The sequence below is a fragment of the Pteronotus mesoamericanus genome, unplaced genomic scaffold, assembly GCF_021234165.1.
Source record: "Pteronotus mesoamericanus isolate MK-2021 breed Mesoamerican mustached bat unplaced genomic scaffold, CSHL_Meso_final contig_75, whole genome shotgun sequence".
Lineage (NCBI taxonomy): Eukaryota > Metazoa > Chordata > Mammalia > Chiroptera > Mormoopidae > Pteronotus > Pteronotus mesoamericanus.
In genome coordinates, this window is record NW_026555249.1 from 2,600,549 (window position 1) to 2,672,637 (window position 72,089).

The following is a 72,089-nucleotide window of genomic DNA, read 5'->3' on the forward strand; positions in this document are numbered from 1 at the left end:
TTCAAACTGTTGTTCTATCCAGGCCCTCAAGGGATTGGATGATGCCTGTCCACATTACAGAAGGAAACATGCTTAACTCAGTCTACCTACTCAAATGTTAATCTCTTGGAAACACCCCCAGAGACACACACAGAAATAATGTTTAACATATATCTGGACAACTCATAATTCATGTAAGTTGCAACATAAAATTAATTGTCATAAGGACTTATGTTCAAAAGGCTGAGAAAACTAAGCTGACATTAGATAATATATGAGAAGCCATGCAGATATCAGCTATTATTTGTTCTGATGTAACATACTGATACATTTATTTGATATTCATTGTAGCATATAAAAGGACTATAGTTTAAGACCAGAAATTTGTAACTGATGTTTGTATTTGAAGTTTGACCCTTTCATTCATTAAAAATGAAATGAATGAATAGATCTATTAAGTGTGGCCTACATTGAAAAGTGTTTTTTTCCTGATATTTGACTAATAATTTCCCTAAATCAGTAATTTTATATAATCACAATATAGCATGCTGCCAAACCATTTAAAAATAAATTTCACTAAGTTGTATGTCTGAAACCAAGTTAATACACAAATAGATTTCAAAGTCAGTCATAAATATTTTATTTTGATTATATGTATAGAGATTATATAGATATTTATGTGTATATGTATATTTGTATGTATATGTATATATTAGCAATACATAATATTCTTATATTATACATTTGTAAAAACAGTAAAATAGATAATAAATATAGAATTATACCCGTCACAAAAGAAAGTCCTGGCTCAATAAGGTTCATAGGCAAATTTCTAAAATATTTTTCAAGAAAGAATTATTCTAATTTACATTATAGAACAAAACTTAGAGAGAGAGAAAAATGTTTTTTTCTTAGTTTTTAAAATGAGGAGAAAACTTTTAGATAATTCTTTTTTACCCTCTACTGCTTGGGGAAAGGATGCAGCTGGAAAGAAGGAGAAAATTGGGAAATTGAACAGATTGAGGTCTACATGGTAGATTTTATTATTGACACAAATGTTTCACCCTCCCAGATACACATGCTTCTTGTCATGCAATTTTTCGGTCTCTTTCACTAAGAGCAAACTGAACCTTAACTTTGGCCTTGGCCAATGGACCTGAATTGAACAGTGATATATGGATGTAAGTGACAGTGTTCCGTTTTTGACCCGAGGCCTAAATGATACCTCATCTATTTCTGTTGCCCTCTGGCATCTCTCCATTCTCTGTAAGAGTATGTCCCCTTCGGTCTGTGATCCAGCACAAGACAGATCACTTGGCCGCTGGCTGCCTGGTAGATTCATGGGCAAGTCTGCTCAGTATGAACAGACTGCTAAGCTTAGCCCAGTGTAGATCAGTCGATACCGAGCTGACCTACAAATTGAGCATTCTGTGGGGGTTTCTGTGCAGTGATGGAATATAGACAGATTTATAATCATTGATTTGAATACCCGCTGGTAGTTTGGGAGATCCAAAGATAGAAGAGATCATTACATAATAATAGGGTATACATCTAGTAAAGTGAGGAAAAGATATTTAACAATAATATTAAGAGATTCGTTTTACCTGAGTGTGTCGATCAAAGTTGCATGCGTTCTCCTTTGACCTGCACTTGCCTCATTCCTGAAAGAATGATAAAATTAAATACAAAGTTCTTTATCTGTGTAATCTAACAGAAGACAAACAGTGCTCATACTGTCTGGAAAATATACTAGAAAATTCAAGAAGCTCACCAGCTCATTGTTGATTTTCTTATAGATACAACATCATACTTGGAACATTACTTTTCCCCCTTCTTTGCTTAAAGTGATTATTAAGATTCCAGATATGGTCAGAAATTTGAGAACCAACATATTTTCTTACATCAAAGTTACCAGGCTTGATATAGCTTTTTCAGTAACAGATATTTCACCCTTTGGCCAAGGGATAGAGGAGACACTGCTTTATTGACTGACCACTGCACCCTCCAAAATGCTCTGTTCCAAAAACCTAGCTGTTGCAATTTTTCTTTCACAAAACTCCAGTGGTATATAGGGTAAATTCAGGATGGCAATGGAAATTAATCTTTGGTGAAGCTATAGTGTTTTCACATTGAGCTTTGCTAAAACATGAGTTGAATCCATAAAAAATGCTCTTGTGAATCCAGAACTACCAATGCTGAAAGTATCAACAAACTATTCTTCAAAATGCTAATATTACTAAAAATAAGTGGCATTCAGGTTGGGAAGCTGTATTAAATAAACAGTATGGCTAGAGAAGAGGTATTTGCTACTCATACATTTGGCCTCTCTGGAAGTTTGTGTGTCATATATCGCTGGATAAAACACAGTTCTCTCCCAGCCACTCTTCTCTATCTGCTAACAATTATTTATCTAATTCAATTCCGGAATACCACGGTTTTTACACATCATTTACCCAACTCCTAAAACACTAGATTATATCATGTTTTCACAGCTCAAATTTGAACAGTAAACCAATCAAGGTGATATCATAAAATGCATTAAACATAAAGATTTCTCAGTACTTTTGTTATAGTTAAATATGTTTGCATTCACTCATGTTTTTCTTCTCATATTTTAATTTTCACACAAACTCAAACATTTAATACCCAAACTGTGATCCACATGGGATGAAAAGAAGGAAAAATCTAACTATGCCTACTTCAAAAGCTATCAACACATGTAATGGAGTGAACAAGGAGATAAAAATATATTAAAGACTATTTCTACTTTGTTGATCTATTACTGTGTTAACATGCTAGTAGTTTTTCATGGCATGTGATCATTTAAATACCTTCAATCAATTTGTAAAGGAAATAGTTCAAGATTTATGGTTTCCTTTTTTCTGAGCAGATTAAATGAGTGCCTTTTAAAACTGTAACCTTCAAGTACATGAAGGAGTATTATAACCAGCTGCTCCTTATTTCCACTGAGAATAAAAGACATGGAAATATGTTTAAATCACAGCAGAAGTGATTTAGATTGGACAACAGGAAGATACGCTTGACAGAAAATCATACTAGACCCTAAAAAAAATTACCAAGGGCAATATGTAAACTTTCCACACAAGACTTTGCAAATAAATTAGATTCTACAACTACTGTGATGACCATAGATTCTTGCAAGTAGGTCAGGGAGGTGAACAATGGAATGCTAAAGTAACAAAAAGTCTTTTATTGCTCTACACTACAATAGGATTATAGAAGTTATCTTGTCTCACTCATTGCCTTTCTCACGTGACTTCTTTTTTCCTCCCTCACTTAATACAAATCCATTGTGTGTAAGTCAGTATAAACTGGCCATTTGTCTGTACCCACCTTGGTGCTTTGTTATTAGCAATAAAGACCTATACCATAAGAGAAGATATAGAAGTTGCTAAAATAATGCCTTTTTTAAATTGAATTAATTCTTCATGTTTCTATCTGAATACTAAAAGATACCACATACTTCCTATTTCAAATGTTGTATTTTATTGGACTTATTTATTAACACCTTAATATGATTTTCAATCTCTGTATTTGTACTGATAAAATCATGGAATCAAAAGATCCCTTGAATTTAGAAAATATTTTCCTCTAATTTTGAAAATATATTTGAATAAATTGGGAATAAGATGTTAAAAAAGCAAGAACTGCCAAAAATGTCCCTCTCTTTATTGCTATATTCATCTCGGTTATGTTTTCCCACCTCATATATGTTTAATAGAATAAAATAAAATGTTCTCCCTGTAGCTAAATGAGCTCTCTATATTCTTTTTGTGTTAGGTACCAGGACTGATGTTTTTAAGTTACCTCAGTAATCCCTCCTATCCCTGTATGCGCGCTCTTTTGCAATATCATTGTCTTCCTCCTAGCAACACAATCCATTTACTCATCCATTGGAGCTGAGCAGGAACGGGGACTTCGTGACAACAGAATGATCAAGAGGTTATTTTGAGAGCGTAATTAACTTCTTTTCTTTTCTTCTTAAAACACTACCATGAGACCACGATACGGAGTCATGTCACTGGAAGAGGAGAAGCCATGTGCGTAGGCACTGAGGACCCACACTGCACAGGCAGCGCCCCATAGCCACATATGTAAGTGAAGATGCTGGGGGCCCTGCAGCCTCTCAGGTCATTCTGGGCCTGCAGCCACATGACCGTCCCGAGGGAAACCCCTCACAAAACCCCCTCAGCCAAGCCCTGCATAAATGTGTGACCTATACTATCAGGAGCAATTAAAAGTGTTATTTGAAGTCACTATGTCTGGGTGTGTGGTTTGTTAAGGAATGCCCACAGTCTGCGCTCAATTAATAGTTTACAGATGCAACATGCGAAAATAATATTTTTACTATGTAATATATAATAATAAAACCATTTTGGGTCCATGAAAACTACTATAAGATAAAAGAAGAAAGACATATTTAAAAAGAAAAAGGACAAGATGGAAAAGGAAAACAGAACCATGCAAAGGATTTGATAAAGATTTCAAAGGGTCATGAAACATTTAATATATAGCATTGGAAAAACTAAGTAGATGATGGTTTTATTATGTTTCTTTAGATATTGCTGACCTAAATTCTCCCTCAATCCCTCACTTTCCTTTTCCACTCTAACACTCTTTCCACGTCCTCATTGTACTACTTTGATTGTCTTTTCCTCATCTTCTTCATTGGTTATTATTTTCCACATCTTTCTAAAATGTAAATATTATTCAGTGAGACACACTGGTGCCAGGAGAGAACACTAACCCAAAATGGGACAGCGGAGCCGTCTGGCAGCCAGAGGCCTCAGTGTCAGCGCGGAGGGTGTAGCTGGGGAGACGGCAGCGCTGTGTGCGGATTATAACTGTGCCCTTTCTTTCTTAATTCTTGTCCAAGTCTGATGCTTCTGCATGTGACGCTTTTTGCACTGATTCTACCAATTCTTTGATATACTTCTCTACTCTAAGCAAAAGTGCTTTCTATTGATTGCAATCAGTAAATAACCATGCGACAGTGTGCGTGCTGACCAGAAGAAACAGAGGAAGTCTGGGAGTGGACACCTGAGTTTGTCAGCACTATAGGAAGTAATAATCAAGGGATAGTTAGCTGGCCATTCATGGCGTGTCTCTTGTTCCATGTAAAGTATTTCTTATAGAAAGCATGTCTTTGGGTGAACAAGAGACCATTTCTGTGAGGTATAACAAAAATTTAAGATCTTGGATTACTTTTAAAAACTCTCAATAGTTTCCATAAAGTAAAAACAAAAGCTCAAATACATTTAGAGGTATCCTATATTTAGTCAATTTTAACTGTAACTTGTTGATAAATTGTTTACCAGATTGGTATTATTTTTATTCTTCCTGTCATGACATTTGTAAATAACAGTAAAGTATTTTCTCACTTCACAAAAAAAGATCCACACCTTAAAGAATAATTTTAATTTTTTTCTGCACGCTCCTTAAACACATTTCAATGTAAATATATGTTAACAACACAGCCAAGTGAGTTTATGTTAAGTTTTATGAGATCATCATAGTCTTGCCTTTTAATTAGAATATCTGATAACAAAAACGTATACTATTCTTTTCAATCAATAATTTTGGTGAATTCTTGAGAAGCCCTATTTTTGAATATGTGTTATTTACAGAAAACAAAAAGTACAATCCAGAGAAAGTGATAAGTTAGTCGTAAGTGAAGTGATTATATCATTTATTGTGTATTTTGATAATAAAATGGGTCATATTAATAATCACTGCTGAATAATAGGTATAGATTGTTTGTCCAGGCCAACTGGGATATACAGTCTCCTTTCCTTAAACCACATTGAGAATCCATTCCTATGAGTGTACCTGATTCAACTTAGAGTATTCTCCTTTTTGGTAACATTCAACACACTTGTATAATTTTTTTCAAAGTTTGTATTCCCCACAAGAGTACAAACAACAAGAGAAAAACAACCATATGGGTCTTATTTAGCATGTGGACAATGAATGACATGCAATCCTGTTAAATATTTGATAAGTAAATTATCCAACACTAAATTTTCAGTTAACAGTTAATGTAGGAACAAGAAAATATTTAGATACAATTGTTCCAGAAAAAATAGCTGCTTATTCTTGCCTATCCATAACATAGAAAGTATTTTCCATTATGATATTTTTGGATCTTTACATTGGCAAAACTCATTTTATACTTCTGGAAGAAAATAAAAGAAAACTACATCAGTTGAAGAAATGGGATATGATACAACTCTCAGTATTCTCAATAAGGAAGGATGTAAAAATATAGAGATATCACAGATAAGTTAAAGCATTTATATCAGTAATTTATTGAATCATTGGATCATGTTGGAAAAATTTTTGATTTTCAAATTAGAGTTTTGGGTGCCTATTGATTTATAGACTTTGTGTGGATACATGATTATGAAACATGTCTAATTTTAATTTGTTATAAAATTTTAGTTAGCCTAAAATTACTGATTGAAAATGAACATATATAGGAATTGCAAATATTGTCAAATGGTAGTTTGTTGCTTGCTGTACTCATTAAAATATTTTTATTGAAATATTTAATCAGCATCTGTAATATTGCATGTAATGTAGAAGTTATCTTCTCAAAGAAGAATTTTTAATAGATAAATCAGTCAGTAAATTTTTTTACAAAAATAAAAGATAAGTAAGTGCCTTTTCTTGATTTTTATTTTTATACTTTTCACTACTAAAGTTCACCAACAAATTACTCCGTATAGATTTTCCCCCCCCTAACAGTTTGGCACTATGAAGCACAATCTTAAAAAATATAGGGCAAATAAATTTTGAATTATTACTAGAAAAGGTACTGTGAGAAACCCTTATTTAAAACCCAGAGTGCTTAAAATGCTATTGCTATGTCAACATTTTTTAATGCATTTTTCTTTTAAAATACACACACACACACAAACATACATTATTACAAGGTAAATATCTCCAAATACTTCAAAGATTTTTTATTATGGGAGCCATAGTTTTGGTTAAATACTTTATAGTAGTAAGCATGTATTTCATAATTAGAAATATGTATTTGTGTAGATCTATTTTATTAATAATTAATTGCAATTTAATTATTTTAATTAAAAATGAATTAGAAATTAAAATAATACAAAGCATGAGATTTGTTGTCCATTCTCTTGTAGTTTCTGTGGTATGGTATGTTCATTCTTTCTTTACTTCTATACATTTGAAAATAATTACACATGTAAGTCAAAAGAGTATTTTAGAATCTTTAGTTGTTGAATTCAAATGTAGGAAACACAAATTTAATTATCAATTTTAAATTCCCAATTTTATCAGATATAGACAAGAAAGATATTTTCTAATATAAATTCTGCTTTCAGCTACATAAATCTTTGACAGCATGATTGAGTAGTTTTCTTGACGCATCTCCTACCTTGAAAAATAACCTTTATAATCTTGTTGAGTTTTGAGATAACAAGATCTTTCTGCAAAACATACACTGAGGAAATAATCACGGGGGCTCACTCTGCCTTGTACCCCTCGTTTTATCAGCTCCCTGCTCTTGCTCTCCTTGTTGACCTCCAGAGTCGAAGCTGAAGAGCATCTTAAGGTTTTTTTCAGCATTGATTAAAAAATAAGCAAAAGATTAGCAAGAAAATTAAAGCCTGAATGCATACTTTCATTTTCATATATATTTAGAGTATACTTATTGACTGAATTTAATAACAAGTATGATGCAGTTATAAGCAATATACTTGACATTTGTGTCCTCTGAGCATTTTAAATTAGAAAACAAAAAGTCAACATAAGGAAGGGATGTTATTAAGACATAAGGATAGCTATGGAGAAGTTCACTTGGTGGTTCATAGAATGTATACATTTTAAGCTTAATAGACACTAAGATATGTGGTAATTAAAAAATAGCAAGCTTATTACATAAGAGGCCTTATCAATTTCTACTTCAAATTATGTTATGTTGTTTATAAATTATTATTTTAATTCCAAAACGATTATTTTATAATCAGTTAATATGTAGGAATAAAGATGAAAAGGAGATCTACAAGTCATTTAATAATAAGTCTAAGATTTTAAAATTTAGATATAAATTATTTAATTGAACATATTTGATTTATCAGTAAGTTATTTAAGTGGATAAGGTGATTATGAATTGTATAGACACTCAGTTAGAATAAAATGCAACAATGCTCATGATATACATGTAAAAAGCACACAAGTACATATTTAAGTGGAGATTATGAATATGTTTTCTTTAATAATTACTGAAACTGAAATTCCAAGAAAGAATAGTCTTCAAAATTATAGTTTTATTTTTTAAAATAAATTTGAAATAGTTGGCATCATTTTTTAAATTAAAATGATTCTTAAGATGTTAATGATAACACAGAGAAAGGATATTAAAAAGTTAGAATTCAGAAACATCGGATATGAAATGACAAGAATGACAGTAACACAGACCTCTGAAGCCAATTCTTTTGCCACCTTCTTTACCTCAGTCCAGATCTATTTTTCTCTTTTAATTGCTTAAGACAAAGCCCATTTATGTTCCTTCCTCCCTTTTTCACATCCCTTATCTACATTCTCAGACATGCTGTCTGTTATAACTTTGAAATCCAACGTTCAGTCTCTGACCACGGCCAGTTCCATCTCCCTGACCTGAGTTATTGCAGAGCCAGCTCCGTGGATGAGCAACTTGGGCAATAGGTCCCCATAAATAGAAGGACCCTGTTCCTGGTTTAATGCTTTGTTCTCAGCTTCCTGAAATTCTTAACTATGTTTTCACTGCAGCCCCACTTTTCATTTTGCTCAAGACCCTCAAAATTACATAGCCAGATGTGACCGCAGGCGTTGTCTGACATGGTTTGCTTGCTTCTGCTCTCCTTCCCGCTAGGCTCGGCAGACCTGCCAAGGCGATAAGCCAGAAACTTATATCAGATCTTACATGGCAGGGCAAAAGAAGGTTTACAGTTGTTTTTATGTAAAATAATATACGAATTAATAAATAATACAAGAATAAATTGTTTCGTATACTCAGAACTCTAAACCTACTTTTGCCCCACCCTGTATTGCTCTTTAGCTTCAAGCCCTCTTTGTCAAAAGTTGAGATTTTGACGAATTATCTCATACATGATTTCTCTACACTCTTGTCTCTCTTATTCTCCTGCTGTTCTCTCACTAGCTTTCTCTGGCTCAGGCGCTAAACTTCTCATTGGTCCCGTACACATACTATTCCCATATAAGAGCTTTTGAATTTTGACAGCTGTTGTTTCTGAGTATAAAAACACACTCTTAACCTGGTCAGTGCTGTCCCTAAGAAAAAAAGATGGATTTTTTTTTCTTTCTTACATATTACATATTAAAATTGATTTTAGCCTTCCGATGTTCAACCCTATTGGTCAAAATCTTATTTTCAGTATTGAATTTCAGGTAGAGGAGAAATCAAGAAAGTCTAAAATCCTCCCAAGTGGGTAGATAGTAATATAAAAATATGTTGAGAAACATCAGTCTGTAATATTCTTCCACCAGGTATCTTAAGATGTGTTCCTTCACATTTTAGTCAGAATTACTTCTTCAGTGGTGTCTCCCCTGACGACTCTAGTTCATTACAAAATTTGCTTCCCTCTCTCCCTCCCATCTTCCAAAAATTAAATTTTCTTTCCCTAATGCACACACAACACACCCATCACAATATAACCTGCTTTGTATTTTATTTATAGTTTAGTGTTGGTTTTGTTCACGAGAATAAAAGCTCCATTAGAAGAAAATTTTTGTCTGTTTTGTTTACCACTGTATTCCAGTGCCTAGAATGGAGTGTTTCACACAGTAGAAACTCAGAGTATGTCTGTAAATTAATGATTGAAACAACTTGAGGAACATAAATAAACTGTGCAATGTGTTCATTGAAATAGATAAAATACAGTTAATATCAATAACTTGTATCTGTAGTCCTTCCAGTACCTAAAAATATAAAAATATGTATAACAAACAGAAAAAAAGCTGTCTGGTAAAATTCAAGTAGGAGAGCATATTTAGTTCAAGCTCTGGCTTTCAGATAAATGACAGGAAACAAAAATTTTTTTGTAAAGAAACAGAGGAAACATCTTCATATTGGTAGCACTATCATTTTTTATTAACAATATATGCCATTATCTTATATCTAAAATTCCAATGCATACTAATAAAATGTTTCATTTCAAATGAAAGCGATGCTGGATGTCTAAGCCTTTCATAATAGACTTATAAGAACACAACTGGCCCATAAACATGTTTAGTTTTACTTCTAACATTTTAAATTTCAGCATAGGACATCAAAAGTCTATTGAAAAATTAAAATAACTGGCAATACTAGGTATCACTCACACATAGCAGCAGTAACGTGAAGCTGAGTGGTTGCTTTAACATTTTAAATTGTACAATATGTTCCCCAGTTTGCTGCAGTATTGGATACACTCTAGGATCCCTCCTGCCTTAGGGCAGCTGTTTAAACTCTGTCTCTCCTTGACTTTTTCATCACCAAGTTTAGTTTCCTCCATCACTTCTTCCTCACAAGCAGCCCTCTTCATCATCCTGGGTTTTTTTTGTTTGTTTGTTTTGCTAAGCAATGAAATGCCTACATCAGACTGACTCTAATCTGCCTGATCTTCTAATCTTCATGCTTGTCTCTAAAATGGGTCCTGGCTGTGATTCATAAAAGTTCATCTCAAGCATGACACTTCCCACATTTTTAAAAATTTCTGTCAATCATGTTGCATCAAGTTCTATATTAGCAACAATTACGCTGAACCTATTGTCTCAGTCTCCCCAGTAGAAACATGTATTATTAAAGTTTGGAAGTTTCATCACCTAACCAGGAGCAAAATAAATTTAAACGTACATTGGAGCTTCAGATTTCATGTTGACCTAGACTGTTCCATTTATTAACATAAATTCAATAAAATTAAATTAACAAAAGAAAATAAATGCATCTACATTTATAATATACAAAAAAATTAAGCAGCCAATCCCTTAAGAACCCGTTTACAACATAAAACATGATTTGCTGATATGATTATTCATCCTTCACTGGGAATGACAGTATTCTGTTGCATAAAATAGATCATATATGTGGGCTCATAAAGCCAGTAAGATTTGTTTTAAATCTTTTGAGTTTTGGCTCATTAAGAATTATCTAGAGTTCACTGATGCATTTGTTGTTTTCTTGTAGGTGAGACTCCACACATCCCAGTCTTTGAAGCTTATAAAAGCTGATTTAGTTAGCTTCATTCTCAGTTGTAAAGCTTTAAGTAAATGTCCTTTTGGGCTAAATTATTAAAGTATAAACATTAAATTGCACATGGTCACGTGTTAATCACACATAAAAATGTTTCTGCAGAGATTAGAAATACTAAAACAAAATATCAGAATTTTACTCCTTAGGGAAACGATCACCCATCTTTTACTTGAATTAAAAATAAGTGAGTAGTAAAGACAGAATATTAACTACATGTAAAAAGTAAGTTGTATGTCTTTTATTTTTTAATCAAGTCTGGTTTTCTAATGCTACTCTAAATAAAAACAAATTTAAACAAAAGTTTAGTTATTAATTTTTAAGTAATATTTTTGTATTTTTTGTATTTATGTTTGCTGTGCTTTCATAGGGGATATTGGAAGAGTAGAGTTTATCATCACACTTATATGAAAATATTATATATCAATTGCTATTTTAGGAAAAAAACACTTTCTTTTCCACAATTAAAAATGGTAATACTCAACTTTTGAGATAAAATCTACCAGCAGATTTTGAAAATCCCAACCAAAATTAAATTTCCGGTTTGAAAATTTCCAGTTATATAGCCTTGATTGGTTAAATTATCTAATTTTTCTAATCCACATTGTTATGTAAAAAATATCTATGGTAAGTCCAGTAGCTGGCTGAGGCTAAGTATTCCATAACTGGTTGGTTTTTTTTTTTTATCAAAAGCATTAAAATACTGTATTTAAAGATACCCAGCAATAAAAAGGAACTTTGGATTTTAATATCTTCAACAGCTGTAGCTCAGTTATCATTGTGTGGAGGAGCATGTAACAAATAATATGAGGACAGTGGCATAATCTATTAGGAGTTCTTTTTCTTGATGTGATTAGAAATGTGGAGTTAGGCTTCCCACAACTGGTACAGCCATTAAAGGAAGTCCTCAAGATACAGAGTCCATTCTACTCCAACAATCTACATTTCTGCTCCAACAATCTAATTAGGAAAGTTTTTGTTGTTGTTTGTTTACAGTAGTATGTTACTAGTTTACTTTTGGGCATTGGTTTATTATCCCAACAGATGGTTAGGAAGATTTTTATAATGTTGTCAGTCAGCCTGCTGAATGTCATCTTATTTGACAAGTTAGAATCACAGATTCCAACTTATTTATTTTATTTTTTAAAGATTTTTATTTATTCATTTTTAGAAAGGGGAAAGGTGGGAGAAGAGAGGGAGAGAAACATTAATGTGTGAGAGAAACATCAATTGGTTTCTTCTCACATGCCCCCAACCAGGGACCTGGCCTGCAATGGAGACATGTGCTCTGGGAATCAAATAGGCGATCTTTCAATTTGCAGGCTGGTGCTCAATCCACTGAACCACACCAGCCTGGATTCCAACTTTAAATAGATGGGAGTCTGCAAACGAGGATATTTTAGCTGGACTAATTTAACAAATTTGGTGTTCCATTCGTTAACAATAATGTAGTGAATGTTGAGAATACCTACTAGTATCAGCAACAACTGCGATGGTGGAAAAAGGATGAGAAGCAAAGTAGCATTTGAAGGCAAAATTTCCAACCTATATCTCAAAAGGCTTAAAAATGATATAAAAATTCAATTTAGATTATACAGCCCAATGAATCACTTATTTTCATGCTAAAAATATTGTCATTTATGGTAATTACTAGAGTACCATGTACATGCACGTGTGTTGGGAGGGTGTACAAGGATATGCATGAGGGTTATTCAGGTGGCAAAAAATATAATGATAAGTGAAATTATACAAAATAAACACAAATTTTTAAATAGTGGTTAAAATCTAAATATTGGTCGGACTATAATTCAAAATAATAAATATGATAAAAGCAACGCTTGATGATGCTGAAAATGAAAATTATCAAGTTATAAATATTTATGTGCCATTAAATACAACTACTTTCAGAAAGCAGATAATAGATAATAGAAAACATGAGGGAAGAACTAGACAAGTAGTAATATTAACATATCTCTAATAAATCTATACAGAGAAAGTGAAGAAAAATTTAGCACACTTATAAAAATTCAAATTATACAACCAAGAAAATAAAGCTTATAAATAAATACAACATCATTTGTCTAACACTAATGTTACATTTTTAATTTACATGAAACATTCATAAAAATTTTCATTCAAGTAACAAATACTACTTCAATATATTCTGAAAATTGATATATGTATACAGTATGTATATGTCACATAAACATAGTATATACATATACATAAATGTGATGACAAAAGGACCATATTTAAAATTAGTAATAAAATTTTTATTTAGAAACTAAAACTTTCTGTTAACACATTAATGCAGAAATTTTTAATATAGTTTTTACAAAAAATGATAATGAAACACTACAATTAGAATTTATGGGATATAGAAAAAGTCATATAAAAATATTCAAGGAAACATAGTAATATAAACATAAGTGGATTAATTATATGAACAATCAGCTAAAAAGAAACATATAAAATGCAAAATATCTAGTTAACAGCATAAATTTATTTAAAAAAGAAAAACTAAATCTAGTATTTAAATTAATTGATTTAATTCAATCCTTAGTTTAAATTGATCAAAATTAAACTGAATAAAAATAGATAAATCATTAGAAAAACTACTCTTTTTAATATAACAAACATTAAATTATATGATATGGGTGAAATAAGCATTGGAATAGATGGGACAAAAACAGACATAAAGTACTAAGAAGAATTAATTTAATTTTATTTTTTTTTAATTTATTTACTTTTTAAATACATTTGTCTCTACCTTCCCCCCACCTCTTTCCCTTGCCCCCTCCCACCTTCCCTCCCTCATCTCTTCCCCTTTGGTTTTGTCCATGAGTCCTTGCTATATGTCCCTTGACTTTCCCCTTCCCTTCCCTTTCCCTGCCCCCCCCTTCCCTCTTGTCTCTGTTGATTTCTTTTCCTTTCAGTGTTGCTGGTCTTATTTTCCTTGCTTCTTTGCCTTGTTGGTTAGGTTCCGCTTATAGGTGAGATCATATGGTATTTGTCTTGCTAATTTTAAAATATAAATTAAATAGAATTTTTTTTGGCCTTTGGAGACCTAGTTTTATCAAATGAGAACACTGTGAAGACGCTGTTAGGAAGTGGGAACTCTGGACGATGGTCCTGAGGGCGGTGGCCTGGGTTAGGAACTGGACCGCCGCCCTTACAGAGGAGGCCGCGCAGAGCCAGCCGACCCCTCCTGCAGCACGAGGAGGCAGTGAACCGGAAGAGGGCCCCTACCTGGCAGTTCTGGCGCCTGGTCTTGGGCTTCCAGCCTCTGTAAGTGTGAGAGATAAATTTCTGTTGTTTATCACACATAGTCTTTGGTGTCTTCTTACAGCAGTACAAATAGGTTAAGGTAGTAGGGTATGCTATAAAACTAGGAAATATCATGATATTAATGCCCTTGGTTTGTCTGCTTTGACACGAAAGCCTTCATCCTAGGCTATTTTGTGTCTGATACGTGTGATAGTTGATGAATTCTGTTACGTGCGCTTGTGGAAAGGCTGATGCGGCCTCCTGGCACATGGAGGCCGAACTCTGCTCCTCCCCAAAGATGCCGTGCCCTAATCCCCATAACATATGAATTTTTCCTACCATGGCAGATGGAAGTTTGCACATATGGTTAAGGTTAAGGACTTGAGATGGGGATATTACCCCAGGTTATTTGATTTCTTAGAAGTGGAAAACCTTTCCTGACTAAGTCAGATAGATGAGACAGAAGTAGAAGGAATAGAGATTCAGAGGTTGACAGGAACGCGACCTGTTGTCGCTGGCTTTGAAGAGGGAGTGAAGGTGCAGGAATGTGAGTCACTGTGAGTCTTGAGAGAACACAGAGAAGTCAATCTGACCGGCACAAAGGACAGGATTCTGCCAGCAACCTGAGTGAGCAGAGAACTGGGCCCTTCTCTAGAAGCCGCAGAAAGGCTTGAAACCCTGCCACATCTTGACTGTAACCCAGTGCAGACTGACGCACTGGATCACACCTGAGCTACAGAACTGTACGGTGCTACACTCGTGCTGTTTTAAACCACTAGTTTGTTAATCAATTGGTAAGGCAGTAATAGAAAACTAATACAAGGAGGAAAGGCAAAGGATAAACAAATTATGTATTGCTTCTCAGAAGGATCAAGTTATTTCTGTCTTTGAGAAAACAGAGGCTGCCAGGCATGATGATGATCTCCTTGAGAGATGCTGTCATCCTGAGTGTTTGACATCAGTCCACGTCCCTGGAGGCTGGGTGGTTTAGCAGAGGTAGCAACATGATGAGCATTGGGGAGGGTGATTTGTGCCTACCCACTGACACCATCACTCTTTATGGAATCATTAGGAAAGCCACCATTGCAATGACCATGAGAAACACTGCTTGACATTCATAAAACAGCACGAAGTTTTGAGAGCCTTTTTTAAATTGGGTGATAATAGGGAAAAATGCATAGCTGCTTTATTTTGTACTCACGATTTTAGCCATCTTCATTCATGTTTTGGTTATATTGATAAATAAGATGAAAGATAAACAACAAAGATCTATGTCAAGTCTTCAGGAATTTGTCAATGACTTTTTTACTGAATTGGATAATAATTTTCAAATATTTGAGGAATACTTCCTTACTTGCTTTTATGTTACTTACAATGTAACAAATATAGACACTTTCTTTTTTAAAAACTATTTATTTATTTTTAGAGAGAGGAAGGGAGACAGAAAGAGAGTGAGAGAAACATCAATGTGTGGTTGCTTCTCACATGCCCCCAACTGAGGACATGGTCTGCAATCCAAGCATGTGCCCAACTGGGAATCAAACTGGCGAACTTTTGGTTTACAGGCCAGCACTCAATCCACTGAGTCACACCAGCCAGGGTTCAAATATAGACACTTTTCTAACCTCCATTAATAACATTCTCTTCACCACTTAAACCTAGACAATCAACAATCATAACAAACCAAGCTATGCTCTGTGCCATTTGCCAATTTTCTCTGCAGTGGCTGACCATCCAGGCTAATTTCAGGCTACCAAAGTAATATCGTTGATCATACACTTGGGCTGGGGTTGAGGGTAAGGTGAGATTCCCTTACACAGCCCAGGGCTTATATTATTTAATTTTTCTCCAGTGCAAAAGAAGTGAGCACCCAGATAGTTTTTGTTTTTCTTTTTGTGTTTTATTCAAATTACCCAGATGTGGGGCAAAGAAGGGTGGTTGGTGAGGCTAGAAAGCTGTTAGCCGCGAAATATCAAAATAGTGTCAGATTCTTGGCAATCGACTCTCATGGGCCATTATGAGCCAGGTCTAGCACACCACTTCTTGTGTCTGAATGGGCAGGATTATGCAGATGATCCCAAATCAAATATGGGCTTTGAATATGTTCAAATACCTTTAAACCTTTGTCCCACAGGCTGTATTTCATACTACTTTTTCTACTTCATAAAGTTCATTTAATTACTTGGTTTCTTTTTGCAACCAAAATGTCCTCAACCTGAGGGCAGAGCCAGAAGATAGCTATCTATGAATCAAGGAGCAAGACCTCATCAGACGCTGATTCTGCCAGTGCCTAAATCTTGGGGTACTTCTCAGCTCAGACATTGTTAAAAATAGATATTTGTTGTTTAAGTCACCCAGTCTTTGGCATTTTTATATAGTAACCCAAACATACTAAGACAGTTCCTTTGTTGGCCTTTAAAATGTTGTTGTTTTATTTTATGTAAATATTTTAAGCATATTGCTTGGTTTATGTATAGTCATCATAAAACATAAACTAAACTTGAATCCAAAAATGCAAATTTTGATGTAAGTGATATTTAAATTATATGTTCATGGACAAATTTAAAATGACATAAAGATTATTCCAATATATTTTCCAGAAGGTATTGATTATGTTCAAACTATCTTAACCTGATTTTCATGATGCATTTAGTTTGTTGAACTGTTTTTTAGAGCACAAATCAGGTGAATATCATTTTTTAAAGAGCAATATATGATATTTAATACAATTTGGATTATGGTAATTAAAATTTAAGAGCTAAGCTAATTATAATCAATCTGTCATTTATTATAGATAAAAAAAGTAGTGAATATATGACAAGCAGGAAGAATTACAATAAAATGTTTTACTGAACAAGTTGTTTATAAGTAAGACAATATTTATTGTAATCCTGAAGAATCATAAAGAATAGAGGCTAGAATGCTTAACAGTATGATAATATTTTCTAGAGACAAATATTTTGCCACAGAGTTTTTAATATCTACCTTTGAAAATTACTAGTTAGTAAAATTCTTTTCTTTTACAACATTACTCAGAAAAACTTAGAATCATATAGGAAGCAAAACATTTGGAGACAAGGGTAAGCATAAAAAACTTTCCCAATTTTTAATTAAACAATAAAAAACACATTTCTCCACTCCCTCTAAAACATATGTCTACTTGATAGTTAGCAATATTTCCAAAAACTATAATATATTCATTTTCTACTAATAATTTATCTCAAACATCACCTTGAAGATACTACCTAAGATCTTAGTCAATTTTCTGTATTTAAGATATTTTTAACAAGTATTTAAAAATCACTTGCCAATAACTGTTTTCTTATTCCCTTTTATATCATATTTGGATGCATATATTATTCTTTCCTATCATTATTATTTGTGAACCAATAATATCCTGAAAGTTAATTAAAATCATGTTATTGGCTGAATGTCAGTATAGGCCATGAATCCTCCAGAAATGTAATATGTATATTGTTTTAAAAACTGTAATGTCGTATTATCTTAGTTCCCATTATTGGCAATAACAAATATGTATATCTGCTGACCATTAATAAACAGTTGAATTTATGATCATAAAAATCTAATAACCTAATTTTCTTATTATTTTCAGAATAATACTGGCAAAAGTCACATAATATTAACTAAATAATATACAAATATGCATTGTTTCTCATAAATTCTATACACATAGAATATAATTAAGATTTAAACCTTATCACATTTGATAGGTATAACATATTTATTTTGTTTTTACTGGCAGTTGGACATTAGAGTACTTGAATACTATTGTCTCATTAAAATGGCCCATGGAAAAGGCAACGGAGGGAGGGGATTGAATGTGGGAGGTGGGGGATGGGGAGGGGAGGTGAGAGTAATGGGAGAAATGGGGACAACTGTAATTGAACAACAACAAAAAACATTTTTTTAAATATATGGCAAATATAAAAATACAACTTTGGTAAGTAGGCCCATGAACTGTAGTACATACAACTTACGCAACCTAACCTGCAGGCATCTATAAACCGAAGACATTTACTGTGAAATTAATGGGAACTGGAGCAATTTGAAAGAAAAAAAATCTAGGAGCTTTAAAGCTATAAGCAAAAAAAAAAAAAAAAAAAAAAGGAAAAAGGAAAAAGAAAAAAAGAAAAGACTTTTGTGGAAACTCATTTTTCTTGCTGCCAACTAAAAGTACCAAGTGTGAGGAGTAACTATTATATTTAATATTTCAAAAATATTCAAATGACAAAGTAAAATTATATGATATCTATATGTGTAAGTTATTATTAAGATTCGGTATATAAATGCAGGGAACTGGGCAAGACTTTCTTCTGAGAGGAAAAAATAGTCCTCTGTTGGAATAGTTGTTTCACTTCCCTTCCATGCTCGTCTCCCATTATCTGAGGTTTTGCTTTCCTTGCTTTCAGTTACCTGTGGCCAACCAGGGTTTAGTAAGATTAAGGAGAAAATTCCAGGAATAAACAGGTTATAAGCTTTAAGGAGTGTGTAGCCCGATGAAATCTCACCAGTCCCATGGTGCGTCCTCCCCTCATCCAGCACCTCCACGGTATCCGCGCTCCCGCCCGCTGGCCCCGGAGTAACCACCTAGGCTCCCAGACGGACGGCCTGTCCCGGCGTGGCAGAGGCTGTGTTCAGGTAGCCCTGATTGTACTTACAGCCCCAAAGTGCAAGGGGACTGAGGCTGGCAATTCACATATGCCAAAGGAAGCAGTAAAGTGCTTCTTGAAGTGACAGTTCTCGACATAATGAGGCATTTTACCTTCTTACCTCATCACTAAAAGGGTGAGTACAGTATAAGATACTTTGAAAGAGAGCAACGCCACTCACCTAACTTCTGCACTAATACAGGGTCCTGCAGAAGCAATGCCTACTTGAGTGGTTGGTAGGGTAATAATATGGATGCAATAATTTATAGTTTTAATTTGAATATTTCACCTAAAATGGCGTATGATGTGCTTGAGTGTGATGCTGTTATGCTACAGAATTACATGGTTATGACTTTGTAATAAAATCGTTTGTAATAAAAAGGGGTGTTATTTGTGCCAGTCCCTCTATATTGTTATTATTGTTCTGTTTTATTATTGTAATTGTCTCTTACTGTGCTATTTTAAAATTAAACTTTTTCATAGGTACTGCATGTATAAGAAAAATATAGCGTATACAAGATTCAGTAGTATCTGCAATTTGAGGCTTCCACTGGGCATATTGAAACATCTTCCCCATGGATCAGGAGAAGGGGGAATAATTGTATTAGATTAAAGGGCAGTATTAAACCAAATATGTATAAATGTGTAACCAACTCTCTTTTAACTCCCCATGTGCCATGATTTAATCAGCACTTGGCTAAATGACAGATGTTAGCATCAACGTTAACACCATATGGCATTTTTTAGTATCTATAAGTAGATAATAGAATAATAAAAATTCTATACTGAATAACAATCCTTTAAATTCTAACTTTATAATTTCTGGATTTAAAAATAAAATCTTATTTTAAAACTCACTTTACAAAAAAAAAGCTTGCTATATAAAAAGTGCGTTTTTACATACTATGCCTATTTTAGAATTGGTTATTAGCAGTCATGATATAAAGTGTAGCAATTTAGTGCTGCAAGGATAAAATCATACTGGTAATATAAAATTTAATCCAACAATTTAAAACCTGATATATATTTATGTACTGAATACCTTGGTTTTTCCTTAATGCATTTTAAAAAGACCTTTAATACAATCAACTATATTTAGAAATATGAATGGGACATAAAACATGTTATATCAGTGTTAGTACCTTAGTATGGAGAACAGCAACCCTAAGGATATTATCAAGGCACAAAGATACATAAATAGTTTATTCTTTCACTTATTATTCCTGTTGCAACAGTAATCACTGGGCTCCAAATAGGAAACTATTTTTGGAAAAGATTTCCTCATGTATGTGACCTAATTTATAAGAACGAACTGTTCAATAAAGGACAGTATATAATTTATTTTTCCCCGCAGGCAAAATGTCTCTTAAATTTTTTATAGATTTTAAATTTCCACAAATATAAGCCCATGTCCTAGAGCACAATCAGCCTTCTAAACATTGCCACAAATCAAATTTAATAAATCATATTTTCTTTTACCACCAAATTGAAAGAAATTGGAGACATGAATAACTTGATTTTCTTTCCAGTGATCTTTGAAAGCCAAGTGAGGTAAACAAAATGATCTTTGCTCTTTTTCTGAAACTGAAATTTTTTTCTATGTGAAAATTATACTCCATTCTTCCGTATGAGTTTTAGTCACGATCCAAACTCTTCATTTGAAAGGCACTTTAGAGCAACCTATTTGTTTTTAGCTCTGATACATTGTAATACTTATTGAGTGTTTAAAGATTTGCTGGGGTTATGTGAAGGTCTTCCATATTGCATTTACAGATAATTGATATTTCAGATACAAAGAAAGCAGAAGACCTAAGGATCTATCTTAACCTAAAATGATCCATAAGAAAATGGTATTTATAAACCAGAAAGCATTCATAATTATTTGCTGTACCAAGTTTAATTAAATTGATACATGTGTGTTGCTTTAAACATTGAAAATACAAAGATGTTGAAACAATGTATATATGACATTTAGTTTTAGGACCTAAATCCCTAATACAGCATAACATGATGAAGCAACAGAGCCTTAAATGTTTAAGTAGTTTCTTTAACATTTTGAGATATTAACTTATAGTACTTATTAAGCAAAGTATACATTTTACTTTAAAACAGTGTAATCTAGTTTCATTAGAGCTCACACTGTATTGTTTGAGGAAAGGTTTTTCCATTCTCCTATATTGATTTGCTGAGAAATATGAAATCATAATTAACTCATTTTGTTAAAATTAAATTTCTTTTATAAAAGGATGTTCTCACCATGTCCCTTTCTTTACCTGATCATTTGTGTGTCCAGCTAATCATGTTTTTCTGAGGAAATTACTCTCCAAAGTAGTCTTGAAACATGTTGCAAAGTATATGTGTTGATAATCTCTTGTGACAATCTACCAGAGGATTTATACTACATAGTCCTCATCCATGAACTTTTTTGTTTTAACTTTTACTAGTATACTAGATATATAAAAATGTCTTTTAAGAAAACTATGTGTATAACATCTACAGAATTCTTCATATCTCACAATGGTTTTCTGTTGCTCCTAATCATGAAGGGAGAAAGAAGTCCTAATGATATGATCTTGGACCTTAGACTTTTCTTCAAACTCTGCAGAGGTTATGTCCATTGTCTTCAGGCACTCAATATAGAAAAGACGTATCATACTAAAACTTTTTCTTTTAGTATTTTTAAACTATTCTACCAGAATATGCAATGGATTATGTTTCCAGTTTAAATTATCATATAATTTATGAAAAAGGAAAAAAAAACTCCTGATGAATAACTGCAATGTTCTGTCTTACTTTCCAGTTCTAAGACTTCCTACAGCATGTATGTTTGAGCAATCTTTAGTCTTCCTTTTTGTTACCTCCGTAACTCTACACAGCATGATTACGATGCCGTGTCCTGATTTGTAAATTTTGCACATTATTATCCACTACCCTTGAGGGGCACAATGATTTAAATTATTTCCTGCATCTTCCTGCCAATAGCCAATGCTTTGAAATTTTTGATATCTGATTTAGTTAATTCAGCACCATGTAGAGAGAATAAAATAAACATTAACTCATCTCCATTTCCTTACAAGGCCACGATACAATGATAAAACTAAAATTCTTAGACGTTAAGAAAATTCACACATTTCTAGGAGAAAAAAGGTAAATGAAAGCCTGTTGATGGCTAAAATTGAAACAAGTCATCGGCTCCCAAAAATACATAAATTTTTCAACTAAGGAAATAGCAAGAAGCATGACAGATATCGACAAGTTCTAAACTCATGAGCAGGAATGAAATGGGATCAAAACAGTGGGATTAAATAAAAATCCATATCTACATCAACTGTATTCATTGTCCCAAATATCCTCCCTCAACCTCCTCCTTCATTGTTACTCTGAGAAATACAACTCTTACTATTCCAATTAAAGAACAAATAAATAAACAGAGGCTACTTCAAATAACTAAAATAAGTAAAATAAAATTAAATACTGTTAGAGAGTTTAGGATTTTAATGTGCAGTTTTATGTAACAGTGCGCTCTTTCTTTCCTGCTGTTTCAAAGAGATGGGTTTATTTTCAATAGCCATTTTTGAAAATTATAAGCTGTTTCAAAATACATATTTATATTTCAAAAAATTTTTTCTTTTTTTATTGTTGTTCAAGTACAGTCATCTCCATTTTCCAACCACCACTCCCCCCGCACCACCCATCCCCCGCTCCCACCCAACGATCCTACTTGCTTTGGCTTTGTTCTAGGGTCCTTTATACGTGCTCTTTGACGATCCTTCCCCTATTTCCCCCCATTATCCCTCTCCCCCTTCCCTTCTGGTTACTGTCTGTTTGCTCTTTATTTCAATGTCTCTGGTTATATTTTGCTTGCTTGTTTGTTTTGTTCATTAGGTTCCACTTACAGGTGAGATCATATGGTATTTGTCTTTCACCGCCTGACTTATTTCACTTAGCATAATGTTCTCCAGATCCATCCATGCTGTTGCGAAGAGTAGGATCTCCTTCTTTCTTTCTGTTGCACAGTATTCCATTGTGTAAATGTACCACAGTTTTTTGATCCTCTCATTTACTGATGGGCACTTAGGTTGCTTCCAGCACTTGGCTATTGTAAATTGTGCTGCTATGAACATTGGGGTGCATAGGTTCTTTTGAATTGGTGTTTCAAGATTCTTAGGATATAATTCCAACAGTGGAATTGCTGGGTCAAAAGGCAGTTCCATTTTTTAGTTTTCTGAGGAAATTCCATACTGTTCTCCATGGTGGTTGTACCGGTCTGCATTCCCACCAGCAGTGCACTAGGGCTCCCTGTTCTCCACAACCTCGCCAGCACTTGTTTGTTGGTTTGTTTATGATGGCCATTCTGACTGTTTTGAAGTGGTATCTCATTATGGTTTTAATATGCCTCTCTCTGATGGCTAGTAGTGCTGAGCATCCTTTCATATATCTCAAGGCCCTCTGTATATCCTCCCTGGAGAAGTGTCTGTTCTGGTCCTTTGCCCATTTTTTTTATTTGGGTTGTTTGTCTTCCAGGAGGCGATGGAGTTGTGTGAGTTCTCTATGTATTTTGAAGATCAAACCCTGTCTGAGGTATCATTGGCAAACATGTTTTCCCATATGGCTTGTTCCCTTTTCATTTTGCTGATTTTCTTTTAGCCATGCAAAAGCTTTTTATTGTGATGAAGTCCCATTTCCTTTCCTTCCCATTTTCTTTCTTTTATGTCCCCTGTTCTAGGGGACATATCATTGAAGATATTGCTGCGTGTAGTATCTGAGATTTTCCTGCCTATGTTCTCCTCTAGGACTTTTATTGTGTCACAACTTATATTTAAGTCTATTATCCACTCTGTTTATTTTTCTGTATGATGTAAGTTGATGTTCAAGTTTCATTTTTTTGCTATATTACAAGGCCATGGTAATCAAAATAGTCTGGTACTGGCATAAGAGCAGACATATAGATCAATGGAATAGAATAGAGAACTCGTAAGTAAACACAAGTCTCTATGGTCAATTAATATTTGACAAAGGGGGCAAAGCATAAAATGGAGTAAAAATAGCCTCTTCAACAAATGGTGTTGGGAGACCTGGACAGCTACATGCAAAAAAAATCAAAATTATTTTTTCAAGCTCAGAAAATCATCTTCTATTATTTCTTTAAGTATAGCTTCTGTTCATTTTTTATAATGTGTATACAGCCATACCTTAGAGATACTGTGGGTTAAGTTCCAGACCACCACAGTAAAATAAACATTGCAATAAAGTTACAAAGGTTTGATTTCCCAGTAGATATAAAAGTAATGTTTACAATATACTGTAGTCTATTAAGTATGCAATAGCATCATGTCTAAAAACTAATGTACATGTTTTAATTAAACAATTCTTTATTGCTGAATATGCTAAAGAGTCTTTAGCAAGTCATAATTTATTTTGCTGGTGGAGGGTCCTGCCTTGATATTGATGGCTGCTGACTCATCAAGGTGTTAGCTAAAGCTTGCAGTAGCAGTGGCACTTCTTAAAATAAGAAAGGAAAAGAAAGAAAAAGAACTACTACCCTTTGTGACAACATGGATGGAACTAGAGAGCATTGTGTTAAGTGAAATAAGCCAGGGGGCAAAAGACAAATACCATATGATCTCACCTATAAGTGGAACCTAACCAACAAAACAAACAAGCAAGTAAAATATGACCAGCAACATTGAAAGAAAAAAGGAAACCAACAGAGTCAAGAGGGAAGAAGGGAGGGGTGCGTGGGGAAAGGGAAGGGAAGGGTCAAGTCAAAGAACATGTATATAGGACCCATGGACAAAGCCAAAGTGGGGAAAGATTGAGGGAGGGAAGTGGGGAAGGGGGGCAGGCGAAAGTGGTGGTTGGAAGGTGGAGACAAATGTATTTGAACAAAAAATATAAATAAAAAAAAAGCAGTGAAGTTTACTAAACTGGTTGGCTCTTCCTTTCATGAATGATTTCTCTGTAGCAGGTGATGTGGTTTGACATTTTACTCACAGCAGAGCTTCTTTCAAAATCGGAGTCAATGCTCTCCAAACCCTGCTGCTGCTTTATCTATGAAGTTTATATAATATTCCAAATGCTTTCTTGTTATTTTAACAATCTGCCAAGAATCTTCACCAGGAGTAGATTCCATCTTGAGAAACCATTTTCCTTGCTCATTCATAAGAAGCAGTTCCTCATCCTTTTCAGTTTTATCATGAGATTATAGCAATTCAGTCACATCTTCAAGCTCTACCTTTAAATCTAGTTATCTTGCTGTTTCCACATCTGTAGTTACTTCATTCACTAAGTCTTGCACCCTTTAAAGCCATCTTTTAGGGTTGGGATCAATTTCTTCCAAACTGCTGTTCATGTTGATATTTTGACCTCTTTCCATGAATCACAAATATTCATCTTTTCCAGGAGATTTTCAATTTACTTTGCCCAGATCCATCTTAGAAATCTCTACCTATGGCAGCCACAGTCATACAAAATGTGTTTCTTAAATAACAGGGCTTGAAAGTAGAAACTACTTCCTGGATACAGAATACATGTTGTGTTAGCAGGCATGAAAACAACATTAATCTTGTTGTACATCTCCAGCAGAGTTTTTGGGTGACCAGGTACATTGTCATTGAGCACTAATATTTTGAAGTAATCTTTTTTTCTGAGCAGTAATTGTCAACAGTAGGCTTAAGACATTGAGTAAATCATATTTTAAACAGATGTGCTGTCATCCAGGCTCTGTTGTTCCTATAGGGCACAAGGAGATTAAATTTAGCATAAGTCTTAAAGGTTCTAGGGTTTTCAGAATGGTCCATGGGGATTGGATTCAACCTGAAGTCATCAGCTACCTTAGCCATAACAAGAGAGTCAACCTGCCCTTTTGTAAAGCTTGGAAGCAAGGCATCTAATTCTTCTATTAAAGTCCTAGATGGAATCTTCTGCCAGTATAAGGTTTTTTCATCTACACTGAAAAATTGTTTAATCTAGTTACCTGCATTAATTGTCTTTGCTAGATCTTCTGGATAACTTACTGCCATTTCTACATTAACACGTGCTGCTTCGCCTTGCACTTTAATGTTATTAAGACAGCTTCTTTTCTTAAGCCTTATGAACCAACTTATGCCAGCTTCAAAGTTTTCTTCTGCAGCTTCCTCACCTCTTTTGGACTTCATATAATTGAAAAGAGTTAGGGCCTTGCTCTGGATTAGTCTTTGGTTTAAAGAAATGTTTTGTATGGTTTGATCTATCCAGGATACTAAAACTTTCTCCACATCAGCAATAGACTGTTTCACTTTATCATTTGCATGTTCACTGAAGTAGGACTTCTAATTTCCTTCAGAAACTTTTTCTTTCCATTCACAACCTGACTATCTGTTTGGCTTTTGGCCTATCTTGGTTTTCAATGTGCCTTCCTCACTGAGCTTAATCTCTTCTAGCTTTTGCTTAAGTGCGAGATATGCAATTCTTCCTTTCCCTTGATACTTAGAGGCTATTGTAGGGATATTAATAAACCTAATTTAAATATTGTTGTTTCTCAGGGAATAGGAAGGCTTGAAGAAGAAGAGAGAAATGGGAAAATGGCCAGTCTGTAAAGCGGTCAGAACACATTAATTTATTAATTTCAACGTCCTATATGGGTGCAGTTCATGGTGCCCCAAAACAAGTACAATAGTAACATCAAAAATCAGTGATCACAAGTCACCATAACAAATATAATAATGATAAGGAAAAGTTTTAAATATTACAAAAATTACCAAAATGTAATACAGGGACACAACGTGAACAAATGCTGTTGGAAAAAATGGCACCAATAAATTTTCTTGATGCAAGGATGCCATGGACCTTCAATTTGTAAAAAAGGCAGTACCCACAAAGTACAATAAAGCAAAGCATATTAAAACACTACATACCTGTATTAAGGACACATTATTGTGTGGCATCTATATCATATAGTCCAGTTTATTTCTATTTTCTCAAATCTCAGATATCTTCTCATATTTACTGTGTACATTACTACATTTTTGCATTGTATTTAAATCCTCTTCTATAGTGTTTACAATATTATTTTATTTTACCCCTTTATATAATTTTTTCCAAGTACTTTTTTCTAATGCATTTTGTTTTGTTTTGTTTTTTCATTTCATTTATTTTGTGTTCACTAATTTTTACTCCTGTATCATAGAAGTCTTCCTTAACAAAATTTTTCCTTAAGTTATATAATGCACATTTTGGGGACTAAGTTCTTCTGAATCTTCAGGTTGATACTTTATTTGTATTTATCTACAATTTTTTAAAAATTTCTGTTCCTCTCACTGCATCCTACCTACAATTTGTCTGCTATTTCCTTCCTTCCTTCCTTCCTTCCTTCCTTCCTTCCTTTTTTCCTTTTTTCTTTCTACCTTTGTTCTTTCCTTTTTTTCATTTCTTCCTCATTCCAAACTTTGTCTGAATCAGTGTGTTAATGGACATTGAAGTTCAGGTTATTCATGGTTCTTAGGAATAAGTCAATCTTTTCCTCAATACCCATAGCTGTAGGGCAGGGTGAATGTAGCACTTTTTGCACAATTTTGGTGTATAATGCTGTTTCATCTACTGAGCCTCAAAAGACATGAGATAAAATTATATATAGTCTCCAAGTGAAACGCATGAACAGTGGTCCAACAATGCCCTCAGCTAACAGGACTGTTAACTGTCTGCCTCCTGAGCCTGTGGGTATTGCACATCTTAAGGTACAAACTCAATTGTTAAAAAAAAAAAAAAAAATTTGCCCAGTGATTTTCTGGAAACTTCAATAATAGCATTAGTTTTTTAGTTGGTAGGGATTCTTATTGAATTAGAAAACACTCAATCACAATGAAAGACAAGTAGTCTTTTTCTCCTTAGGCAGATGACCAAGAATAGGCGTGGGAGTTTATCAAGTCAATTTTATCAGCTTGTGTGGGTCTTGGAACATCATCTTACTTTCACCATCTGCTGGGGGAATGTTTTAAACATTTACATGAGTATTTTCATGGAAGATGTATAAGCTAACCTATACAAGAAGTTATCAAAAGTCATGAAACAGAATTTTTGAAAATTGGTTCAGTAATATAATCTAGAAATGAATATGCCAAAATAACCAAATATTTAAATTATTTGGTTAGCACATAATCTTTCCAGGGTAATATGCTTTGGAATCTAAGCAAAAATCAGACAATTACTTAGTAATGAGAATTGCAGAATTTTTGGTACCTTAAGTGTCCATTCAAACCCCTGCACTAAGATAATTGACTAAATTTCAGCATGGTTTCCACCAGTTTAAAGCCATATCTTAAAATAATCCAGTCTTGATAAAATGTTTACCTGAGGAACACCAGGAGAATTGAGTGTCTCAGCCAAAACATGGTGATAACAGATAGGTCCCTAAATTCCCTCTGAGAACAGTTACTTTAGATAGTGTACAATTATAAATAGTGTTGCTAATTATTAATAAGGAAGGGAGCAAAGGGAATAAAAAAGTGTCGAGAATTATCAACCAAGGAGCATAAGCCTGTTTGTTTCACGAGGAAGCTAGAACTTCACACAATCCATGGCATTACAGCGTTGCCTTGACAAAGATTAACACACTTCCTTTCCCTCCTCTGGTACTGGATTATTTCAGGGGACAGGGGAAGGTAAGCACAAGGACAATAATACTCTAAATGGCTCCTGGGGACGTGCTTGATCTGAGAGGTCTGTGAGTCTAACCTGGGAGAGGGATCAATTGGCTAAGGGTAGGCACAGCTTGGGAAGCCCATTGGTTATTTCGCAAAGTTCCTGGTCCTTTCCAAGCCCAAAATAATATAATTCCAGGGAACAAAGAAGAGGTCTTTTTCTCTCTGACCCACACTTGTCTGATGTGCTTACATGTTCTCTCTTCATGACCATGTGGCTCCAGCAGCTGTGTGGCCAGTTGCCCCACGGACTCCAAACATAGGCTTCAGGTGGGGGCCTGGATATCACAGCAGAACAGCAGAGTGCAACCCAGAAGAGCAGCTAAGCGAGCTGTATGGCCAGAAAGGCTGGCCTAGACCAAGCCTTTATATGGAACAGAACCTCTAGACAGGAGCCTATTTTTTGGCCCCGCTGAAGACAAGGTTGTACTTCTTCCATGGCTGGACTTAATGGAGACGGACACAGTGGCAACCTCCCACCAGAATAAGTCTTCCCACACCACAGTCTCCCTGCGGGGGTCAGTGCAATGCTTTTATCTGGATTCTCTGAAAGAGCCCCGATTCCAAGGGCAGGCAACTCTTTGGCCTTTGAGATGTAAATCTATCATTCAGAACCATTTCCTCAATGACTGGAGAAGCACCTTTTTAAAATGCAAACAATCAGGTAGATATTGTTTACTCCACTGGCCTTGTGGAAGGCTAAGAGCTTATCTAGTGGATACTATGCACCAATTTACACACTAGCAAGTTTTTTTTCCTCCTCCAGATAAGTGCCAACTAGCAGACCCAGACGGCCAGGTCATGTGAACCAAACACCTATTTTTACCCTAGTGCCTTTCTCCTAGCACACCCTGACCTTTATTAGTTTTGCTTGAGGATTTCATTTGTATTTATTTTTATATTTTAATTATATTTTCTTGGCTGACATACAAGTTTCAAGTGTACAGCCCAACAAAACATCATCTGCACACTGCATCTGCTCTCACAGCCCCAAGCAGTGTCTCTTCCATCCCCTCCTCCCCCCCCCCCTCCGCCTATTCTCACCCGCCTTTCCCTCTGGCTATCTTGACACTGTTATCTAGGTCTGTGTGTTCTGTTTCCTGTCTTTTGTTTTGGTGAAGTTTGTAGTTTGTATTCGGTTCTCTCTGGACTGTCTTCCCTTTTGCAGGGCTTATTAACTGAATAAAATCTGTTCCCAGTGCTTTAACTATGTTTATCTTTGACAATGAACATAAATTTAATTACAGGAAAGTAAGCAATATTAGTAAAGTGATAGGTATTTATCTAAAAGTAACCATTATGGAGAAGGGTCAAGAGATACGCTGACTACATGTTTTATCTGCTTCCCTTTTACTAAAAAGTACAGCCAACATTTTAGCCACATCTTTTTCTTCAATATGTTATTAAGAGTGCTGTCATGGTTATAGACATGTTAATAAACATATTACCTCTATATTGGTTGCACAAACCAAAAATATCTTGGTCACATAACAGCCATACATTTATAGTTCATTTCTTAGGTTGAAAAATTACAGATAGACTGACTCACAGAGCTCTGTGACTTAAATCAGTTTATTTAAGATTGATTAAATAAATCAAAATTTATTTAATCAATCTTAAGAGTTCTAGGGTGACTTAGTGTGCTGTTTTGAATCTTCCGTTAATGATTAGAACATCTGAATTATATAAATTGAAATGTTAGGTATAATTTGCCTTGTTACTTCCTTATCCTTAATGAAGCCATAAGAGGGGTAATATTATGAAATTTCATACACTAAACAAGACCACCATTGTAAACATTTACAATAATGAATGAAATGTGGGCTACTGGAATAAAAAGACAATGTAATAGCATTCTGCTTCAAAATTAATGATGTATACATACACATGTACACAAACATGTCAAGTTTATCAAAATTGCATTATTCCAGATTTATTTTCTGAATTATTATAGCTGTTAATTTTCAAATATAATACTTATATTTAAAACATCCCACCTAAAGTAACGTCTAAATGTAGGGGAAATATTTGTATTCTAGGAAGCCAATCAGAACTTGGAAAATGCATATTGTAACAGCATTTGGCAAAAGTAATATATCATATTTCTTAGGTGGGGTTATTGGGATAGAAAATTGGAAGAAATTATATCTCTTTATATAAGATTTAATGATCAAAAAATAATTGGAAAGTTGTTACACCAGGAGCTGTTATGCAGCTTAAAATGTATTGAGCAAAGAAATGGATAGACACTTGCTGTAGTTATTCTATACCTTAAATTGTAATAAAGACGCTTTCAAGACTATCTTGTGGGTTAGTTTTAATGCTTACATAGAACACAGGCATAAATATGAAGACTGTTGTCACAAGTAAATGACAAGCATCATCAGCAATAGTTTTAGCAAAGGACATTTTTAGAATTGCATATTAAATATATTTCATCTGGTACTAACATGGGAAAAGTATGTGGAGAAGAAATTATTACTATAAATTTTTACTCGTTAACCTATCTTAAAAATTTTATGAGACAAATTTATAGAAATGTTTTTGGGAATTATCTAACTCCTCCAGTTGTTATGATGATTGAAAGTTCCAATCTGTGGAGTTCCATAAGGTTATTAAGCACTAAATAAGGAAACCAAATATTACACTATAGTAATAATTCAAATAAGCCACAGCTCCATTTAGAATTTTGTTCCTATTGATATTTTAATTGTTTTATTAACATAATATTAAGAACATTCACAAATAATAATTTTGCTTCTATGTCTTATAATTAATGATAAATAATAGAGAAACTTGTCATCCTTTATGCCTTCACACTCTGGCCAATTTTATTAGCATATTTGATATTTTTGTCCTTTTCATGGGGCTGTACAAAAATGTATCAATGAATTTGCGTTAATTGGTATACAGATAAGAAACCTGTATATTAATAGCAATAATAAAGATAATATTTCTAAAGCAAAATAACATATTTATATTCTTTGAGTCCATTACATCTGTGCTAAAATAAGCTTATTTCTTTGCTTTTTCATTACCTCTAACAAACACCTCAAAAGAGAAACTGAGTACATAATGCTATGCACATTCATCAGATTTCTTTTCAAAGTCACTGTTTGGACTTTCCTTCGTCCACCATGCTTTTCACTCAGCTAAGGTTACCGTTCAGCAGATACAGACCTCTGGAGGAAAGTCGTGGGTAGTATGCAGTAGTCAGGAAAGAAGTCTCTTTACTTCAGCCTGTGAACAGAGGTTGCCAAAATGGAGTCATTTATGTGGAGGGAAGTAAATGGACCCAAAGGGCCATGAAAAAGTTTGTCTTGCACACATCCCTTCCAGCTTGTTTCTCCGTGAGCTGTTGAACTTACCAGCCATGCCTGGACCTTACTCCTCCCTTACCATGGCTTCAGGCTATCTGTGCCCCTCCCTTAGAAGGGCTCCAATCTGTTCTACCAACCCGCATCCTTCTTTTGCATGTTGGACTCAGCCAATCATTGTTAACCTAGCCAGAATCTTTGATTTGCACCTCCAGCCTTCAAAGCCTTTGAAAACCTTACCTCTCTTTGTTCCCTGTGGAACACACTGTTAACTAAATCTATGTGTATCCCGATCGTAATCTTTGACATCTAATAAATGCTTTTATTTCTCTTTTAGTTTAAACTTCTTTCTGATTTAATGGGGAAGAGAGAGTAAGGCAATGGAAGGAAGGTGAACCTTAGGGCTAAAGTTATAAATAACAGCTGTGCATATTAATTTTATCTGTAGAGATAAGTTTCTGTTCAAGCTCAGCCTGTGGAATAGCAATATAAGAACTCTTGCAACATTGTCTTAGGTCAAGCCATAAAAATTATTTTACTATAGTTTATACAGTTAAGGCTTGGTTTCAATTCATCTCAAAGCAGAAAAAGAAAAATATATAGCTGAATTAGTTTCACCCTCATCTACATGATTCAGAGGAAGTTAACTTTCAAAATGATTGACAGTGACCTAGTTTGAAAGAACAGTGGAAGGCTGAAGATGCTTCTTATGTGAAATTAGCTGGCCAAAGCTCTCCAGTGTAACTGCAGTAGGGGAAGTGAGGTCATCCTCCAGAGGATGAAAGAGAAAATTGCTGTACTGGCACTTTGAGATCAAAAAAAGCTGCCATCTGCAGAGTCAGGCAGGGGAGTGTAATGACTCAGTTTAAAGCTGAGCAACTTGAGAAAATCTTAAACGTCTCAAGGTGTCTCATTCTATTGGTAGAGGCAGCATTGGAGAACATAAGTATAACTGAATGAAGCCAGCCTGCCTGGCCCTCTCTTGATAGCTCTGTGTTACTATACTTAGAGCAAAGTCCTTTTGCATCCTCTTGGCCTTTCAGTTTCAGACGGTGAGAGATAAATATGTGAGATGCTGACTTGAATTTAACAAACTTTATATCACTGTCTAATATGGAATGTTCTCTTTCTCAGAGAACACAATTAGTTGTTTCAAAAAATAGCGACGTTGGTGGTAGGGTGGTTAGCATAGCTGCCTTCCAAATAAAGGGGGATGTGGGTGGAATTACATTTGCTCTTTTTTTTTTTTCCTTCTAACTTTTTTTTCTCTTGATGTTGGAAAACAGTAGAGCATTTTTGCTACCTTAATCAAAGCAGCAAATCATGTAGGGTGCTGAGAAGAGGACAACAGGTGATTTTTTAACGGAAAATAATGGTAAAGAAACGGAGAAGGTGGCTAGATTAGACTGGATCAGTAAAGAGGCAAAGTTATTCCTCCTTGCTGACTCTCAGATTTTAAATCCAAGAATCAAGGGGAAACAGTGTTATCCAGGAAACATGCTGTCAAGTAAGCTTACAACCCGCTGCTTTCAAGGGGCCAGCTCAGCCCACAGCAAAACCTCCAGCCGCAGCTCATCTTAGCTCAGGGCATGTCCCTCCTCCATTACTGGAGGACGTGGCTGGGAGCTGATTCCCTGTCTGTGCTTTATAAATAGAGACTACAGCACTTGTTCCAACATTCACATTGCCCTCGGAGAGCAAAATTGTCTGTAACCTTTTAAGCCTTTGATATTCTTCTGAGAGCTATACATTTGTTTTCTCTGGACTATAAATTTCTTTTCAGATATTGCAAAATGACAATATATCAAAACAAAATCTCTCTCTGAAACAAAACAAAATGTGGCAGTACTGAACAAAATAAAACAAAACAAAAATACCCTACAAAATCTACTAGCCTTTTGAAGACAATTATGCGGCCTACATAAAGGTGATCATAATCAAAAACCATTTTACAACTTAATTGTATTGGATACTCCCATCCGCAGTCCAAGGGTAATGAATATCATTCACAGGGTCAAGAAGAGGGAGTATGATCCTGACCTCCCTTCTGTCTTGTGCCGCCTACATATTTCACCAGAGTTGCTGCCATTTTTCCCACTTCCTCTCTTATAAAATAACCCTGAAATAAATTTCAACGGTCATTAACATTTAAAATTCATCATGATTTTTCTTTCTGTTAATTTAAGGGTAAAACATTTTTTTAAATGGAAATCCATATCAGCTACAGCAATATTTTCAATAAAGATCACTCATACCTATGTAAGTGAAAAATTATGAAACTGTCTATTAGTTATGGGTACATAGGTCACTAATACTGTAACATTAACCACACCTTTGTGTTAATGAGGGGTCATGTTAGAAAATAGGTACCTCATAGTTTGAATACGTCATCATAAAATTAGTAATATATATTTGCACTTCATAAAAAACAGAAATGAACCTTATATTTTAGTTACCATACTTTAAATTTGATAAGTTACACAGTGAGCTACAGATTGCATAGTTGCAATAACAGATATTTCTGAAAAATCATGGTCTTTCTGTGATAATTTGCTATATTTGGTTTTTAAAAATCACTCAGGTGTCCTTGTAGAGAGTACATTTTTTCTGAGTTGAAGTTGAGGGAGTTTGGGGATAACAGAGAAGAATTTGCAATATAATTTGCATATAAAGATAATGGTGGTGGCGATGTTTCAAAAGGGGAACGTAGAGGGAAGCACAGGGATTAGAATACAGTGAGGTGACGGCAGCTGGGATGTGGAGAGGTGACCCAGAGGGCTGTTGAACATGGCAAAACTTGCCCTAGTGGTTAAAGTTGCGGGCAGGCGTATGCTGTCTTCCCACACATATGGATGGCAGTAATTAGAAAGTCGCCACCTCAGTTTGCTCATATGTAATAGTGCCTGCCTAAGTATATAACAAAACATTGTTTGGATGATACAATACCAATTGTTAAAGGGTTTCCTATACTGTCTTTTTCCATAATACATGCTAGTTTTTAAGTGAAAACAAAAAGTTCCCCCAAAATTTATAATTAAGACTAAAAAGAAACAAAATATTGCCCTAGAAGCATCTTTCAAAACTGATTTTTGTCAGGTTTTATAATTCTTAAATCTCATTACCACGATTGAAGTTTGCAAATAATAGCAATAACTGAGAAAGCTGCTGAATCAGAATCAACTGTAATAAATCAGAATAATTTGATGACAATGAGGAGAAAAATATGCTCAGAAGGTATTCAAATAAATATACGTCAGTGCTTTTATGTACACTCTACAAATAAAAATATCTTTGAAAGTTATTTTTGTGTACTTATCAATCTCCCTATATACTCAAACATCTTTAATGCAGGTAGACATATGGTAAGTTTTATGCATTTGCAGAGAAAAAGCAAAACAGAGAGCTTGGTATCACTTCTTAATTGGGCAATAATAATGAACTTAAAAATTTACTTTATATTATCATACCAAGAATAACAATACTGGGAGCAGCTATTCTCAGATTTATATAATGATTTTGCAAAAAACCTTAGGACATAATATAACATTGTTACATTTTATTGATGTCTTAACCATATCATTACTTTAGTAGATTGAGAATTTTCCAACCTTTTCTACAAACTGTATTATTTGTTTGCTTTAATTGGCATGTTGTTGTCTACTAATGAGGTAGAATATGTGTGTACTTATATAGAGACAAAGTAACACGTATCTAAAAACTAAAACTTTACACACACACACACACACATACATACATATAGTCTTCTGAAGGGTGGCCCCCTGTAGTACAGGTTTCCCCTACTAGGTGAGTGTTCTAGGAACCCAAATGTGTCAATATACCAGTCGGCATTGTGGTGAGAGGCTGCATTTGATGTCACTGACTTTTTTGAAAACTCTTTCAGCGCATTTGCTCCTTTCATGATGGATGAGTTACAAACTCATTTGCCCACATTGTAATTAGTGTTCAGCAGTTTCTGACCAAAAAGAGCATGACCCCTGTACCCCACCTTCCCTATTCAATTGATCTCACCCTGAGCAACTTTTTTTTAATTTGTTTGCCCCAGATGAAGGAAGTTTTCAAAGGGAAACATTTTACCAATGTGGAAGAGGTGAAACAAAAAATGGCAGAAACACTAACAGGCATGAAAATTGACTAGTTCAAAAACTGTTTTGAGAAATGGGAAAAATGTCTTGATAGGTATATTGCATGAAATGGAGAGTGCTTTGAAGTGACTGAAGTTTAAACATATAAGAATAAATACACATTTCTTTATAAATAAATTCCAGTTTTTTTGGTCCTGCCATACATACATAGTTTAGCTATCCAGACTTCTCTTTCCACCAATAGTCTACCTTGGCTCAAATTTTGCTACATATCCTCTGCTCAGATTTTATTGAACTTACTTTTATTTCTTATTGATTTAAAGTTACTAGTATTTATTAGGTAGCATTCCCTCGCTAATATTAGATATTGCAAATAACTTATCTCAGTCTGTGACGTAATGTGCTTATTTTGTCTATAAGTATCAGTAGAAAGTGCAAAACGCAATCTTCCTTCACTGATTTATAAAAACATTTTAGTGATACAACAATATTAAAACAGCAATAAAAAACAATGAAATTTAAAATTACGCAAACTTTATTGGTAAAAATTTAAAATATACTACAGCCAAGTATGGGTAAGGATGAGTGAAAAGAGAAACACATGTTGTATTTGGTTCGGGACTTTAAACTTGCTAAGGCATTCTGTAAAACATGCTGGTAATTTTCATAGAAATTAAATATGGAAATATTCTATGATTGGAAAACAGATTGAGGAGGTATTTTGTATTCATTTGAGTGCTTATTGTAATGCAAGCATTCAAAAAGTGACAGGCACATAGGTGTTTTTACAAGATACTTGCTGTAGCATTCCAGGTAATTATCAATGAGAAAATGAATGAGTATGATATGCACTTATGAGAGATTACTATAGAGCACTTGGAAGTAATATGCTATATTTAAATACAAGAAAAAAATACAATAAAAAGCAAGGACTTGACTAAGATGGTGGGATACAGTATAATATTGTTTATTTTTATTAAGATATTTGAAGATAATTTTACATGCTTTTTTCTAAGATGCATATATATCTAAGGGCATATATTAAAAATATAAAAATAGTAATAATAGAAATACTGCAACACAAAAGAGGGTCATATGGAGATAATGAAGTGAAATAAAGAAGAGGAGAAATTTGTTAAGGTGGTACTAATAATATGCTAAGAATTCTTTGCATCAGAATTTCCCTGAAACACCAATACAAAAGAACCAACGCACCCCAATGCTCATAGCAGAATAATTTACAATAGCCAAGAGCTGGAAACAGCCAAAATGTCCATCAGTAAATGAGTGGATCAAAACACTGTGGTACATTTACACAATAGCATACTACACAGCAGAAAGAGAGAAGGAGCTCCTACCCTACGCGACAGCATGGATGGAACTGGAGGGCATTGTGCTAAGTGAAGTAAGTCAAGGGGTGAAAGACAAATACCATATGATCTCACCTATAAGTGGAACCTAATCAACAAAATAAACAAGTGAGCAAAATAGAACCAGAGACATGGAAATTAAAAACAAATTGATAGTAACCAGAAGGGAGGAGAAAGGGGAATAATGGGGGAAAGAAGGGGAAGGATCAAGTCAAGGAAGATGTTTAAAAGACCCATGGACAAAGACAATGAGGAGAGAGGATTGAAAGTGGAAGGTGAGGGATGGGTAGGGCAGGGAAGAGTAATGGGGGGAAAATGGGGACAACTGTATTTGAACAACAATAAAAAATATATAACATATTTTAAAAAATCTCTATATACCTACCCCCTTCTCCCCATGCCATAATACTAATACTAATACATTAATAATAAAATAATGCTAAAACCTAAGTAACAGAGAATCTAAAGTAACATGATTAGAAAAAGTTGTCAAATAATTAAAACGAAAAATAAAGTGGTAATATATTTACTATTAGTATTAAGATACAGATTTGTGACTAATTTAGGAGAGAGTAAAGAGGAGAGAAACACAAATATTTAGGTAAAAATCAAAAGTCTGAGGAAATTATTATGTATTTACCTATGATAAAATCAAATATTTATAACACATAGTTATTTCACTTGAAAATACTAATTTAATTCAAAGACCAGCAAAGCTCCAGTGGTTAGCTAAAGAAGTGAAATTACCACCTTATTATTATTTTTTTAACTATATTATTTGAGATATTCCTCTTTTCCATATAACAAAAAAGAATTTTCAGCTTTTTTAGTGATATTTGTTTTCCTCTCTATCTTTCAGTGCTTTCTGAAGAACTGGAAATTTTAATCCTAAATAGAGTCAAATAAGCAAGTCCATTCAGAATGCAGCTCTTTCTTCTGTTGATGCTATTGTCAAAATATAATCACTTATATGTAATTGATAAGACTTTTCACGATGTCACTTTCAGTATTGTAGAAGGATAATCAATTTATTTTTTAATAACATGTAATTTACATATAGAGTAAAATCATTCTGTGAATAGAAGCTTTTTATGTTAAGAGTGATATAGTCTTTCTTTGTTCCATTAATAATTCTGAAAGAATCTGAGGCTTAAACACTTGCTATAATATATTTCTAACAGTAACATTATCACTTTAGTTTTGCTCCATACTAAGAATGGCAATTAAATTGTTTTTGAAGAAGAACTTTTCCATCAACCAATGTTGGCTAGGGTTTGATCTCCAAAATACATAAATAACTTAGAAGACTCAGCACAAGGAAGACAAACAATGCAGTTTAAAAAAATGAGCAAAGGATCTGAATAGGCACTTCTCCAAGGAGGGCATATTGATGGCCCATAGACATGAAAAGATGCTCAGCACCATTAGCCACCAGAGATGCAAATTAAAACCACAGTGAGATACCATCTCACAACTGTCAAACTGGCCATCCTTAGTCAATCAACAAGCAACAAGTGCTGAGGAAAAGGCGGAGAAAAGGGACCCCTAGTGCATTGTTGGTGGGAATGCAGACTGGTGCAGTCACTGTGGAAAAAAGTATGGTATGTCCTCAGAAAACTAAAAATGGAACCATTTTGACTCAGTGATTCCACTGCTGGGAAAATCTTGTAGGGTTCTCGAGTCACTAATTCAAAAGAACTTATATACCCCTATGCGCATAATGGCACTATTTACAATAGCCAAGTGCTGGAAACAGCCTAAGTGCCCATCAGTAAAAGAATGGGTCAAGAAAGTGTGGTAGCTTCACACAATGCAATACTCTACAGGAGAAAGAAAGATGGAACTCTGACTTTTTGTAATAGTATGGATGGAACTCGAGAAAATTATGCGAAGTGAAAGAAGCCAGTCAGTGACATACAAATACCATATGACCTCACCTACAAGTGGAATCTAATGAATAAAATAGAACCACAGAGGTGGAAACATGGAGTAGGCTGCAAGTGACCAGAGGTGAGAGGAAATGGGGACAATGGTGGAAAGAAGGGGAAGGGACTAGACAAAGAACACATAAGAATGACCCACGGACATGGATAACAGTGTGGGAATTGACTGTGGAGTGGGGATTGGGATGGGTGGAGGAGGGAAATGGAGAAAAATTGAGACAACTGTAATAGAATAACAATAAAATATGATTGAAAAAATAAAAAATAAAAACCTACTCTTTATGCAATTTCAAAAAAATCATAAACTGAACTACTTCTTAGTTTAAGAAAATGTAAATAAAGGTTTTAAAATGCTCAAAAATGCAATAAATAAATAAATTAGAAATATATTCATAATCTTAGGTAAAAATATATGTAGTATTCGTTCTATTCAAGATTTTAATTCTCTTAAATTTCTTTTCATGATCATAAAAACAATGTTTAAAAAGTGGATCTATGTCTAAAGAGCTTTGCATTTTGTTTAATTGAATTATTTTGAATTAGTTGACTTTTAAAAATAATTATTGAATTTATTGTTGTTACTTTGGTTAAAATTATATAGATGTCAAGTGTAAAAAACACTAAATGGCTTTGAAAATCAGCTTTTGCTGCAGACTTGGTCACATTTCTTAATTAATGCTTGTGAAAGAAACATAATGTGTTGAAATAACTTTTAATAACTATTAACATTGTTTGAATCATGGGTTGTCATACTGTTTTACACACTGTGCTGCAATAGTTAAAACAAAAACTAAAATTTACACATGCTCACAACTTTTCAGTGTATATATTTGGTGAGCTCAAACTACCGTAGCAGCTGTGTTTCTGATGTCAATAAAAGTGAAAAAATTTCTGTATTTTAAGATGTATTTAATTATAAAGTGGAGGAACTTCCATATAACCATTAATTGCAAGTGATTATTGACAATGTGATCACATGATAAAAGGAAAATGTTAAGAAAATAATCTAATGTGCTTCTATAAATAGACTCAATTAAAACATATACTTGTGTACTGATATCAGTATTTGGCATTAACTATCTCCATGAGAAAAGATTTTCATATAGCAAATAAATAAATTTTCATCACAGATCAACATTAATGGAGGAATACTTGCAAAACATTTTGATGGGGTGGACACAAACTTTGAATCCCAATTAAACAAAAAAAGAGAAAAAATTTTAAAATTTTAATTATTCCCATTAGTAGATATTTATTACAAAAAATTGCATTTAGTAGTTTGTGGGAACTAATTTTCTCTTTTATATAAGGGTATATGTACATTAAATCTTCACCTTGTCCCTTTGTATTTGAACCTAAAATATCTACTGTCTGGTCATTTGTGAGAAAATGCTGACTTCTCAATTAGAGAACCACATGTATTTTCTAAAGATTTCAAACATTACATTCAACAATTATGACAATCCTACTTTTTCTAGAAATTAATAAAGATGTATTGGGTTGGCCAAAAATTCTGTTTAGGTTTTTTTTCCCCTATAAAATAAAAGACATCTTTCATTTTCATCGATAACTTTATTGATTTGGATATTCTGAGTGTGTCAGCTGTCTCCTGCTATTGGCTTCTAGTGGGTAGAGGCCAGCTGTGCTGCTGAACATCTTCCAATGCATAAGACAGCCCCACAGCAAAGAATTATTTGGCAAAAATATCAGTAGTACCAAGAAACTTCGCAAAACACTTTTGACATGTTTGATCAGTCACAGCAACTTCTCCATACACGGCAAAAATTTTTTTTATTTGCTCTTCAGTTGTTTGCACCTGTCTTGAAATAATAAAGTATAAGATGTTGCATATTTTCCTCCATCTTCAATATTAAAATGGCTACACAAAAATTTACAAATTCTGATTTTGTTTAATAGAGAGCCATAGTATGGAAAAAATAAACAAACTTCTTGGCAACCAAATAATTGTTTTACAGTATTCATAAACACTAAAGAAAAATGCTCAAAAATATTTATAACTGCAATATATATATTTATATACATATATACAAGCTAGAAATGAAAAAGAGTAATGTTGACATGAAATTATATTTGTTCTCATGTCTGTATCAAATTTTAATATATATATTACATTTTATTTACCATATATTCTTGTGTGCATTCTGTCTTTCTCAATTTTCTGGAGGATTTTTTTTTTATATTGGAATTAGCTATTTCTTGAATTGTTTAAAACTCTCTTGTAAAATTCTCTAGGTTTGATTTCATTTCTGTGGTTAAGTATATAATAAAATAGTTCTATTAAGAGTTAATGTTCAAATTAGATATTCTACTTAGATTGTTAAAAATTGTTGTCTTTTTTGAGAACTGAAAATTGCACAAAATATAAATATACACCTCAGTGAATTTATACAAAGTAAAAATTCATCTAATAGCCACACCCAAGTCATAGAACAGCACCCCAGAAATCCTTTGTACTACCTTCTAATCATATTACATTTTATCTTTCCAAAGGTTAGTACTATGTTGACTGTTAATATATAATTGTTTTTCCTGTGTTTAAACATGTATAGATAAATGAAATAAATTAGTATATATTATTTTGCATCATGTGTCTTTTACCTAATATTATCCTTTTGAGTTTCATCTAAGTTGCTGAAAAGTGGATTTCATTCATTTTCTTCAATTTCTGATAGTTTGTTTTGTGACTACAACATAATGTGTTAATTCACTCTGGTAATAAGTGGAAAGTAAGGTGTAAAGCATTGGGTTTGTGCTCTGTTCTCTCCCTTTCCCCTGAAAAGAATACAGGTTTCTCAATCTAATCACCTGTAAATGTAAAAATAGCAGATCTTCTGGGAAAAAATTTTTCTTTCCTTTTTTTTCTGGCGAAAGCATTCTTATCTATGAAATACTTTTAACAGATTGCCTGCTTATCTAGGATTTCTTACTGTTTTAACATACGGGGTCTATGGATTTATAGGACATGGCTTCCTTTCACAATGTCGCATACATTGTGTACCTATCTGAGTATAAAATGTCAATGTTTTAGAACCTAGATGGTTACATTTGTGTAACGTGAGCCTTCCTCTCACTTTATTTAGACACTTCATCTGTTTTCCCAAGTCTGAGTATGTTCAATATTGGAAAACAGGACCTAGGAAGTTTTGCAAGAGCCCCTGGGTCTCCCTTCTTTGCGTGTGCATTTTGATATTTGTACTCTTAAAGTAATTATAAATTTGAAAATTGGTAAGATCTGTGGTTCACTGGAGTCTAACCTGACAATCTGATCCTCTGTATTATCCAAATGAACTTTCAAGTTGGTTTCAGTTGTATGCGTGAGGTGAATCCCATATTCTGGAAACAGACGCTCAGCTGAAGATCTGCATGCTGAAGCTTACTGGGCATTGGGCAAATGCCTATAAAGAAGTGAGGATGTAGGATTAGGCAGAGATACAATTTTATCTGCGGAGAAATTGCAAGAAGATGAAGGAGATCCCGGAGAAAGCTCTGACGTTGAGTGGGCTTGCAGAAGTTGCCCTAATTCAGGAAGAAGAGTTGAGAATTTCTACCACTCATTGACTAGTCATTGGAGGAAGAATTCTTTTCAGGACAAGGCTTAAATTTCTTGGGTTGGTTCCTTCTACGTGAGACAACAATAAGATAGATGACAGCCCAACCCCATCTACTTAGCTACAGGGACTGCTTGATTGCTGTCACCTGGAAAATCTTGAGATAGAACTCCTTATTTGAACCCAACCTATAAATAAACTGAATCATGGTATAGTTATATAAACACATACACACACTTGTTCTTTTATGATACTGGCCAAGATTCAGAGCTACTGTTCCTTCGAGGAATAATAAACAGGAGGATAAAAAAGATGAGTACAGAAAATATCAAAACTCATTCTTCATCTGTACCTCTAAATACAGAGTATACAAAATTCTTTATAGTTTCTGCTTCCCAAGATAGAGCACAGAGCACCATATTTATGCTTCATCTTCAGAATAATTATGATCATCTGGAGGTATATGTTTATACTTCCCAAAGTATGGTCCTGAAACTTATCTTATCTTGAAGAAAAGATTAAATGTATAATGTGTGAGGCATTTTTATTTATGACATTTTCTATATCACTTTCTCTTTGTGACAAAGTTATTTTTCAAGTGATAAAATACTTTTTGAAGACGTTAACTGTGTAATGTGATAACTGCACCATAGTGAACTGTTTTTAGCCATTCTTTTTTACTACCATTACCAGCAATTAGCCAACATATTGATTCTTTTTTATTCAAATGTCAATTATTTATGTCATACATTGTTTTAAGTAATATTTCAAAAAAACTCTGCAAACCCAGAATATCATATGAACAAACAAGGATTGGAGAATGATTTATTCTATGAAATAAGCCATATGTATTTTAATAATTAGCATTTTTAACATAAATAAATTAAACCATTTAAACTATCTATGCCTAAACAGAAATATGTTACATTTAAGTTTTAATTCTTATTAGTAGACCACTGGGGAAGCCCTTAGCCATAAATTTTCTTCTCACATTTTAGTCATCATGGTTTTGTACCTCATAAATAAAATTTTATTTATAATTTTAAATTGCTCTCCTGGTCTAATGGTAGTCCATTTGTGTCTATAATATATTGTAGTTAATGCCTCCATTCAGTTTTAAGTGTTTTCTTCCTAGCCTTTTTGAAACCTATTAAATGCATCTGCAGTACCATTTGTTTGTCTCTGTTCATCTTTACTAATGGATATCCCTGAACAGTGCCAGGAATTGTGTGTGATATACATCTCCAATAGTAATTACTAGGTTTACTGTCATTATGGTTCTCTTCTTCTTTTTATAATATGAATAAAATAATCAAGTTTACCTATTTTAAAGAAGTTATTTTTTGCTTTTTTAAGAAAAAAACTAAGCTATTTAGAGTAAGAAAGAAAATAAGTCTTATTATTTTTTCTGTGTGTCTCTTGATATGTTGATTTATATGGAATATATCTTTATAGTTACTTAAATTTCTCCAGAGATTCTCTGAGATTTTTTTTCTTATTATTAAATATTAACTGTTCATTGTCACTGGCACTGCATTTGAGAATTGTTGATTTGCAAAAAAAAAAAAAAAAATGCTATCAAATTGGATACTGATATCATTTTTAAAAATGTATTAATTCTTCAAAATGACGGAAACTGGGTTCCTGATTTGTGAACAATCCCTTCAATGAGTCACGCAGATTTGAGTCTATGTGTCATTTTTAAGTTTACCGGTTACATTGAGTTGTATTCAATTCAAAGACTAAAATCGAGCAACATTCTCCTTGCAAGGTGTTGCTGCATGCTAGGCAACGTGCTCTGCTCCTCGCCGGGGCAGAAAGAGAGACACACGGTTCTTGGGCAGTCAGGGTGATGGTGGGTCTGAGGTGATATGTATAACATATCCTGCTGGGTTCAAGAGAATTCAGAGGTAAATCAGAGTTGGATTTGGTCTTTGGACGGAAAAGTCAGTTACATTCTGCTTTTGAGAGAGTAAGTGACAAATTACTGGACAAGGGGCATTTTCCAGGGGCGTGACAGTGGTTTAATGATTCATTTTCATTAGTTACTTGCTATGCTACTTGTCAAATAACAAATTTGAAACTGAAAATGTGTTAACATGAATATGCAATAAATTTTATTACCACACTCACATTTCATGAATTCTAACAATGGAGTCTCACAAACAATATGCTTAAATATTACATGTCATTTTTTGTAAAAGCAATCAAGTTGTTCTTTCATCAAGATATACTTTTTTTGTACTTGTATGGGAAACAACATTATCCATTTCACAATTGACATATATTCTCAGTTACATTGCAGATAATAAATAATTTCACAAAGAAGATAAAATAATTGTATAAAAATGCATGTAATATTATACGTCTTTATTTTCTTTGCTATAAAATTATATCTATTAAAGTAGCTACATACAAATTAAAAATACAAAACAAAGTAAGTATTCCCTAGTCATGCAACTATGTGGACCATGAAGAACCAGTGTAATTTAATTAAGATTAACAAATGGTATTTGGCCTCTTGCATTTGACTTTTCTGTTAAAACAGTATGGAGGTGCCTCATAAAATTAAAAATAGAATTACCATGTGACCCAGCTATCCCTCTCCAAGGCATCTACCTTAAAATTTGAAAACATTTGTGTTGTCTAAAACATCAGGAATGTATTCTTTTACAATTTTGGAGGCTAGAGGTCTAGTATCAAAGTGCCTGCAGAGTCTTGCTCCCTCCGAAGCCTCCAAGAAAGACCTTTTCAATGCTTGCCTCCCAGCTTCGAGGTCTATGGTGCTCTCTGATGTTCTTTGAGTGTTCGCTCTAATATGTGCCTCTATATTTACCTGGAGTTCTGCCCTCTGATCTTTTCATATGCCTTTTTTTAATGATATTAGTCATTTATTTTGCTTTAATCTTATTAAATTTATCTGGGTGTACATTGATAAATAAAATGACATATGTGATATAGGTTTTAAGTGTAAAATTCTGTAATACATCATCTGTATATTGCATTGTGTGTTCACCACCCAAAGTCAAGCCCCCCTGCATCACCATGTATTTGACGGCCTTTACTAAGTACCCTCTGGTACCATACTCTTGTCTGTTGACTCTGAGTTTTTGCTTGTCTTGCCTGTTTGTTGCTTTCAGTTTTATATCCCATATATGAGTACAGACATATGGTTCTCAACTCTTTTATTTGACTTATTTTGCTTAGCATGATGTTTTCAAGATCCACTCATGTTGTTGCAAATGACAGTATTTCATCTTTTCGTATGGTTGAGTAGTAGTCCATTGTATATATGTACCACATCTTTTTTATCTAATCAATCTATCTATGGACACCTGAGTTCTTTCCATGTCTTGGCCACCATGAATAATTCTGCAATGAGTGTGGTTGTGGTATTTTATTACCTCTGCCTTGAGAAACTAATATACAGGCATTATACTAATCATCACTGGAAATTCAATAGAAGGCAAGATCTGCATTTTTAATTCTACTGGGAAAGAGAGGCAATTAAACAGATGACTATAAAGTGTTGTAATATGTGTTATAATAGGATGTCTTGCAGCACTAAATGGCATGGCTAAGACTATCAGAAGTCAAATAAGACTTCCTGAAGCAAGTATGTCTGAATAGAGACCATGATGATGTAAGTAGATTTTAGAGAGAATGGGAGGTGGAGAGTAATTTCTGCACAGGAGGGTGTGCAAAGACATAGTGATGGCTATGGCAAGAATAATATTCAGATATTTGGAATGTAAGTTAAAGAGTAAAGGAAGTAAACTACTTTTTATGAGGGAGAGGGTGTGTGTGGAGAAAAAGGAAAGCAGGAGAAATAAGGATGTGTTATTAGATATTTAAAATATATACATACATACTAAACTTAGGCAAAAACTACTGAAAAGAAAACTGAAGAATGTTATCAGCTTTATGTTAGCAAAATGAAAGAGCTTGGAGTGAGCACAGGTTGCTGGCAAGAGAGAAAAAGAGTTACTTTTTCCCCTGGGTTTTAACCAAGAACCTTTTCAAAACAACCGATCAACTTCCTAAGATTTTATAGACATTTTTCATGGGCCCATCTCCTAGTTATATTGGCAGGGCTGTATGGTCAAGTCCTCCCCTGTGCACCCCATAACAATCTGGTACTGGAAGGGGGAACGGAACAGTGTTAATTCCCTTGATGGAACAATGGGGTGTGAAGCTTTGGCTTCCTGGTGAAGCAAAGAGGCTCATGTTCCCCAGTTTATTAAGTTCAATATCTAATCCTTTGGCTCTCTTTCTTTATTAATAATTAGTTAACTACCTAAGATAACATTCCCCTCTGAAGACCTTGATCCTTGTATTCTTACAATGGTAAATGGCTGAAAGTCTCACCTTCTGGGGCTATTCCTTAGTGTCAAAGGGGTACAGTCTTGCCTATCCCTAGGGCCAGATGATCTTCCTAGCTGCCAAAGGAAGAAAGAAACAAAAAGCGCACGGAATCCTCATACATGGAAGAGGGATTTTGCAAAGTCCAAATCCTTTGGCCGTTCCTGAGAGGTGGCATACATGATGTTTAAAGGAAGGCCTTGTCTGGAGGATGGCAAAGTTGGACAAGCTGACATCTTTGTTGTATCCTAGAGGTGAAAAACTTAACAAAAATATTGAAAAGGCATAGTTCACAAATCAGGAGAATTATAGAAACTAAAGATCTAGTAAGAGGTAAAAACTAAATGATAGAGTGAGAAGCTAGCTTTACAGTGTCCCAGATTAAGTTGGAGGAGCGGATTCCCTGGACAAAAGTGTGTCACACCTATCTGAAATCCCATTGTTTACTATATGTAACTCCAATTATGGTAGGGGAAACATCCTAAGATATCCTCCCTGAAGAACTATGAGCTTCTTTTGTCTACATCACTTGGACAGAAAGGGAGTGGTTTCAAGTGAAGTCCATAGATTGCTCCACACTCTACGGACTCAACCATCTAGTCCTGACAAGTAATCCAGCCAAAAGATTGAGTCTCATTTCAGGAGATGGTGATGCAGATGGGTTGTTAAAATGAGGTCTATACTCTTAAGAAACAACAGGTAAATAAACCAGGTTTATAGAAGTCAAATAAAGTCATAATCATGCCCCTTATAAAAATAGAAAGAACAACACAAAGGTTAATAAACACAGCAAATTATAGACCAGTTTGAGTCTGAAAGAGTGTCAGTTGAGAAAACTTAAAAATGCAAGGATTTTTGCTGGAATAAAATTAAGTGATGTGAGTTTGACAGATTCTCTTTGTCTGCCAATTGAACATCTTTGATGATGTCATTAGCTGCTGCAGTAAATTCTGGATGGCTAATAAAGAAACAGCCTTAGGAAAAAAGTTTAGTTCCTAATAATTCTTAGTTTTGGGGGTGGGAAAAAATGAAACATTAGCTTGGAAATTTGAAAAAGCTAGAAGACTTCAAGAACCAGTTCAGTTTATAACTGAAAACAAAACTTCAGATAATTAACTTCACTAGGGTTCAGCATCTACAATTGGGCATTGTGATTTCCATTGAAACTAAATTTCTCTCCTCAAAAATCACCTGAATTTTCATGAAAGAGATTGCATTAAGTCCAGTTTTAATTTAGACTCATTATTTGCATAAACACAACATGAATAACAATTGATCACCTAAGCTTTTAAAACCTGCTTTGCTTGGAATTTCACAAGGAATCTTCCGATTGAGCTTTAGTTAGCCCCTCAGGTCATAGAAGCCAAGCCACACAGTTGCCAACAGGTAAATTCCTCATGTTCTTGAGGTCCCCAAAATGTCTTGAGGTTTCTTTCTTGCCACCTCCCAGGAAAGCAACCTTTGTTTCTTACCTGGAAATACCACCATGAACCATATTACCAAGCAAAGTACAAAGCTATTTCTGAGTGGGCTTTTGTTAGTTCAAGTCAATCTCAATTCCTTAAGGCTTTCTGGTGACATCCAGAGTCCAGGCATGTCTTCATTAGACATGACTTTTCAGTCAAAGTCTTGGTTAGTAAAGCCACAATTGGAAACTAGTCTTATTGGATTCATGCAAAGATGTGTATTGTCATGATTCACTCATTATAAATTGCCAAATTCTTGAGGAATCAGTTAAGGAGGAAAATATAAAGCAAAAGGAAAATCATTGTCCTTTTTATAGCACCAAACTCCAACTCTGTATTAGACAGCAATGAGCATTCTTAGATTAAAAGACAAATCCCATAATTTTTAGAAACATAGGAGCACCTCTACTGGCAAACACTTTCACATCTGAGACACATACTTTCATGAGACAGGGCAAGTATTATAAAGTAAAACTCACTGATTTAGAAAGTTACATCTGAATTAAGTTAAATCAACTTACTCAGCTGGCTAAGGTTTTTCTCTCTTGATAAGATCTATCTGCCAGAAATTTGCATTTTAAAATATGACTCAGATAAGAGTTCCTGGAGACCATGCATTTGCATTTCAAATTGGACTTATGACTTTTTCTTGAGAATTCCCAAGTAAATTTCTGCCTCTTGGAAAATGTGCCCCCTAAAAGGAGTCTCTTGAGACACTGGGGATGCAGACTGTATTGCCTATTGTCCTCGGGAAGAAATAACGTCCATCTTCCTAAAAGAGGGAGAAAAACTTTCATCTTTGTCAAAGAGAGAGATTGGGTAGCTGAGAGGCATGAGCAACCTACATGCTCCCTAGCTTTGCTCTTGTGTCACCAAAGCCTAGAGGTGGCACATGAGCCCAAGTACTGTCCTCAGCGTCCTGAGGCTTGGTACCTCACGCCTCCCCTGCCAGGGGCTGAGACCTTCCCAGAACAGAAATAAAATTGTCCCGGTATGGAGTCTTACCAACAGTCAGTGGTGATGAGGCACTGTGCTTGTTGGGTTTTTTTTAACTTCACATGGGCAGTCCTGATGGCCTCTGGCCTTTACTAGTGGGGAAGCAACATGGTACCATGCCTCTCATACTCCCAACAGCTTTGGTTGTTCAAGAGGCCTCGTAAAGTGAGGCCGCCTCCCCTTCGCAGGAGAGGGGGCGTTCCCTATCAATCTGGACAGACAGAGATTTAACACCTGACCTTGGAATAAATCCTATTGACTTTCTCTAGGGAGAGATTAATAAATATTTAGTCTCCCAGGTCAGTGAGCACTTACATCTGAGGATTTTTAGTCATTGTATACCTGTACACAGAATCATTAGTAAGAACAGTGAGTTTGCTGCCCTGGATGTATAACCAAGCAGCTGTGACTGTACGACAAGCTGGGATTTACCAGGCTCCAGCTTGTGCCGTGGGGGCTGCAAGCCTTGGGTGGACACTCTGGCTGTGGTAGGGACTGCCACCTAAGCACAGCCAGCCTCTGGAAGTCACATATGCTGCCACCCAGGCAGTGGACCGACCTAGTCTTTGCAAAACCCCTCTTCTGTGCATCAAGAGTCCCATTCCATTTTTGTTCCTTTCCTCCTTTAGCAGATAGGAAGGCTCTCTCATCCTGGGGATGGGCAGCACTATGTTCTTTGACAGGAAGAAGCAGCTACAGAAGATGAGACATTTAACCATTTACCCTTGTAAGATTATAAGGGTCAAGTTCTTCAGGAGGTAAATTACCATAGGTTATTACTAGTTATTAGTAAAAAAAAGAAAAGAAAGAAAAAGGGAATTAGATATTGAGCTTAATGAACTGGGGAACAGGAGCCTGTTTGCTTCACCAGGAAGCTACAGGTTTACACTCCAGGGAATCATAACATTGCTGCGCCAAAGGTACTAACCCTTCTCCCTTCCCCACTCCAAGACAGGTGGTTGGGGGTTGGGGCACAGAGGGAGAAACTTGATTGTAGAGTCCCGTCAGTCTAACTAAGGAGTGTGGATCTATCAAAAGCTTGCAAAAGGCTTGGGAAGTTGATTGGTTATTTTGAAAAACCACTTGGTTCTTTCCAAACCCAAGGTAATATAATTACAAGGTATCAAAGAAGCTCGCTATCGCTCTCTCTCTTTTAGTAATTTACACTGGCCCCATTCATTCATGCATTCTCTCTGGCCCAGCAGCATGCAGCTATATGAGTCTAGCATCTGGATGGGAAATTGGACACCTGGGTCAGATTTCCACCTGAATAAACCTTGCTCCATCACAGTCTCTTGTGTGTAGGTCCTTGGAATGCTTTCCTTGAGATCCCATGGAAGAGCCTGCTTTCTACTGGCAACAGACTGGAGTTTTATGATAATAAGTGCTAGAAAACCTTTAAAAAATGATAGTAGTAATTACTGTTGTACCTTTTGAGTATTTTAATATAGATAGAGAGGACATGTGCTAAAGCAACATGTGCAAAGGTAAAATTCAAAGAAATTGTAATTGTTTGTAAATACAGGATTGAAAGGGTCATTCACTAATATATAAAGTATGAAGAAAGATATGTGAGAGGTTGGTTCTAGACTCTTATAAACAGTAATATCATTCAATAGAATGTTGTTGTGTGTTTTAGATTATTATGGGACATCAAAAAGAAATACCTTAGAGAATGTGTGTGTGTGTGTGTGTGTACAGTGGAAGCACTTGTTCAGAGAGAAAGAGAGTAAATAGAGTGAGAAGAGAAAAAAGTTAAAAATAAAATCCTAAGTAAATGTGACACGAAGAAGAAGCAGCACTGAAGAACAGACATCGGGGCTTCTGCACAGCGGATCTACCTGACTGTAGTGATTACCTAACTCTTTTTTCCATCATTTCGACATGACTTTAATGCATATTTCAGAAATCTGTTTAAAAGTTAGTTCACAAAGTCTTTTCTCCACCTAACCCCCACCCCTGCCTATTCCAGGCTATATTATTAAGCATATAATTGAAGAAGAAAGTCATTGAAAACAACAACAACAACAACAGCAGCAAATGTTAGTGTTCTTTATTTGAATTTTGTTGTAGTGGAAATGTTTCACTTGAAGAAATTGAAACTTTATGGTGTTATATTTGATTTGTTGCAAATATATCTTACCTTTCTTATTAGATTACTAAACACTCTCTACCTTTCTCTATATAGTTTGAAGGTACTCAGTATAATCCATCAGGTAATGTAGCCAATGCCAGAAACAAGATTACATAGCATACATGATAATACTGTCGTCATTCCAAATGAAAAACAGTGTACTGATCATGATAATATGGCCTTGAAGTCTAACAGTCTAAGAATAATTCACTTTTGAGCAGACGAATTCAATCTGTAATACAGAAATGCCTCAGGTTAGGAAGGAAAAATTTATGTAAACATTGTGGCCTGTAAACACACATAAATGTCTTAATGTTGGAATGAGTATAAACTCTCCTTTCCAGTTTTATTGAAATTTGGATTATATTAATTGAAGGAAAGGGAAGATTCCCAGTTTTATAGTGTGAATTAGCTCTTGTGAAGCATCCTTTATAGTTTCACCTCGCTGCAGAGGTAGTAACATCTAATAAAAAAAAGGAGGTGAGGGTAAATTGTATTATATGCCACATGCACTCTAGCTTAGAAAAACCTGTCTTCTATAAATATTGGCATGAATAAGATATATGTAAGAGCAAAGTTAATAGACTAAATCTATGTTGCCGTACTGTCTTTAACTTTAGTGAATATGCTGCATTGTATTTTTATGTTTTCAACATTGTTATATTATTCTACATGTCATCACATGAAAAATCATAAACAAAACATTATTTCTGAAATAGTATGAATGTGATGAAGTAAAAACAAAATGCGCATTTCAAATTACGCTTTCCACAGATCAGCGAGAGTCTCTTTCCACAGAGCTCTAAGGGTAATCGGGTCACTAACTCTTGGGAAAATGCATGTTCTAAAAAGCCCTCTGATATTGTTTTCTCTCCTTCATGAGTTAGGTGCATCTGTGTTTTTAAGAGTCTGTTGAGAGGTCATTAAGCCTTTCCATACCATGTAGTGGTTTTCAGAACTTTGTTTTCTTTGTGCGTGTTATTTACAGTTTGTAGGAGTGGTGAATAACTTCAAAAACTTTAGTCTGAAGTAAACATATTTTCGGGTGCCCAACTAGTTGTGAAGCAATTCCTTGACCTTTCCTCTCATTCACTGAAGCAAATCAAAGTGTACTTCAAGTAGTGCCGCCTTAAGTCATCCTGAGAGCAAAGTTACAGCATAAAAGTAGCTCATCCCTGAATGTCTTAAGCTAGTGATTCTATTCTTGACTCAAAAGAGCAAATAGAAAAAAAAAACAGAAAGAAAAAAATGCTGTGGATGGCAGTATTCTTTAATAACATCCAAAGGCTTTGCTGAGATAGTTTTTTCCATTTTATGTGTATGAAGTGACAGATTTTAAAGGCACATGATTGAGACAACAAAATAACTCCAGGACATACCATATACTGAGATGTCAAAAATTTCATGTTTTGATAATCACTAATTTGGAACTGCTTAATTACAGAGAATATCAAATATAAAGGGAAATAACATATAAAATAAGAGATAGCCTTTCCCCCCTCAGACCTCTAGTTTTCTCTACAATTCCACCTAGGAAGCATTGTTATAACTTACTTTACCATAGATTTTTGATTATATAAAGGCCAAAGTTATGCAAGTTATACCCAAATAAAATTTTTCAACTACAAACCAAATAATAAAACTGCTTCCTGTTGATTTCTGAAAACTGAAAATTATCAATTAAAATTATAATCAAAATTTTAATGAATTAAAGAATCAGCTCCAGTTTAGGAGAGCTTGTTTATTCCACGAGAAGTATATTTTTCTTTGTATAAAAACAGAAATGTCTTTAATATATCTATACACAGACTTCCAGAGCCTAATCCCCTGGGTGACCACACTGCGGGACCTGATCACTCACCCCTCCCTGGCATCCACCCACTGCTCCATGGCTCTGTTCATTCCACTAAAGAGGTGTGTGCTGGGGGTGGGGGGTGAAGACTATTTTCCCACTCCTTGAATTTGGTTTGCGTCATGTGACTTGCTTTGGCCAATTGAAAAAGGTGAAAGTATAACATGCTACTTCTGAACAAAAGCATTAAGAAATGATTGATTTTTCTGCAGGTTCTTCAGACCTCTATCACCACCATGCAGTGAATGTTTCTAAACCAGCTCACTGTTCAAATAGAAAAGATGTGGCAACAAGTGAAGCACAGAGATTGGCCAGAATCTGATTGGCCATATTCCGTCAGCTAAACACCTAAAACCTACCAATATGTTGGTGATACGCAAGTCCAGCCTGAAGCAATCTGACTAAATCCGGCCCAAATGGAAATAAGGCCTAAAGAAATAATTATTTCTTTATTATGTAGGGAGATGGGGGAGAGGGCAGGGGAAAGTGGTGGGGGAGAAGGCAGAGACAAATGTATTTGGAAAAATAAATTAATTAATTTAAAAAAAGAAAGAATCATTGTTATATGACAATGAGATTTTAGCATTCCTTGAAACATAGAATCATTGTTCAAATAGCTAAATGATAGGCATACTCTAAATTTCAGAAATTCAAGAATGATAAACATGGGATGAAAAAATAGTCTTGAAAATAATAGTGCAGACTTTCAGCACATCAAAGATTTCTCCTTATTTTCCTTCCCAGTCACTACCCCTCAAATGCCACCACCACCACCACCATCACCACTGATAATATTCAAACACCATAGAATTGATTTTTCTGTTTTTGAACTTCATATAAATGGAATCATGCAGAATGTACTCTTTTGTGTCTGGCTTATTTTGTTCATTATTATCTCTGTGGGATCCATTCATATTTTAGCTTGTATTTTTAGCTTATCTTGTTTATTGTTGTACAGTTTTTCATTGAATAAATATATCAAATTCTGCCCTGGCTGGTGTGGCTCAGTGGATTTATCGCCGGCCTGTGAACCAAAGGGTCACCAGTTCGATTCCCTGTCAGGCACATGCCTGGGTTGCAGGCCACGTCCCCAGTAAAGGGAGTGCGAGAGGCAACCACACATTGATGTTTCTCTCCCTCTTCTTCTCCCTCCCTTCCCTGCTGTTGAAAAATAAATAAATAAAATCTTTAAAGTATATATCAAATTCTATGTATCCAATCTATTGATAGTAAAATTTTACCAGGGACCAGGGAGGGGAGAGGGAGTTTATATAGTACACTTGAAGGTCCTTGAAAGCTGATCCTATGCTCCCATACCACTTCTTGTATATTTCTTATTACAAGTTCAATGTCGTATACTAAGTACTCAGTGCTAATGTTCTGTGAAAATTAAGGCTAATCTGTATCATGGTAAAGTGAATCGCTTAGTGTTTTATGCAAAAACTTACAGCATATTTCTGGATATAAAATAAAGGATTTTCCCCCCCAAAAAATAAGATAATATTTCATGTAATCAATCAAGGATAATTAATGCTTTTTTTGTAATCACAAGTAGTAGTAAATATTATATAAAGATCTGCCCACAAAATACCACAAGCATTATCACAAATGTGGCATATAGAGCTCCCACAAAGACCCACTTAATGACTCTTCCTGTTTATCAAGCAAAGGAATTTAGACAGTTTTGTTCCTCTTTTATATATAATTGACTGACATATTGACCAGAGTTGAGTTAATAATTTTTCAGTATGCTGAGTGTATGTTTACTTGTTAAACAGGTCTAAACACACACAGGCAGACAAGCAGGTAAACTCATATGAGAACTGATCAGTTAAAAAGTGTTTCAAACAATTCTATTCACCTAAATGGAGAACAAAGCGTACCCAGAGAAGATTAAGGTATGAAACATTGATGCTTGTCTAATCTAGCATTTGCCTTATGGATACTTTTACAATCTCACCATGGTGAGTTTTATGATTCTTGATACTAAACCTTATTTTTATAACATTGAACTCATTTATGATATTTTTAAGAAAGTGATTTATAAATTATCCAGATAACTGGCAAGCTTGGGTCACTTTGCTTTAGAAATTAACTGTGCATGTCATTCTGTTTTCTATAATATATTGGCATTTAACTAAGCCTGCATGTACTAACAATGCTATCATTGCTATTTTACAGATGAACTATAGAAATTTCAAATAAATTATGTATCATGTTGAAAGTAACATAGGTAATAACTCTGGATTCAATAATGGATTGCATTTTTTATTTAATCTTTATTGTATTTTTTTCCATTACCAATTAGTCCCCTTATACCCACCTCCCTCTCAGCAATCACCACACTGTTCTCCATGTCCATGAGTCAGTCCTTTTTCATTTTACTCAGTCCCTCCATCCCCTAACGTGACCCTCAACAGCTGTCATCTGTGCTCCATCTACGAGCCTGTCTCTGTTTTACTTGTTAGGTCAGTTTGTTCATTAGATTCCACATATGGATGAAATCATATGGTATTGATCTTTTTTGGCTTATTTCACTTAGGCTAATGTTCTCCAGGTCAATCGATGCTGTTGCAAAGGGTAGAATTTTCTTTTTTAGAGCCAAGTAGAATTCCATTGTGCAAATGTTACTTAGATGTTTCATTCACTCATCCATGGATGGACGCTTGGGCTGCTTCCATATCTTGGCAATTGTAAATAACGTTACAATGAACATAGAGGTACCTATGTTGGTTCAAATTAGTGTTTTGGGTTCCTTCAGATATTTTCCCATAAATGGGATCACTAGTTCAAAAGGCAGGTCCATTTTTAATTTTTTGAAGTATCTCAAAACTGCTTTCCTCAGTGGCTGCACTAGTCTCCCACCCATACTACAAAAGTGTTCTCTTTTCTCCACATCCTCACCAGTACTTGTTGTTTGTTGATTTATTGATGATGGCCATTCTGACAGGTGTGAGATGGTATCTCATTGTGGTTTTAATTTGCATTTCCCTGATGATTAGAGATGTTGAACATCTTTTTATATGGCTCTTGGTCATCTGTACGTCCTCTTTGGAGAAGTGTCTATTCAGGTCTTTTGCCCATTTTTTAATAGGGTTGTTTGTTTTTTGGTGTTGTTTTGTAAGTGCTTTATATTTTTAGGATATTAAGCCTTTATCAGATGTATCTTGAATATGTTCTCCCATTCTGTGGGTTGTCTTTTTATTCTGTTGATGATTCCCTGTGCTGTGCAAAAATTTTTAGTTTGATGATTATTTTTTTGATCTAAACTCAATTTATTGTAATCTTAACTCATATTCTTCATTTGTTCCATGAGTCTAGCCACAAATATAACATACTGAAGTTAATACCATTTAATAATTATGATAATTATTGTTGAGATTTTATCATGTTAAGACATTGCATAAAAGTGATTTAAACATAGTATCTTCAAATTATATATTTACTCTAGAATTATATTTTCACAGGTGGAAGAACTAATGATAAACATTCTTCAGAACACCAACAGTTGGTAAGAGGTAGAATTTATTGAGTTCTAAAATATGTAGTTTTTCTTCTATTTCACATTAATTTTCATTTTCTAGTGATTATCATATTATTTGCTGGAGAAAAGGGGAACGTTTTTTCAGTTCTACTGAAATAATCAAAATGAGTTTCTACTAATACTGTTGTTCTTTATGTTGCTTTTTATAATTCAGTTCGTATTTTTCCTACATACATTTGGTATCTAGCACAGAATAAGATTTTCTTGTAGGTTTGTGCATTGCTAGTTTCCTTTGCTTTTCCAATTGCTTTGTCTTTCCAATCTATTGTCTGCCCTTTCAACATCTCTCAGTCTAACATTCTCTGTCATGTTCCCATCCTTGTTCTCACCTTTGATCTCCCCTTTATTCTTTTGTTTTCCTTGGATTTATAGGTTAAACATTTACATTTTTACCTGAGTATTTCCTTTTCACTGTGAACAACATAATTTACTACAATACGTTACAACAAGCAGTTCATGACATATAAAAACAGTGTGATCTAGATACTGTGGTCTTATGTCTCAGGTTTCACCTCCAAATATACATCTAGCAAGGAGTGTTTTTATAATTAGCAGTAACAGCAGCATTGTAGGTCTCTCACCCCTCAGTCCAAAATCCAGAAAACCTTCAGGGACTGTAAGGCCTGAAATGTGAACTAAATGGAAAAACAAACAATTGGGAACAGGGGTGAGGAGTTAGAGGAGTGGCAAGGAAGGAAAAAGACTTTATTCTGCAAGAATTTTGGGTACTAGCTAATTAATGGGCAGTGCAGAGAAAAATGTGTTGTGGAGCAACTAATGTCTGGATCATTTCTATTCAGTAGGCAAATTCCTCAAGGTTTCCTAATACATTACAGCCCACTCTGAATGCTGGACAAACTACTTATCACCATTGATCAAAGCTGACTTTGAGGGCGTCCTTCAAGTGCCTCAGAGACCAATTTGAAACAAGTGCTACTTCCTGGTTCTCTTATGTTTCTTATGGCTGCTAGTGAACATCAATAATATGAATTCCATTTTAATTTTTCTGTAAGGGATCTTATTTATAGGGCAATTTCCAGTGCCGTGTCTTGTCTCTATGAAATGATTGCCAACTCTGGCAGCCGTTAAAGTTTACTGCTTAGGCCTTTCTTCAAGGTACAATATGGATATTACTTTCTAAAGTAATTTGGAATACGGAGCCAGAAGAGTACGTTAACTCTTGCAAACATCCTAACTTAGACAAGAAAAGTCTTGCCTGCTGAGCTGATGCTGTGCTTTTCTGAGAGAACATAAAATGCAGCATTAAAACTTACTGTTTTACGGCCTTTATTTATAAATTAGAGATGTCTCCCTTTCAAGAGAGCATTACCTCACAGAATTTTAGTTAATTGAAGGAAATGGTCATTTTATTTTATTTTAGCTTTCATTCCAGTACTATAACCCTCCTCACACTCTGTGATAAACTACAAAAGCTGTCACATTTTTATGTGTTCTCCCTTCATGAGCAAAAGCATATTTCCACTCAGCAGCCTGTCTCCACACTCCTACACACAATTAAATAATGACCTTCCCCAGCTATCACCTAGTCAGTAAAAGGTTCTATTCAGAATGTATTCTGATCTTTCAAAGTTCCTATCTGTTCATCTAAAGCTTCGGGGAGCATATTGCTATAGTGAAATATTTCCTAAACATGATTTTATGCTAACAGTTGTATTACTGTCTATTCATTCCTCTTTCTTTATTCTATTGCAAATATGTGCCAGATGGAAATACAATCTTAGAGTGACCTAGGAATTCTAGTTTGGCTCATTTCCAGATGCAGGAAGGACTTCTCTGACCACTCGGACTAGTAAGAGAAGAAACCTCATTGGAAGTCAGTTTCATTCTTTGGACAACACAGTGTTCCAATTTTTGTTTTATTGAACTGAATCTTCTTTTCTGCAAATTTTGTATACTGTGGTGCTTGTTCTGACCTCTTGAGTTGCAGACACAAGATGAAATTTTCATTTTATATCACAGTTCTTAAAAAGATGCCCAATGTAAGACACTACATCCTCTTAATTTTGTCTGGACCAGGGAGTCATTTGTTTAAGCATTCCTCATGTGCATTAAAATTCCTCCCAGGGTGTTTTTCCTTCTCTAGACAGTTTATGTAGTCAAACCTGTATTCTAAAATGCATTGTCCTTATTTTGGAAAAATATCGTCGATGTGGTCAGGCCATAGTTATTTCTGATAATGTTATTGTCAGTAGCTTACCCCAAAATTTGTATACTTGTAAAGACTCTATTTCACCTTTAAAATATTTTTTCTCAATAGTATAGTTTCAAGTTTGACTTGTGATTTCCCAAATCTTCAAGGTTTTTTTTTCTTTTTTTTTAATTCATCCTTGTTCAATTGACTCTTACCAGAGTCAAGATAATCTTCCCATTTTAGGCTGCTTTGACTCTTTTTTATTATTTATTATATTTAAAATTATTCTAATTAACTTTCATCTGAAAGTTTTGTAACTAAATATTTTATATGTTTTCAAAGAATTGAAAGTAATTTAGCATATGACAAAAAGAAAATCTTTACAAATCTTATCAGAGTCACCCAAGATGCTAAGAAAACGAGTACCCAAATAGTACCCTGGTTATTCAGATCTCCTATTCACATCTAAAATAAAAATGAATATGGTACAATTAATTCTAATTATTAGCAGAAAATGTGGAATAAATACAGAGGACCTGAGAAACAAAAAGAGTTGTATTGTGGGGAAGCACAAATTGGTATTAAATCGGGGCAGGGAACACGGCAGGGAGTAGATCGTGTAGGCATTTGTACAGTAGACATGGTAAGAAGTTAGAAAGGTTTTTGGTCTCCAGTATGGGATTTTAAATAGGGTGACCACGTGATGTTCTCTGAGCCTATGAGAGATCACTCTGGCTATTGTGTAGTAGTTTATTTGCAGGGTAGCAAGATGAGAGATAAGGAGACCTGACAGGATAGTGTATCTGGAGTCTGAATATTGGTGGCTTGGAGAAGGTTTGTAGTGGTATAAGTAATAAGGTTTAGATATCTTTTGACATAGATTTAGAGGACTTTCTATTGAACTGATGTACAGTGGTAGGCAAGATGCATCAGAGATAAGTCTAAGATGTTTGATCTAAGTAAATATATTATGAGCTATTTACTGATAAGTATTTTTTAGGAAGGGGTGGTATCTTTCATAATTATATAATGATATTGTGATTATTTTGGTTATATGGCATCGAAAACCTTTTCAGATTTGGGTCTTAAACAATGCAATGCATGTTACCCATTGTAACATACACAAATGACAAACGACAATCAGTTTCCCCAGCTAACTTACACCAATAAGGTAGGCACAGAACTAGCACTTTTGCAGCCAGGAACACTTGGCCTTAATTTTTATTGAACAGATTATGGTCAAAAGAATTAAGAGCAATGGTGAATTACCCTCGCTGGCTGCAGCGGCGGCTGTATTGATTGAGTTGGGTCTCCTGAGCGGTGTGAGTAGTGAAGGCAGCCTTGCGGACTAAGGGCCAAGTGCGTTAACAGCCCGCTGACAGTAGGGCGCGCTGCGAGGTCTAGCCTTCTGCGGAGGTGGCCCTGGTTTTCCTGCGAAGCCCTTTTCTTGGAGGAATTTGGAGAATGAACCCAGGTTGTATGTCTTCTAAAATGACTTTAGGAATCCCAGCGATTCTGTGAGCCACCCGGTATCTTTTTTTATTGTGCTTCATTTCACTCAACACAACTTCATTGCTTAAAATTAAAAGAAAAAAACTTACTAATACAAAATTGGAATCAGAAGTAGAACATCTTAAGGCAAGTGAAAGGAATCTGCAATTCATCATCTGCTTGTGGGGACGCTAAGGGCAGGGATAATCAGCTAGTACACTAAGGAATAGCTCCGAGTAGTACAACACTAATGATCTAAACAGACTCTTAGTGAGCCTATAAATTGAACTGATGGTGCAATTAATAAATTTGCCGAATAAAGTTTTTTAGGTTCTTTTTAGCCCTTTGAATACAACAGATAGTAGACATTTTAGTCAAGTCATAGGAAACTCCCTATGTATGTATATATGTAGTACATACACATACATGTATTACATGTAGTATACATACTCATGTTCCTAATGTAAGCACCCAATATCATTAACAACCCAGTTTTTGATTTTTTAAATTAATTCTAAATCTTTATTATGTAAGTAGCTATTTTCTCCCCAAATTATGTTTCACTGAGCATTTTAACATATAAATTTTGGAGGAACACAATTCAGCCGATAAAGGTATCTTAAAATTGCTTACAGCCATTGAATAAAGATTCTGTATATTAAGAAAAACCCAAAATTTCATTAAACATGTACTTTTAAGACTCAGAATTCCATTGTGTTTCAAAATGGAACTTCATAGAGGTAAAGCAGTATTTATAGTTCTGATGTGAATTTTTTTCATGGAGTTCCTTCTAGAATATGAACATGTTCTTTAATTATTTCAAAATACATTTGCAATGTTAAGAAACCTTCCTAAAATCCATATCAGCTTATTGGCTTATATTATCTTGGTATTTTGAATAGAAGCAAGAACTAGAAACTATCTAAGCTACTTCTTTTATAAAATGACAAACCCAATGCAATACTAGATCTAAGGTGAATAATATATTTTAATGCCAAGAACTTCAAGTATGCTGAATAGAATTTTTTTTATTTCTCTTTTTAATATACTTGCTTGGCCAGAGCAAAAGGCAATCAAATATTAGGTATTGGTAAACTATGGCCAGTAGTGCAAATCTAGTCATCTAATTGTTTTTTATTTTTATTTTTTAATAACATTATAATGAAACACAGCAACTATATTTAGTTTACTTACTGTCTGTGGCTGGTTTCAGACTACAATGGCAGAGTTCAGTAATTGTGATAAATTCTCTGTGGCTTGCAAAGCCTAAAATATTTACTATCTGGCCTCATGTTGAAAAAGTTCACCAACCTCTGTCTATGAGTAACCAACTGATGACTTCAATGTCAGAGATACAAATTAACAATTCTTATTAGCATCAATTAATGGATTGTTAGGCTTATCAGGACTTACAGGAAATAATTTTGGGTAATTAAGACAAAAAAGTTTTGGGAAAGTGAAATGGCAATTATCCCCTAGAGTAGGTCCAAAGTATGAGTCTCATGAGACACCATAAGCTTATTAAAAGTTCTATGGATCAGGATCCCAGTAATCAAGTAGACAGGATGAGTTATCTTGTGATTATCAGAAAGGCTCATCTCTATGGTTGCCCAATGGTTATTTCTTTGATAAGAAATATAATAGGATCTTCTCCTTATCAAAGATGACATAAAGCAAGTATGATATAATCTTCCAGAAATAGACTTCTTTTTAGGTTCCTTTTAAAAAAGCACACCAACAACCATCTGTTAGCTATTTTAAGTAGATGACATTTGATTTTTAATATGATTTTGACAATACACATTTTTTTTTTACCATTTGTATTTGTTTTCTCTGTAGCCATTACATCATTCAGAACTTTCTTTGCTTGATTATGAAATTATTCAATCACTAATATTTTATAAACCACAACATTGTGTCAGACCAAAGAATTCACTTTACAACAAAGGCAGAAGGCAATGAGCTAATCTTCATAGAATTTATATGCATTACCCAACTCAGAGGCAACTAGCATTCTAGAAAGTTAAATCTAGTTGTGGAAGAGGAAATACCTTCTGAGTTTGGAGTTTCATCCATATGAATCTCTTTTATAATTGATGGAATACATGGTGTGAGAACTGGAGTATGAAAAAGAGAGGGTGCATGCTAAACATTGCATAGAAAGATTTCATTGGAAATATTTTTCCAAGAAATCACAATTCCTGAAGAATAAAGCTCCCATCTACAGACTTGGTATAGGGCCTAGTGAGGTGGCAGCCGAGGCTACCACTTTCCGTTTCATGTACTATCTTTATGAGTTATTGAGCATCATCATTGACTATAAAAGAAGAAAAAATAGGAGGGATTGAATAGATTAGGAGAGAAATGCTGAAAAATATTTTAACTGATAGAAAAAATTAATTTATTAAGAAGTAGGACTATTTTCCATATTTTTATGTTAGTCTAAGTGTTGTTTTTTGGGGTTTTTTTCCCCAAATGAAGCATCTGCTATTCATGAAAGCATTCTCAATCATCTTGAGGGAATTCCTCTGGAATAGAGGCATTCTCTTTTTTTTTTTACTTAAAAAATGAGCTAATTTATTACCATATGAGTATTGTTATATGATCCCCCACTTAATGAAATATTTATTGAACCAATGTGGCACTGCTATACAAGGCAACATGGAAGATGATGCAAATGAAAAATAGATTAAGTGTGTTGAAGTGGTAGCATTCAGAAAAATCATGAGTTTACCTGTGTGTTTCTAAAATTTGAACTTTTGAAATGAGTATTTTTGAATAAGAGAAGCATAGGTCAAAAGATTTTAGATTTCTTGGTTGCTGTATCTTCTCCATCTTTTCCCACTGCACCTTTTTTTGTCAGGTTTTAATAAATTCTCACTACCATCATTGTAAATAACAAGTTATTAAAAATAATTTCACAGAATTTATATGGCTAGCTCTTAACTATAAATAATAATAAACATTTATTGGTATAGTTAATCAGGAGCTCTCTATGAATAAATATAACTTTTCTCCTCTTAAATTCTGATTATCATATTTAGATATTTTGTATAAAATTTAACTTTCCTCGTTATAATACAGAGATAAAAATATCCAACACATTCCTGTTAAATGTCTTGATTGAATGAATCAACTGTTCTCTTGCAATACATTGTGTGTAGCAATTGTTTTCCAGTTAGAACATGTCAGAGGACCCTATCTCAGCTCCCCTAATGGCGATATGAAGAAGGAGGGAGTCCCCCTGTTACACCAACATATCAGGATTATATGGAACAGCTTTGGAAGATTTTTGACTGGTCAGGGTAAAGCACTTGTCTTTTTCAAAATCATGCTGCATCTTCTCTGAAAAGTGAAATAACATAAAATTGGCTAGTATACTCACAACCTACAATTGAGGAGGCACTTGGTTCTTCAGAAGGTCTTGTTATCTGCAAATGATTTCTAACAGGTCTCTCCAGATTTTCTTTCAATGTATGAGTACAACAAATTTGGGTAATTTCTATTGCAAATACATACAATTTTCTCAGAATCAAAATACGAAAAAAAGGATAAGAGCCAAAGCAAATTACAAAAGAACCTTGGCTTCGGGACATTGCAAAAAAAATTCAGTTGCATTTATTTTTATTAAAAATTGAGCAAGATGTAGTAACATATACTAAATATTATGAAGCAAAAATAAATCCCCACTTAAGCAATTGGAGAGGACTTGGGGTATGTTCAAAGTCTGAATAATATTGCAAATACATTTTGAAAAAAGAAAAATAAAGTGGTAAACCCAGTGACTTTGAGATGAGGGTAAACAATCCCAAAACTAAGCAATATAGCTGGTTGGGCTAGACTGGTATCTATAAAAACTAATACACTACTCCAAATCAATCAACTTTTAAACCTAAGGTTATGTCTACATGACAAAATCTTAAGATCTTTTAAGTAACAGGTGAAATTAAATAAATAATTTTATTTATATATTAGATATATTTTACACATGAATATCTCTTTTACCATGTATTTTCTGAAAATAAAAGCTTTATTATAATTTGGTTGAAAAAGACATGTACGTGTAATTTTTAATTCATTAAAGTAGTTAAACACATTTATGCTGTTATTTGATATCTTCAAAATTAAATGTGTGGCATGATTCATAATTTAATCTGTTGACCACCTCGGACATAGTCTTAAATTTTGGAATTAAAAAAAATTCTTTACATATCTCAGAATTTGCTGCTCTTTGCAACGACATGCAACATTTTGTTTTATCTCACCTCCTAAAAAAAATAAAAATAAAGACAAGAGGCAGGCTTTCAACCCACTTTCCTTCTTGTAATAGTGCATTCTTTGGCTTCCTCTAAAATCCAGACCAAATTGCTTATCCTTGCCCCCTGTAAGTCTCTCCTATTCTTTGAAGGCCCTTTGAACTTCATGATCCTATCAAGATGCTACCTCATGGTCACTGCCTGTGCTGACCATGGCGCCCAGTACACTTTACCTCTACTCTCAGAACCCTGTGTCTCCCCAGGTCTGCACGTGTCCACACCGCCCTGGGTTTCATGCCCCTCCCTGCCTGCCTCCCGTGAGGCCTCTTTGTTGGTTGCTACATAAAAACATGGTGCTTACTTTTTTATATTTTGTAGTATTTTGCATATTAAGTAGCTTTTATATATGTTTTGCCAAGGTTTCTTCTGTCTTTTGTTTCCCAGAGAGTTCAATTATCTACTTCTCTGAAAGAGTTATTTTATGTCTTTTTAAGACTTTTACCTATTTCACTTCAGCTCTAAGCTGATGATGTATCTTCCTGTATATATTTAAAAATATATTTATTGATGAATTTTACAATCCACTTAAATGGTATGATGTGTTTAATATTTTTGTATTTTAGTTTCTGCTCAATCTTTTCAATATTTACATCTATTTTCATGCAAATATTAAATCAGCTTAATATTTTAAAATAATTTAATAGTATGCATACTTCAGAGTAGTAAGAACTCATATTTCCCCTACATATTACTTGGACAAAGAAAAAATATAGCTAAACTTACCACTCATCACTGATATGAGAACTGGCATATGTTTACATCCTTGAACTTATGTTTAATTACTACATGTTTAATATATTCTGTCATGTCTTTCTTCAATTATTACTGCTTTTAAATTAAGTTGTATAGTTTTCTTTTTACACAATATAATCAAAGTTTTGAAGGACTTTTTTAAATTTTAGTCTGTAATAATATGTACAATCGATAAATATTTTCAACAACACATGTGCAAGAAGATTCACATCAGCATATTTTCAGAATTACATTTAAATGTATAATTAGCAGCTTCTCAGAGATGGCACACCATCAAACTTAATTCAGTTTTGTTTAAGAAAACCACCTCTTTTTCCTCAGGCCTTTAAAGAAACCGGGTGCCAGGTAATTAAGGATGATCATGTTAATAGGGCATCTTTATTGTAATTTTATCTGCTCAAAACAAAACAAAGCAATACAAGCAACAGCAATAACAAAACTACTTTTGAATCTTTAAAAATATATCTTAAAACATCTCTGTTATTTATAGTCTCAATTAAGCAGCCCATTCCAATGTCTTAAGGCCATGGGCATACTAACAAAAATGGTTCTGATCGCCGCACTCAGAAATCTCCAAGCTCAGGGAAACTATTTTTAGACATGCTATATAATGTCCTTTTCTGAGTAAGCTAAGTTTCCAAGCAGGACCCTGGAATGAGGCAAACAACCTGGTATTTACTCCTTCATGTAATCAAATTCAAGTGACTCTCTTTTGGTAAATGTGCCATAAAAATGGTATACGGAGACATAAAAAACCTTGCTGCATCTGCCTAAATCTTTTGTTTTGTGTTGTCTTTTTTTTTTTTTTTTTTTTTTGATCTTACCTACCAGGAAATAGCTACTATGCTTTGATAAGACCAAAATAAACGCAGAAGTCAGAAGGAGATTATCTGGTAAACAGATAGCCCAAGTGAATTGCCAGCCACGTGACTTAACTACCTTGGTCCAGCCTAGTGGAGCTTCAGGATGATTACAGTCCAGCTGCCGTCTGAACAAACGTGTGAAAACCTCAGGCAAGAACCATGTAGCTGAGTCCAGCCAAAGAAATAGCACACCTTCACTTCTATTGCATGGCTTCTTCTGAATTGTTACAAATATATGCCATTATTCATGGTTCCATTTTGTTCAGTTTGTATGAATGATCCTTCATTAAAATTTGTACAGTATAAATATTAATACAATTGTTATGAGTTAGAGAATACAGATAATGTAAATGACATAAATAAGGTGTATGGCTTTAAAAATAACAGGGTGTAATGTGTATATAAATGATCATATAAAACAAATGTAGAAATTAACCATTTGCAGCAGGACATTAATAATATAGATGAGATCATAAGAAGGTGCATTTATTATCTTTTTATTGTATTCAAACCAATGTATTATAAAAATTCATGTAGATTGCTTTATATTTTCTGTAGAGTGAAACATAAAAATTATTATATTAGCACATGATTCTGAATAATGCTATTAAGATCAAGATGAACAAAAAAATAAGCAATATAATAATTAACTGTTAAGGAATATAGTTATAATAACTTAAGATGAAACAGGTTAATTATAAAATGTTAATTTCATTAATTTTAACTTGAAGAAAATATAATTGTGTTTAGATTAGTTCATTTATTTATTTGTTTTTACACAGAGGGAACTTATGTGATAATTTAGGACCTTGATTATTTCTCTTCTTTATCATGGGTTCGTAACCAGTTTGTAACCATGCAGTACTACAACTGTAGTTTACCTAAAAAGAACTCTCCATAATTACTATTTTTTAAACACTGAGAGGAAGTAGCAAAAATAATGATTCAGTATTTTCCAGTGTTTGCTAATAAGCTTTATTTATCTTTCTAAAGTTTTTCCCTCTGTAGTGTGTTGATTTTATTTAAGACATTTTATTTTTATTTTGCTTAAGTCTGTAGCTGATTTTAATCTAATTTAAAATATAGAAGGATTAAGAACACACTGACTTCAAAATCTTTGACTTCCTAGAAAGGATAGATATGAAGTAGCTTTGATGCATAATATAAGAACTATCTTTGTTTTGTGATTATGAATAATATTCTATGAGCAGTTTCATTCAACATTTTCATTTAAAAATAACAGTGCCCTGTTAACCTTGAAAAGTGGATTAAATTAAAATGAATGTTTCGTAATCATTTCATATTTAACTAAAACTTTAGATAGGCTCTAATCAAAATCAATAAATTTTAGGCATAGGTCTTAAATATTTGGTTAATTTTCAGTTGGTAAATAAAAACATAAATGTTAAATATAAATTATATTTAATAACTATATATAAATGATTTCTTCAAAGCAGTACTCCTCTATGTGATACCATCATTTGTCCACTATAAGATAAGTATTTAACTATGCTCTTCCTACTTGTATCTGATAAAACAAATTATGTCAGTTATGTGATAAAAGCATAAAATTTGAAATAAGAATATTGCAGTGACAAATATTCATTATATACAAATTATTATAGTGGGGCCTATATAATCATGATATATCTAGAGATTAAAACATAAAATTTAATATTTAAAAATTATGGTTATTTATAGATTACAATAGGCTTAATAGGGGTATATAAAATTTTATCAGGCAGGAAACATCAAACATAATTTTGAGGTCCATTTTAAAGGATAGAAATGAAAGGCCTAGATATTAATACTTTATCCATATTTAAGATTAGTTTTGTATGAATTATATTTCTTATGGTCAAATAGCCAAGCATCCAGAAATGAGATAAAAAAGTGAACCAACTTAGTTATCATCACGAAAATTGAAAAGGATTTGATTTGGGAATAAAATTGGAATAGAATATCACACAGTGGTAGAAACCCAAATTAGTTTCTCAGGAACAAGGATATTTAGCAAAAAAATGTGTGAAGAGTAAGTTAAACTTTGTAAAACAGAAAGACATTCAAAGTATTAGAAATGTAAGAAGATACTGGTAATTTCTATTTCAAAAATGGTGTTGAATCAATTTAGAAAATTTACTTCTGTAAATCTTACAGAAATCTTTACTTCACTAGCCAAATTAGAATTTACTTAATTTTCTCCTATATTAGTGCCTATTTCATAGTTTTTACTATATATTGCTGATAATTCTTTGTCTATAAGCGATTACTTAAAATTAACACTTTATTATATTCAAAATCAAAGAATGAATTTAGAAATAATTGTATAAACTAAAAAATAGATATTTTCTAATATCATTGAATGTTTACTTGTTCATTTTTTTAATTATATGAAGTTAAAAATATTTTTCAAAATATTTCAAGTAATTTTTAGTTACATGATTTTTAAATATTTTCACAAAGTTTTAACAAAATATATTAAAAAATATTTGAGTTATGTAAACATTTTAAAATCATCAAACTTCAAGAGATTTCTCAAACTTATGATGAAATGCCTGGTACTTAGCAGGATTTTTCCATTAGGTATTTAGAACTTAACCTTCTAGAATCATTTCTACTCCTTCCTAACATATGCAAATTCTAATCAAGGGGAATCATTTGTTGTTTTTTAGTCTCTGGATCACGCACCTTGTATTGTACAATTCAAAATATCATGTAATTAAAAGTAATCTTCCGGTGGTAGAAGAATGTAAATGTTAGTAAATATATTTTTACAACCTTTACTATTTCAAACATAAGTGGCATATGGTTGGGAACATTATGTCAGTGTAAGAGGATGAATTTTTTTGCTGGGTTCTGATTTGTTGAATCAATTTTGGTTGGCTTCCAAGAAATCATTAATTAGGTCTTAATCTTATAACTCATAGATCCAATGATTTTTTAAAGGGTTGTACATTTTTGTTTCTATAGATCTTGACATTTTGCTAATGAATTAAGCACTTGGAAAATCAAGTTATGTCAGTTTTAAAAATTTACCCTTCAACATTGCTATGATTACCTTTAACATATTTTTAAACTTCAAAATGAGATAATATATTTATATTACCATTAGTTTAAGTATTAAACCCAAGGTCAACTCTCTAAACTGATATTTCAAAATCCAGGATCTATTTAAGTTCTGAGCCAAAACATAATTTATGGGAAAATTTCACATAGACATGAAGGAAGGTACAATTTTTGTATTACTTTGTATGAATATTTACATATTTCCCTAAGGAAATTGTCTTTTAATGGAGCGTGCTTCCACAGTTTCCCAGTAAGAGTTACTATGAAGTCTTCACAATCTTCCAAAATCTAAACAATTCTGAAACCCAAAGCATATTTGTCTCTAAGGATCACATAAGACATTGCGTACCTATATTAAAATAAAATAGTAAAGTTATACAGCAAATAGACTTTATATATTGCATTAGTTAATGTAATGTATACTTCTATAACAAATAACTGTTTAAATTCAGTAGTTTAAAGAGAACTTTATGTCTGGCCACATAACATTAGCAAGCTACTGTGCCTTGTTGTCTTTTGGGGTTCAGGTTTCTGGGGTCCAGGTTGCTGGTGGCATTGGTCAACCCCCAGGTCTCTTTATCGCCAGCTAGTGCAACAGAGTAGAGTATGTGAAGTAGGAACATGGTTCTCTGAAAGCTCTGTCCTGGAAATAATGCACATCAACTTTTTTGTCTTCTATGGATGAAAACTAACTGCATGGCAACCCTAAGAAAATGGAGATATAGCCTGTGATTGGACAGGTTCTTTTGAGAGACATTGTCTCTATTATGAAATACTGAACAAACAGACAAATTCATAAAGATAGAAATTAAGTAAATGTTTGTCAAGATCTTGTGAGATGGAGGAGGGGGATATGGAAGTGACATACAATGGGTAGGACCCTGGAATTGGTTATAGTGGTTTATTGTGGTCAGGAAAATATCCAAGAATTATACTAAAAATCACTGAGTAGTTTACTCTAAAAAGATGGACTTTATGATATGTGAATTATATTTTAATGAACTATTATTCTTTTTAAAAGCATTCTTTGCAAGTTTATTGAAGAAAATTTATCATATTTATTTCCTATATTACCAATTAGTAAGTACAATTTTATTTTGCATATAACAAATGATAAACATTAAAAAATTAGTGAATAAAATATTTCCAGGAAAGAAAATTTCTTGACGTTTTCATAAGACTTTTGCATGTCCTTTTCTGTATACATTAGAATTCTTATGCCCATGTACATCCTTGAATATTTCTTTTTACTTGCCTTGTATCATCTATATCATCACTGTGATGATTTTACTATCATAGTTCCAAAGTTTTAAGTTTTACAAGGTTTCATAAAGTTTGCTAAACTTTCCATATGAATTACCTAATTCATTCTTGAGAATCGCTATTGAACATATATTGCCTTATTATATGAACATTTTAGATCAGAAAATAGTTTTTAAACAGCTTTGGATTTTTAAACTAGTTACCCAAGGTCAGCCAGAGAGTTATTTGAGGAACCAGTACTGAAAGGTACATTTGATACCAGAAAATGAGTTCTGAAAGCTCTTCCTATTTTGCCTATATACTAAAATAACAGAACATGTGAAACATATAGACACACACAAACATCTGTGTAGTCATTTACAATACACAATTTTAAAGTTTATCTTTTAATTTAAACGCATTTTTATTCTTCAGAAACATAATATTAGCAATCTTGCTAGGTTATCTTTTGCCCATGTATTAAATATATTTTCAGAAACTGTTATCAGTAAAATAAAAATTCTGTTACTTGTACAAATACTGGATTGCTTAAACAGCATGTCTCCAACACTTCAGCCAATTTAAAACTACCAGTTCAATATAAGCTAAAATCAGAGACAAGTGTCTCTGAGTTACTGAAATAAATAATGGTTATTCTTTCTGGTTTTAATCAGCAGTG